Source organism: Triticum aestivum, chromosome 2B (genome assembly GCF_018294505.1).
Source record: "Triticum aestivum cultivar Chinese Spring chromosome 2B, IWGSC CS RefSeq v2.1, whole genome shotgun sequence".
In the NCBI taxonomy this organism is placed as follows: Eukaryota; Viridiplantae; Streptophyta; class Magnoliopsida; order Poales; family Poaceae; genus Triticum; species Triticum aestivum.
In genome coordinates, this window is record NC_057798.1 from 700,541,140 (window position 1) to 700,611,817 (window position 70,678).

General features: G+C 46.3%; 6 protein-coding genes and 1 pseudogene across 6 annotated transcripts; 5 read left to right on the forward strand and 2 right to left on the reverse strand.

Moving 5' to 3' along the window:
• Nucleotides 1-4,232: 4,232 nt before the first annotated feature.
• Nucleotides 4,233-5,555, forward strand: LOC123042162 (BTB/POZ and MATH domain-containing protein 4-like). The gene is made up of 2 exons (XM_044464677.1): nucleotides 4,233-4,942; nucleotides 5,056-5,555. The coding sequence occupies exons 1-2, from the start codon at nucleotides 4,280-4,282 to the stop codon at nucleotides 5,389-5,391; spliced, it is 999 nt and encodes a 332-aa protein (XP_044320612.1). The 5' UTR covers nucleotides 4,233-4,279; the 3' UTR covers nucleotides 5,392-5,555.
• Nucleotides 5,556-7,328: 1,773 nt separating this feature from the next.
• LOC123042163 (BTB/POZ and MATH domain-containing protein 2-like) lies at nucleotides 7,329-8,617 on the forward strand (annotated as a pseudogene).
• Nucleotides 8,618-20,682: 12,065 nt separating this feature from the next.
• Nucleotides 20,683-32,986, forward strand: LOC123039431 (BTB/POZ and MATH domain-containing protein 1-like). The gene is made up of 2 exons (XM_044462609.1): nucleotides 20,683-21,705; nucleotides 32,511-32,986. The coding sequence occupies exons 1-2, from the start codon at nucleotides 20,730-20,732 to the stop codon at nucleotides 32,984-32,986; spliced, it is 1,452 nt and encodes a 483-aa protein (XP_044318544.1). The 5' UTR covers nucleotides 20,683-20,729.
• A 6,557-nt stretch (nucleotides 32,987-39,543) lies between these two features.
• Nucleotides 39,544-41,616, forward strand: LOC123039432 (BTB/POZ and MATH domain-containing protein 2-like). Its single transcript, XM_044462610.1, has 2 exons — nucleotides 39,544-39,669; nucleotides 40,939-41,616. Exons 1-2 carry the CDS (start codon nucleotides 39,544-39,546, stop codon nucleotides 41,614-41,616), a joined length of 804 nt encoding a protein of 267 aa, XP_044318545.1.
• A 12,060-nt stretch (nucleotides 41,617-53,676) lies between these two features.
• Nucleotides 53,677-55,494, forward strand: LOC123046800 (BTB/POZ and MATH domain-containing protein 2). Its single transcript, XM_044470233.1, has one exon. The coding sequence runs from the start codon at nucleotides 54,191-54,193 to the stop codon at nucleotides 55,283-55,285; it is 1,095 nt and encodes a 364-aa protein (XP_044326168.1). The 5' UTR covers nucleotides 53,677-54,190; the 3' UTR covers nucleotides 55,286-55,494.
• A 210-nt stretch (nucleotides 55,495-55,704) lies between these two features.
• LOC123046799 (probable histidine kinase 1) lies at nucleotides 55,705-60,537 on the reverse strand. The gene is made up of 11 exons (XM_044470232.1): nucleotides 60,398-60,537; nucleotides 59,313-59,883; nucleotides 59,169-59,225; nucleotides 58,839-59,066; nucleotides 57,905-57,998; nucleotides 57,605-57,811; nucleotides 57,057-57,187; nucleotides 56,812-56,861; nucleotides 56,414-56,706; nucleotides 56,012-56,115; nucleotides 55,705-55,892 (listed from the first exon to the last, which is right to left on the reverse strand). The coding sequence occupies exons 2-11, from the start codon at nucleotides 59,865-59,867 to the stop codon at nucleotides 55,788-55,790; spliced, it is 1,824 nt and encodes a 607-aa protein (XP_044326167.1). The 5' UTR covers nucleotides 59,868-59,883; nucleotides 60,398-60,537; the 3' UTR covers nucleotides 55,705-55,787.
• Nucleotides 60,538-66,003: 5,466 nt separating this feature from the next.
• Nucleotides 66,004-68,317, reverse strand: LOC123042164 (uncharacterized). The gene is made up of 5 exons (XM_044464678.1): nucleotides 67,294-68,317; nucleotides 67,057-67,180; nucleotides 66,720-66,907; nucleotides 66,457-66,626; nucleotides 66,004-66,371 (listed from the first exon to the last, which is right to left on the reverse strand). The coding sequence occupies exons 1-5, from the start codon at nucleotides 68,204-68,206 to the stop codon at nucleotides 66,135-66,137; spliced, it is 1,632 nt and encodes a 543-aa protein (XP_044320613.1). The 5' UTR covers nucleotides 68,207-68,317; the 3' UTR covers nucleotides 66,004-66,134.
• Between the last annotated feature and the right edge of the window lie 2,361 nt (nucleotides 68,318-70,678).

Genomic DNA, 70,678 nt, shown 5'->3' on the forward strand with positions numbered 1-70,678 from the left:
CGGCCCACTTTATCGCGCCCCTGTGCGATTGGTCGACTATTTGACGTAGAGAGCGTCAAATAGGGTTTTCCCTCCGCGTGCACAGCTTGCAGCAGGAATCCGACTCGGCACACGCCTAGAGTCATCAAATCAATGTTAGAAATAAATGGGCTAGGCCCATAACAATTTCTTAAATCTCAAATAGTGGCACATGAATAAAATAGCAAGTGATGACTCTATGTTTAGTTCCACCCTAAAAGTTGAGGAGGAGTTGGACCTCTTTATATAGTGTGTTCTCACACCACACTTAATGAGGTGTGAAGCAGAGAAAGAGAAGGCTGCGTGCGCGCGCTCGCCTCGCCTGGCCGGGGCCAGGGCAGCGCGTACGTGCGACACGCACAAGAATGGTCCGTCGAAATCCGGTCCGCTGCCTTGCAGGGGCGCAACTTTCTTTTGCCATTTTATTTTTTGGTGTTTTACGAACAAGTTCATTGTTTTCTTGTTCGGTAAGTTCAACTTGAAAATCAAGTCAGTTTGAGATCATGGTCGCGATATGATACCGCTTCTAGTTCTCCTATATATACTGCTTACCAGCCTCGGCCAAATACACACCGGAAACACCTAGGGTTTTGCCTCATCTCACAACTTATACCGTAACCGTAGTCTACTCTATCCCGAACGCCGGCATGCATCTGCGTACGGGAGAGCAGGTCTCCGGAACCGTCTATCCTTGTGATCCTGCACCGGGAGAAGACGAATTAGGTATGTCGGAAGCACTTTGTGCAACTGCTCAATTTTGTCAGCACGGGTCGTCTTTCATCCAAGTCGGGTGGTGCTACTGCTCATCGTCTCCTTCGCCGTCAACAATAGATCGTCGCCAACATCGTCGCTCCTAAAGGAACTAACAAATAGTACGTCCTTCGTGTTTTGTTGATGTCTTTTTCTGTAGTTGCTACTTCGCATGCGATTAGTGTGCATGTTTTGCCGTTCATTTAGTTTCCTAGATTGTTGCATGCTAGCCTTTGTTATAGTCATAAATTATTTACTGGAATTAATCATGAACTTGCCTAATATTCTAACAATTCAAAAACGTAATTGTAGGCAATTTCCCGAGTTAATTATGGCTGGATTCACTGATGCACTCAGGCCGGATAAGTTTACCGGTGTACACTTTAAAGAGGTGGCAGCTAAAGACCATGCTCTGGCTTACTGCTCAGAAAGTGTTCCACGTTAGTGTTGGTGCTCCAGAAGGAATGTCTGAGGAAGATCAGAGAAAATTCCAGGAGGTCAATACTATGTTTGTGGGATGCATTCTGAGTGTTCTTGCTGACCTCTATGTGATGTGCACATGCACATATAAAATGGAAAGACACTATGGGATGCATTGAATGCTAAATTCGGTGCAAGAGATGCAGATAGTGAACAATACATCATGAAGAATTTCCACGACTAAAGATGGTCAATAAATGTTCTGTGGTTGAATAGGCTCATGAGATATAGTGCATTGTGAAGGTTCTGGAACTCCTTATGTGTGTTCTACCTGATAAATTTGTGGCCTGGTGCATGATTGCAAAGCAGCCTCCTTCATAGAGGAATTTTGGCACAACTTTGAAACATAAGAGGTAGGAGATATTAGTCGAAAATCTATCTGTGTCTCTTGATGTTGAAGAGAAATCTCGGGCTAAAGAAACTACTGAGAAAGGAGGTGAGGTTCAGCCTACCATCAATATGGTGCAGAGGTACCCACAGAATAAGCACAAAGGGAAGAACAAACATGTTTTCAATAAGCCTGCAAAGACTACTACCTTCAAAAAAAAAGAAGTTCAATATGACTGAGCTAGAGTGCTATTTTTTTGGTATTTCGTGTTTCATATCCATAACTAAAACTAAAGATATAAAACAACTTAGAACAGAAAATAAATTCTGCTTAGAGATAAAGCCAACAACCGCACACGAGAATATTTAGCCCATGCTATTGCTCCCTGGCAACGACGTCAGAAAAAAGTCTTGATAACCCACAAGTATAGGAGTCGTTTGTAGTCTTTTTCGATAAGTAAGAGTGTCAAACCTAACTAGGAGCTAAAAGTAGGATTAATATTCTCTTCAAATTCTATCGACCACCGATACAACCCTATGCACATTTAACGTTTGCTTTACCTAGAACAAAAATAAAACTACTTTGTAGGTGTAATAAGGTAAGTTTGCAAGAATAAAACTAGAAGTACTTTGCTAAATAATACTAAAAGTTATTTTGTCTTACTAGAGAGCTTTTTGTAACATATAGAGAAATGTTGTTCATAGGCAATTGAATATAATACAATTGATAATTATCATATGCAATGAGTGAGAGGCATACGCTAACATATTTTCCATAATTGGACCACATGCACTTGTGATTGGAACTCTCGCAAGCATCTGCAACTACTAAAGATCATTAAGGTAAAACCCAACCATAGCATTAATGAATAAGTCATCTTTACTCCCATACGCAACAACCCCTTACTCGAGTTTAAACTTCTGTCACTCTCGCAACCCACTATAAGTGAATTATGAACATATTGCAACACCCTACAACGGTAATCCCACATGCTTGCGCGACATGGAGGGCACCATAAGACAACACCATATGAACATACAACTAATATCAATCACACGATACCACAATTAACCAGTAGGACAAAAAGGATTTACTCAAACATGATAGGATGCCAACACATCATTGGATAATAATATGTATCATAAAACACCATGCATAAGTAGTGATTACAGTGAGTAAAAGAAGTGTTAAACCGCTGCATGAAGGGGGGGGAGAATTGGTGATGACGGCGACAAAGATGTTAGTCTAGACCGCCATCACGACGATTCCCCCAACGGCACTCCGACACCACCGGAAGAAAGGGCGAGGGAGCCCCTCTCCTTCTTCTTGCTTGGCCTCCCCTAGATGGGAGGAGGATTTCCCCTCTGGTCCTTGGCCGCCATGACTCCCGGAGGGCAGGAGCCCGCCCCCGCGCGCGCGCGCGTTCCTATTTTTTGGTCTTTCAATGTTTCTTATATTCCCGGAGATTCATAACTCCGATTGGGCTGAAATCTTAACACGGTTTTTATCCGGATATTATCTTCCTTGCTGCGAAAGAAGGGACCCAACAACTTACATGGTGGCCACAAGCCTGCCTGGCGTGCCCTAGAGTAGAGGGCACGCCGTGTGAGATTGTGGGCCGTTCGAGCATTATATTGCGTTGATTCTTTTTCCCAAAAAATCACATATATTTCAGAAAAAATTTCCTAAAATTTTATCGCATTTGGACTTCGTTTGGTATGAATTTTCTGCGAAACAAGATACATGCCGCAAACAGGAAATGACATTGGGCACTGGATTAATATGTTAGTTCAAGAAAATCATATAAATTATTTTCAAAAGTATGTGAAAATAATAAAATATTGGCACTAAACAATAAAAAAATTAGATATGACGAAGACGTATCCCATACCTGCTTGCCACAAACCACGCACTCAGCACACGACTGGCCATCTTCCAGATGCTGCCGATGCAAACCACAATCTGCGTCCACTCCTAGACAACCTCCCAAGCTCCGCGTGGCGCTGGAGCAAACGCCGTCGCAACGTCGGAGCCCGAGGATACAAGTCCACCACGAGGATGCCACCGTCGACATGCCATCCTTACTTGAACACACTGGTTTCCAAATCAAACTCCAACACGGATCGCCTCATCGGGGAAGGGTCTGGATATTCTTTATTCGGCGTCGGCATCGTTATCGCCGAAGCTAAAACGATGAACAACCTAAAAACATATAAGCTACCAATACCTAAAACAATCCACTTCAACTAAAGCCGTCGGCGGAGGAGAGCTGCCGGAGGACGGCGGAAGGAAGGAAGCTCCATGGCGGAGGCAAGATCGCCTTTCTTCCATCCGCTGGAAGAAAGAAAACGATAAGCACACTCGTATCCGTACGTTGCTCGCTCCCGGTTTTTTCCCGATCAACTTGAGCTACAAGTCTACTCAAACAAGTCAGGTATACTATTAAGGTACTTTTTTTTTGCATGGTATTAAGGTACTTATTCGGTACGAACTATAACTGGTGTACCGTGTACTCATGTAGGAGTATTTTCAAAACGGATTCTGTCGTCGTTGTCTACTTGTACAAGAAGAAAGTAAACCATGCATGCACGTCTACTCCCGTGAATGGATATATAACGGCAGATGCATGGAAATCTCCTTAATAGTTCCAGATTTTATAGCCGAAACACCAACGCCCTCGGCCCTCCTGCCTCGATCTCTGCCATGGAAAACTTCCCATTGCTCTCCCGCCTTCCCTCCATGGAGAACATCGACCTCTCCTCGTTCAAGAAGCGGTTGAACGCCGATCTCTCCTCGGCGAAGCGGTACCTGCGCTGGAAGTGGCTGAGGCTGTCGAGGAGGCGGTTCCTGGCGCGCAATGTCGAGGGCGCGCCGCCGGGTCTGAAGGCGGACTTCGCGAGCATGCTCGAGGACGAGGAGGGCGCGGACGTCACGTTCCTCGTCGGCGACCGGCAGTTCCGCGCGTACAGGCGCGTGCTCACCGCGGGGTCGCCGGTGCTCGAGGCGGAGCTCGTCGGCCAGATGCAGGAGCTGGAGACCTCCGCGGAGCTCGTCAAGATCGACGGCATGGAGCCGGCCATCTTCGAGGCCCTCCTCCACTACGCCTGCACGGGCGCGCTGCCGGATAGCGTCGACGGCAACGAGCCGCTGCAGCGCCTGCTGGTCGCCGCGGACCGGTACGGGATGCACAACCTGATGGCCATGTGCGAGTGGAAGCTGTGCAAGAGCATCGACGCGCAGACCGTCCCGACGACGCTGGCATTGGCCGAGAAACACCACCGCGCGAAGCTCGAGGATGCTTGCATCAGATTCGAGTCCTCCAAGAGTGTGCTCGCCGCCATCAGGGAACACCAGCTGCCGTCACGGGTACCAGCAATTTCTCTCGTACCGTCGTGTTTGATTCCGATCTATCTATTGCTAATTTTCTGCAGTCTCCATCTGATTGATTGTTTCCTTTGCTCGCGATTCGATGGATGCAGGTGATAGGGACCATGGCCCGGTTGGGGACGCGCGTCCAAGGGAGGCTAACGCTGTTGGGGACGAAGGCGACCTCGTTGTTTCGCCATGCGAGGAACAGCCAGGCCTGCCGGGACACCGTGCTGTTTGTCTCCTCGTGGGGCCTTCTCCTATACCTATCCATCAAAATGGAGCACATCATAGAGGAGGCTATCCAACCTGAGCAAGAGTCTTGGCTCGACAACTTCCAACAGATGCAGTCTTCCATCTCTCGGGTCTCCTGGATCTGCCGGCTCGCTTTCCTTGAGCGCAACCTCCAAGAGTTCCAAGAATCCGCATGGCTCAACTCGGATATATGATTTGAATGACCCAGCTCATCTGCTAGTTCCTGTAAATTTTCGTTCCTCCCTTCGTTCCTAGCACAACTCAGCATGCATCCATCAAGGAGGTTGAGTAATATACTACGCAATTACCAATTTTGATTTAGGGCAACTTTTTTCTTACTACTTTGAACTGTTTTTAATTAGTGCTAAACTTCTACTACCTCCGTCTAGGTGGATAAGTCATTCGCATAGTTCTAGGTCGACAATTTAACTATCTAAATATGTATTATATGTGACAAAAAATATATATTTAGAAACTACATCCGTGTAGAAATCTTGTGATATACTTTTCATGACATATAACACATATTTAATTCCTCAAATCGATGACCTAGAACTACGCGAATGACTTATTCGCCGAGATGGAGGTAGTAGTATATTTTTTTTTCATAACTAGCTAGACGCTGTTGTGGTGCCCACAGAACCCTATCCACGGGAAGGTGGGGTACGTCGACCCAAAAACTATATATGCGATGGCCTTGTCTCCTCCCACACACACTCTATAATGGTTGGCTCATTCACTGATATCGACATTGTATTCTTTTCCGCGTGAAATCCATGACTTGGCCTTCTGCCCAGAATCAGGCGGCTCCGTGGATATCTTGGTTCGAAGTTCTGCTATAAGGGTGATACGCTCAAGGTTTGATTTAAGGTCGGACTGATAGTCGAAGCTGCGGCGGTGGCGCGCGGTCGTCTCCCTGGTGGTGGAGCACCGGTCGAGAGCCCATGCCCCCGCTAGGTCGGGGTATTGATGATGATCTTGTTTTTCTTATCATGAGCATTGTTATGGTAATAAAGTTGCTATCAATAATGAGAACACATTGTTATCGGAAGAGAAAAGTCCATAGTTAAACCCCGACTGACCAATCGGTTTGATTTACAATCCTAATCTTCGAAACCGGTCTTATTGCATCCTCCACTTACCACAAAGTTGAAAAGACAACCATGGTATCGTTTTTGGGCTGGTCAACCGGTGTTGATCAAAGTCAAAATTGACTTGGCGCTGACTTAGTAGCCAACTCACAGTCGCATCTAAACATACCCCTCTCTCTGTTCATTTTCTTACCAAGCCCTCACCAGTCCGCACCGCCGCCGCTTGGAACGACCCCCCCCCCCCCCCCCCCCTCCCCCTAACCTGTGACCATCCAGCAAGAGGCAGGTCCGTCCGGCATTGCCGACTCGTTGGTAGTCGAAATCTCCGACAATGAGAGTAGTATATGCTAGTTTTAGGTTATCTATGTAGTGGGTAAATCTTGTGATGCAAGCTATTGTATGGATATGAGGTCTAATATGAGGTACTTGTATCAGCGGAAAAAAAAAAGAGGTGACCGGTTACTGTCCAGATTTGATATATCCGGCCGTAGATGCCCTAGATACATTAGTACCTAGCTAACAAAAATCGTTGGGCTGAATTGAACCAACATTCGTTGGGCTGAAGTGAACCAACTTGTGGTTGAATGGTTAGGAGTATATTGGTGCTCGCATTATTTCGAAATTTATTTCAGACTTTCGGCGATGTTCGTTCGGTGCGAGAAGACGTTTCCGTCAACTGCGAAGCGCATGTAATGACTTCATAAAATTTTAAGATGCTATGACATCGGCTCATTCTCTGGAAGGTACTCATTGGAGTAGGGTATGCGTGTGTTCGTTTATAGGAATGAGTGTATGCTCGTATATGTGAGCGACTTTGAGTGTATTGTTTTTAAAAAAAAATCTTTAGGCTGAACCCAGCAATAACATGGTGGCTCGGATCCTAACCATGAGCCAGGATCAGTTTGTAGAAAAATAAAGTTGTATTTAGGAGGGATCCAATAAGAGTCCAAAACTGTTACGGAAAGCCTCTTCTAATAGTTCATGTCTCCCTACAAGTCAGCATGCTTTTTCTTTTTTCATGGGTGGGGAAGTCGGCATATACTCCGTCTCTAATAGGGACTCACGTTACGGTCACAGATATAAACGTCTCCCTTCCAGGTCGATTTGTGAAACACCAAGGTGCGCCCCCGTTGCTGTTTAGGCATCTTCGTTGCGTCGTCCGATCATGGGAAACCGATTTTGTTGCTCTTCGGTCAGGCAGCAGTACCCACCCAAGAAGGAGGGTAGCCCCCCTCCCCCGGGCGAGACATGGTCGAGATGCTCGACGGAGAGCGTCACGGCGACGCACAACTTCGAGGTGACCGGTTTCTCGTCGCTGGAGGGCGTAGGTGCCGGCAAGTTCCTCAGGTCGGGAAAGTTCACCGTCGGTGGCTGCGAGTGGGATCTCCACTTATACCCCGATGGATGGAAGGAGGAGCACAAATCTGTCTACGTGTCGGTCTTCCTGTCTCTCTGTGAAGGAGAAACCGGGACGTCAGGGGTGACGACCAAGTACACCTTGACATTGCTGGACCAACATGGTAGAGTATCCAACCTTACTACCCAGGGATCCCAAGGTAGCCTACAACATACTTTCCATAGTACCACCGGCTATTGGGGCTTTGAAAAGTTTGTCCAGAAATCAAAGCTGCGACAGCTGCTTGCCCTCACCGGGGACTCCTTCACAGTCAGATGTGTCTTGACTGTCATCAAAAAGGGTCAGGCAGAAGATGTGCACATGGCCATCGCCCCGCTCCTGCAGTCCAACCTGCACAAACACTTCTGAGATATGTTGAAGGGTGGGGAAGGCGCGGACGTGACCTTCACCGTCGCAGGCCAGTCGTTCCTTGCGCATAGATGTGTGCTCGCCGCAAGGTCCCCGGTCTTTAAGGCCGAGCTCTTTGGTATGATGAATGAGACTCTGGCGCAGAGCATCAAGATCAATGGCATGGAACCCTCCATCTTCAAGGCACTTCTTCACTTCATCTACACAGATTCTCTGCCGGATGACCGGCATGCGGAGGATAGACACACGGAGATGCAGCATCTGCTGGTTGCCGCGGATCGATACGGAGTCGATAGGTTAATGGCGATGTGCGAAGAGAAATTGTGTCGAAGCATCAACGTGAAAACCGTTGCAACAACCCTTGCTCTAGCGGAGCAACACCACTGCGTGCACCTAAAAAGGGCATGTCTTGAATTTTTGTCTTCAAGGGATGTGCGCCAAGCTGTCAAAGAAACAGATGGATTCAGGCATCTTGTAGCAAGCTGCCCATCGGTTATCCTCGAGATTTTTGATAAGCCTCCCCCGCTGTCCTGAATATGGGTATTGCATGGTTTAGGGTTTACATATGCCGGATGGATGTTCAAACTTCTTTTGGGATTAATGGGTGCTTTTGACTTAATGACACTGCTAAATTTTACATAATCTAGATTATCCAATTTTTGTTCGTTCTCTTGTCTTTATTTTGGTATATCTGTAATTTTTCTATGGCCATAACGTGACCTAAAATGTGTGTTTTTGGCATATTGGCACAATTAATTCCAAGTACTTGTAGTGGTTAATTCTTTTTTTCTTGACACCTTGGATATTTGTAGAAGCAGACACTTTATCAGACTATCACACTGATTGTACTTCGTATAAGTTTGGTATATACATGAAAATATTCTGGTCATCAAAAAAAACTAAATGTTAAAAGTTAGATGTTGGTTGGTGTTTTTGGAGCGAAAGTGGTGCCCCTTACACTAGTGGAGAACCGGGCAATAGCACCGGTTCGTAAGACCCTTTAGTGCCGGTCCCATAACCGGCACTAAAGTGTGGGCACTAAAGCCTCCCCCCCTTTAGTACCGGTTCAGCACGAACCGGTGCTAAAGGGAAACCACGTGGCACGAGCCAGCTCTAGGGGCCTGGAGCCCTTTAGTACCGGTTGGTAAGACCAACCGGTACTATAAGGTTTGGGGGGTTTTAGTTTTATGATTTCTTTTCCATTTAATTTTGTGTTTCCATTTTAATTCTTTTTCGTTTGCTGGTATTTTACGATACTACATGTACACGTTATGCATATATATATAAATAGAATTTCTAGTAGAACCAATCATGCATATATATATATCATCAATGTCTCACAAACCATCATATTAATTAATTCACACATACACACATGTATAGCTATATACAATTTCTCCTACATATGCATGTTGCCTTCGGAGCCAGTGGCATTAGCCTAATTGGTGCCTTCGGAGCACGATGACAATTGGAAGTGGGGTTTTCATGGGGGCGGTAGCGGGTAATAGTATTCTCCCTTCGGATTTATGACCTGGTCGAGCAAAAATCCCGCTATTTCCTCTTGAAGTGCTTCTACGCGCTCCGTTTCTAGGAGCTTCGCCCGCACCTCTCTGAACTGTTAAGAAGGAGATCAATATGCATGCGTATTAGTTGTGTGACTAGATATCGATAATGGTGTAAAAATTGTGAATAGTGTTTTGACAAGCGTACCTATTCATGTCTTTGAGATCTGCTCCTATCGGACGCCATCATGCGAATGTTCTCGCAAACGCAGAATGCACACAGATCAGTCCCCTGCGCCTGCTTCAGGGCCTTTACGAGAATGGAATTTGATCAGATAATAATTAATCAAGCATGATAATTAAAGAGATGGCAGGTAGCTAGCTAGCTAGTACTACTTAATTACTTACCTTGGGTCTTCCCCATTTAAGCTTTTCTTTCCATTCGCCTTCCGTGACGCTGATGAATCTTGCCCAAGCCCTGCCCGCCGACAAAGAAAATGAATAAAGGGGTTATTAAATAGTTCATATCATGAAATGACAAACTAAATAGGCCGAGATATATAGTTAATAATGATTGAAATTACCTGTTGACTATCCCAAACAAGATGTTATAGTCAGTTTTTTCTTTGAGTAGTGAGTCCAGTATTTCAACTGTTCCGGCGTCAACTTTAATGATATACAAGACCCAGTAAAATCTGCATGCACACACGTTTGCATGTCTTAATTAAGCGGACATATGTAAGCAAAAACATGTAGCTAGCTAGTAGGCAAAAACAGAGAATTTGTAGTACAAGACAGTGTGGCTCACTGGAAGTTGTAAGGAAGTAGTATATCTTCATTGTATTTGAGGCGCTTCAAGAACTCTAGCATGCTGTCCTCTACGGCCTTTTGATGACGTGCATCTATTTTCCATGTATATTCATTAACGGTGTTTGGGTCAATGAACCCAATGCCATAGCGTCCACCTTTTCTCATTTCATACATCTTCATCCTGCATATAATACCACAGAAAAGAATATAGTGAGGATAATTACAGGTAATGATTGATCAAAAGGATCACTACAGCTAGCTTGAGACTTAAATTACAGAAAGAAATCACTTACAGATAATAGCAACTGACGATAGATTTGTCGAGTGCGTCTTGATTGTATAACTGAAACAGTTCAGAATACTCAAGGACACAGCTTTCTCATGGTAGTAATGCCCCTCCTTGACATTCACCATGAGGGACAATCGATCGGAAATCTTGGTAATGTTCATGTACCATTGATGCAATTCATACATTCTCGTTAGGGAGGTTCTTGACCTTGTCTGGCTCGACCAAAGGTTGGCCCCGGACATATTTCCGTTTTATTTCATCCTCTCTAAGCACAGGCATGGGCTCGATCTCGAGGAGTTGTCCAACAGTGATTTTGAGAACTTCAGCCTGCATTATATGGTCCTCTGTTATTACCACATTGCTCACCTCAGGAACGTAAACTGTTTGCCCACAATAATATTGGGCGCGCGTACTGTCACGTGTTGTTGGCACAACAAGCGAGGGGATCGATTGCGCCGCCTGTTCTCCCAGCTGGGGAATGGTTTTCCCGCATTTTTTGACAGCTGCTTCTTGTTTGCTCGATCCCGAGCTCGCCTCCTTACGTAGACGTGCTCGATTTAACTTCCTGATGTGGCACTCATAGTCTGTGTCAACAGGCTTGGGAGCTGGTGGTTGAGCCATACAAATGAAGTGGTCAATCGTTTCCTCATGCACTTTCTCCCTTGGCGGCGTTGGCGGTTTCGGTGCAAAATGGGCTTCCACCTCGAACTTCGATATGGCTGCGATTTCCTCCTCGGACCTGTCATAAGCCCTCTGCGAAAGAGGCGTGCTGCTTGGACCATATTTATATCGCTTGCCTTCGCCTGTACTTCTTGTACTACCTCGACTCGTACCGCTACGCACCATAGATGCGGGGTGTCTCTTCTGCGATTGCTGAGGCGGCGGAGACGGCTGACGGGGCTGAGTTGGATGAGGAGTGGTCGCCTGAAGCTGTGCCGGACTTGGAGGAGGAGTGGCCTGAGGTTGTGCCGGACTTGGAGGAGGAGTGGACGTCTGACGCTGTGGCGGACTTGGAGGAGGAGGAGTGGCCTGACACTTTGCCGGACTTGGAGGAGGAGTGGCCTGACACTTTGCTGGACTTGGTGGACTTGCAGGAGCGGGAGACTGCTGACTCGGTGGTGGACTTCGACGAGGAGTCGGCTGACGCGGTGTCGGTGGCCTTCGAAAGATGATGCAATCCTTTTTTCATAGGATGATACGATGGTTGGCGTCTCCGAGAAAGCGCTCGTCGTCACCTCCAGGAATGTCAAGCTCTAGCTCCGAATATGGGTCCACCACCTCATCAACCAAGACACGAGCATAGCCCGCTGGAATCGGGTTGCAATGGAAGGTTGCCTCGGGGGGATTTGTAAAAGCAACGGCGTCCGCCACCTTCATGGATATGTTCTTCATTTTGACGTGTAGCTCGCAGCTAGTGTTCTCCGTGATGTCATCCACGGGGTATCTACCCAGCATTGCGTCGTCCGGGGCGGAACTCACGCTGCTTCTCGGCATGGATGGGGCGGTGCTATCCAATGCTGGATCATTCGCTAGTTGCTGCAGCTGTTGAGACCCCCTTTGCTGGGTAAGTGAGTCGATCTGCTCCTGCTGCCGCTGGAATTTGACTACCAATTCCGCTTGACTTGCTTCTAGGCCTTGAAGGCGTTCATAGTCCCGCTTCCTTTGCTCCTCCTCCATCTTCCTCTTCTTCTCCTCCGCAATCTTCTTTCTCGCACGGGTTCTGTAGTCGGTGTTCCAGTCTGAAAACCCCTCATACCACGGAATAGCGCCCTTGTCTCGTGTTCTTCCCGGGTGTTCAGGATTTCCCAGGGCACGCGTAAGCTCGTCGTTCTCTCTGTTGGGCTGGAACACCCCCGATCGTGCCTCTTCTATTGCAACAAGTATCGCATCGTTGGCTCCCTTCAGACTTGCCCTCGTCGAAACATTGCCTGTCTTCGGGTCCAACTCCCCCCATGCGCATTAATTCATACATATGTGTGTGTGTGTGTGTGTGTTCCATATAAAAAATTTGATAACTAAAACAACAATAATCTAAATAATCTAAATTATATACTAATTCATGCTTGTGTGTGTGTGTGTTTTGATAACTAAAACAATAATAATCTAAATAATCTAAATTATATACTAATTCATGCGCTTGTGTGTGTGTGTGCTTGGGGCCGGGAGGGGTGGCGCCCATGGTGGTCGCCGGGGGCGAGGGAGAGAGGTTAGAGGGGGAGAGCTCACAGCGGGGCGACGGCGAGGCGACGGCGGCGACGGGGACGGGGGCGGCGACGGGGACGGGGGGCGGCGACGGAGACGAAGGCGGCGACGGCGACGAGGGCGGCGACGGGGACGGGGGCGGGCCCGGGGCGGCGACGGAGACGAGGGCGGCGACGGGGACGGGGGCGGCGACGGAGACGAGGGCGGCGACGGGGACGGGGGCGGCGACGGCGACGGAGACGACGAAAACAGAGGATGAATGAAAATTTCGTAAGTCGAGTATATATAGAAGGCACCTTTAGTACCGGTTGGAGCCACCAACCGGTACTAAAGGCCTGTTTTGGCCAGGCCAAGCGGCGGGAAGCGACCCCCTTTAGTACCGGGTGGTGGCACAAACCGGTACTAAAGGACCGCCCCTTTAGTACCGGTTTGTGCCACGACCCGGTACTAAAGGGGTCGCGCTGCCACTCCAAAGCTTAGTCCCACCTCGCCGGACGAAGGGCAGCCGCACTGGTTTATAAACCCAGCCACGGCTACCACTTCGAACTCCTCTATATAGCTAGCAGGCTTGTGGGCCTAAACTCTGCGCGCTGCCCTGTGAGTCTGCTGGGCCTTTAAGGCCTGTAATTACACACCTGTGGCCTATCAGGCCCACAGGGCAGCGCCCCAATTTTTTTATAGTTTTTTTCTTTTCTGTTTTATTTTCTTCTATTTATTTTTGCGTAGTTTTTTGTATAGTTTTTTCTTTTCTATTATATCTATTTTCTTCTATTTATTTGTGAGTAGTTTTTCATCTAGTTTGCCAAAATTCAACATTTTCAGAGTTCATTTTGTAGTGATTTTCAATTTCACGGTCATTTTGTAAACGATTGAAAAATAGCAAAAAAAAATTATTTTCTGCTTTATTTTTTCTTCTATTTATTTCTAAGTAGTTTTTTCTTTTCTGCTATATTTATTTTCTTCTATTTATTTTTGAGTAGTTTTTTTATATAGTTTTTTTCTTTTCAGCTATAATTTTTCTTTCTTTTCTGCTATTTTTTCTGTTAGTGCCCGTAGTTTTCAAATTTGAATAGTTTAAATTTTGAATTATTTGAAATTAGTGTGAATTTGTTTGCACATAAAATTTCTTCGCGTTTCAAATGCCAAAACACATAACTATCCTAACTATTACAGAGATTCCCCTCTTGGTGCGAAACACAGAAGAAAGTGATGATAGCTAGTGAAGCCGATCACATCCCAGATCTTTGGGTGTGAAACTTTTTCTTCGCGTGTGTCCCTTTGCACCGTAACCATAGAAAATCTTCATCATTTAACGGGATGCTCGGATCAATATTCACTATGAATGGAGCAATTTCATCAAATTTTTCATAATCTTCTGACTTGTCTGTCTTGTCATCCACTCCCACGATGTTTCTCTTCCCAGAAAGAACTATGTGCCGCTTTGGCTCATCGTACGATGCATTCGCTTCCTTATCTTTTCTTTTTCTTGGCTTGGTAGACATGTCCTTCACATAGAAAACCTGTGCCACATCATTGGCTAGGACGAATGGTTCGTCTGCATACGCAAGATTGTTGAGATCCACTGTTGTCATTCCGTACTGCGGGTCTTCCGTTACCCCGCCTCGTGTCATATTGACCCATTTGCACCGAAACAAAGGGACCTTTAAACCACGTCGATAGTCAAGTTCCCATATGTCCTGTATATAACGATAATATGTTTCCTTTCCCGTCTTGGTTTCTGCATCAAAGCGGACACCACTGTTTTGGTTGGTGCTCTTCTTATCTTGGGCGGTCGTGTAAAATGTATTACCATTTATCTCATACCCTTTGAAAGTCATTATATTCGAAGATGGTAACTGGGATAGCAAGTACAGGTCATCTTCAATAGAGGTGTCATGCATGGTACGTGTCTGCAACCAGCTGGCGAAACTCCTGGTTTGTTCACGTGTAATCCAGTCATTAGACCACTCCGGGTGTTTGGAGCGTAGCAAATTCTTGTGTTCATCCATATACGGAGCCACCAAGGCGGAATTCTGTAGAACTGTGTAGTGTGCTTCAGTGAGAGAATGTCCGTCCATACATATTATTTGTTCCCCTCCTAGCATGCCTTTTCCATCCAGTCTGCCCTTATGCCGCGATTCAGGAACACCAATCGGCTTAAGGTCAGGAATAAAGTCAATACAAAACTCAATGACCTCCTCATTTTGATGGCCCTTGGAGATGCTTCCTTCTGGCCTAGCACGGTTATGAACATATTTCTTTAAGACTCACATGAACCTCTCAAAGGGGAACATATTGTGTAGAAATACAGGACCCAAAACGTTAATCTCTTTGCATAGGTGAACTAGGACGTGCGTCATGATGTTGAAGAAGGATGGTAGGAACACCAACTCGAAACTGACAAGACATTGCACCAAATTATTCTGTAACCTTGGTATGATTTCTGGATCGATTACCTTCTGAGAGATTGCATTGAGAAATGCACATAGCTTCACAATGGCTAATCGAACGTTTTCCGGTAGAAGCCCCCTCAATGCAACCGGAAGCAGTTGCGTCATAATCATGTGGCAGTCATGAGACTTTAGGTTCTGGAACTTTTTCTCTGCCATGTTTATTATTCCCTTTATATTCGACGAGAAGCCAGACGGTACCTTAATACTGAGCAGGCATTCAAAGAAGATTTTCTTCTCTTCTTTGGTAAGAGTGTAGCTTGCATGACCCTGATGTATGCCGTCTTCTCCGTGCATACGTTGCTGGTCCTCCCGTGCCTCAGGTGTATCTTTTGTCTTCCCATACACGCCCAAGAAGCCAAGCAGGGTCACGCAAAGATTCTTCGTCATGTGCATCACGTCGATTGCGGAGCGGACCTCTAGGCCTTTCCAATATGGCAGGTCCCAAAATATAGATTTCTTCTTCCACATGGGTGCGCGTCTGTCAGCGTCCTTTGGAACAGGTTGTCCGCCAGGACCCTTTCCAAATATCACCTTCAAATCCTTGACCATATCATGTACATCAGCACCAGTACGGTGGCGAGGTTTCGTCCGGTGATCCGCCTCATCTTTGAAATGCTTGCCTTTCTTTCTTACGGGATGCCTGCTCAGAAGAAATCGACGATGTCCCAGGTACACATTCTTCTTACAACTATTCAAATATATACTGTCGGTATCATCCAAACAGTGCGTGCATCCGTGGTATCCCTTGTTTGTCTGTCCTGAAAGGTTACTGAGAGCAAGCCAATCATTGATGGTCACGAACAGCAATGCCTTTAGGTCAAATTCTTCCTGTTTGTGCTCATCCCATGCACGTACACCTGTTCCATTCCATAGTTGTAAGAGTTCTTCAACTAATGGCCTTAGGTACACATCAATGTCGTTGCCGGGTTGTTTAGGGCCTTGGATGAGCACTGGAATCATAATGAACTTCCGCTTCATGCACAACCAAGGAGGAAGATTATACAAACATAGAGTCACAGGCCAGGTGCTATGGTTGCTGCTCTGCTCCCCAAAAGGATTAATGCCATCTGCGCTTAGACCAAACCATACGCTCCTTGCGTCATCTGTAAACTCCTTCCCGTACTTTCTTTCGATTTTTCTCCACTGCGACCCGTCAGCGGGTACTCTCAACTTTCCGTCTTTCTTATGGTCTTCTCTGTGCCATCGCATCGCCCTAGCATGCTCTTTGTTTTGGAACAAACGTTTCAACCGTGGTATTATAGGAGAATACCACATCACCTTGGCAGGAATCTTCTTCCTGGGGCGCTCGCCCTCGACATCACCATGCTCATCACGGCTGATCTTATACCGCAATGCACCACATACCGGGCAAGCGTTCAAATCCTCGTACTCACCGCGGTAGAGGATGCAATTATTAGGGCATGCATGTATCTTCTGCACCTCTAACCCTAGAGGGTAGACAGCCTTCTTTGCTTCGTACGTACTCTCGGGCAATTCGTTGTCCTTTGGAAGCATATCCTTTATCATTACCAGCAACTTTCCAAATCCCTTCTCAGATACACCATTCTCTGCCTTCCATTGCAGCAATTCCAGTATGGTGCCCAGCTTTTTCTTGTCACCTACGCAATTCGGGTACAACAATCTTTTGTGATCCTCTAACATGCGCTGCAACTTCTTCTTCTCCAAATCACTCGCGCAGTTTCTCTTTGCATCGGCAATGGCCCGACCTAGATCATCAACGGGCTCATCTGATGCCTCTTTTTTAGCTTCTTCCAGCATTGCCGGCTCAGCTTCTTCGCGCATTACCGGCTCATCTTCTTCCCCCATTGTTGTATCATCGTATTCAGGGAACCCATGGCCAGGATAGCTGTCGTCGTCCTCTTTTTCTTCATTGTGTTCCATCATAACCCCTCTTTCTCCGTGCTTGGTCCAAACATTATAGTGGGGCATGAAACCGGACTCAAACAGGTGGACGTGAATGGTTCTTGACGTAGAGTAATTGCGATCATTCTTATAGCCAGCACATGGACAAGACATAAAACCATCCGCCCGCTTGTTTGCCTCAGCCGCAAGCAGAAAAGTATGCACGCCCTCAACAAACTGGGGAGAGCATCGGTCATCGTACATCCATTGCCGGCTCATCTTCATTACACAACACCGAATAGACCAAATTAATACAAGTTCATACATAAAGTTCATACAACACTTAAATGCAGCAAACAAATAACTCTCTAGCTAAAGCATTTAAATGCAACAATAAATGCGATCAAGATCGCAACTAAGGTAACAATTGATCCAACAGCATAATGATACCAAGCCTCACTATCGATGGCATATTTTCTAATCTTTCTAATCTTCAAGCGCATTTTCTCCATCTTGATCTTGTGATCATCGACGACATCGGCAACATGCAACTCCAATTCCATCTTCTCCCCCTCAATTATTTTCAGTTTTTCTTTCAAGTACTCGTTTTCTCTTTCAACTAAATTTAACCTCTCGACAATAGGGTCGGTTGGAATTTCCGGTTCACATACCTCCTAGATAAAAATATCTATGTCAACTTGATGGGCATAATTATTTGTCATAAACACGAAATGCAATAAATAGTTTTAAAAGAGAATATACCACATCCGAATCATAACAAGGACGAGGGCCGACGGGGACGGATATCAAAACCATGGCACTATGTATAACAAACAACGTACGGGTAAGATAATTATTATACGAGTGACTATATATCCAAATCACACAAACATCATTTTTTAATATAAAATTTCATGAACAAGAGGCTCACCACAAGGTGGTGCCGGCGACGGGACGGTGCAGGCGATCGACGGTGGTTACGACGGAGATTTAGAAGGCACTAAGTAAACCACACCTACATATGCAAACTAAGTGTTATTTTGACCTCAAATTGCATATAAATCAAATACTACCACATATAATTCCTCCCAAATTACTAAAACCCACAATTAATCACTATATAAACCAATGCAAGAGCTAATCTAGCAATGAGAGATGAAAGGACAAAGTTGCTAACCTTGGTGATCATTTAAATGAATAAGGGCCTGCAAATCTTGACAAATTTGGGGCAAATTTTGTGATGAACTCGAGAGGAAGAAGGGAAGAACAAAAGAGAGGGAGAGGGGAAAGGGGGAAGAACAGAGTGCGGGTGGATGAAGGATTTATATAGGACGACCTTTAGTACCGGTTCGTGCCACGAACCGGTACTAAAGGTGCTAGAAGGGCCCCACTCTGACAACATCCTGCCACCACTCTCATTAGTACCGGTTCGTGACACGAACCGGTGCTAAAGGTTTGCCACGAACCGGTACTAAAGAGCTCCTCCAGGCTAGCCGTTGGAACCGGCACTAATGGACACATTAGTGTCGGTTCTGTTACAAACCGGGACTAATGTGTCTCACATTTGGCCCTTTTTCTACTAGTGTTAATGGATCTGACAAGTGAATCTTGGCGCTAAGGCGATTAACACGTCCACATGTGAATCTTGCCCTAATCTCTCGGGTCTCCTGGATCTGCCGGCTCGCTTTCCTTGAGAGGAATCTCCAAGAGTTCCAAGAATCTGCATGGCTCAACTCGGATATATATGATTTGAATGACCCACCTCGTCTGCTAGCTCCTGTAAATTTTCGTTCATCCGTTTGATTCCGAGCACAACTCAGCATGCATGCATCCATCAAGGAGGTTGGAGTGATATACTACGTACTCCCTCCGTTCCGAATTACTTGTCTTGAATTTGTCTAGATACGGATGTATCTAGACTCATTTTAGTGCTAGATACTTCCGTATCTAGACAAATTTAAGACAAGTAATTCGGAACGGAGGGAGTAGTTATCAATTTTGATTTAGGGCAAGTTTTCTTCTTACGACTTTGAACTAGTTTTAATTAGTGCTAAACTTCTAGTCTATTTTTTCATAACTAGCTAGACGTTGTTGTGCTGCCCACAGAACCTTATGCGATGGCGTTGTCTCCTCTCACACACTCTGTAATGGCTGGCTCGTTCGCTGACATCGACATTGGCGAGTGATAGGCGCCGGCTGGCCGGCCCAAACTTTCGGCCAATCGGCTGCTAGCCGCCCGATCTGGAAAACGCTAACGTCTGATCTTTAGCGTCATCTTCCTCTCTTTCCATGTCTTCCTTCTTTGCCCCGAACGCTATTGATCCCTGCTATGGATGGGTGACCTCGAAGCACCGCCGGCTCCCCCCCGGCACGTCGCTCACCGTCGTCGCTCGCCGGTTGCGCCACTGGTGCCCGCTGGTGCACCCCCATGCAGCAAATCACAGTGCCCTGGATCTAGCAAAAATTCGGGCAAAACTCGTTGTTGCAGCTCCACCTGCCGCTCGTGGTTGCAACACGGGGCACGTCGTCGCAGCTCCATCCGCTGCTCATGGTTGTAGTACGGGGCACGCCATCATAGCTCGCCACCGTCACCTAACACCGGTCCCCAGCAAATCAACTCTCTGGTCGCCGGTTGAAACTTTTTTCATATACGATTAAAGCTTCTCTGTCAACGGTTGCAACTTTTTCGGTTGCACAATATCTGGTTGAAGCTTTCTCTATCGCTGGTTGGAGCTATTTCCATCTACGGTCAAAGCTTTTCTGTAAACGGTTGCAGCTTTTTCCGTTTTTGGAGCAGCGCCTGGTTAAAAACTTTTTTTGTTGCCTGGTTGAAACCTTTTTTGGTTGTAGCATCCTGTGTCGCTGGTTGTAGCTTTCCTCGATGGGCAGCGGCGGTTGAAGTTTTCTATATAACCGGTTGAACCTTTTCCACCTAGGGTTGAAGCTTTTTTGTCAGCGGTTGCAACACGGCGGCGTGCTGCGGTGGCTTGCCCCTAGCAGCAGGTCGCAGCGGTTGGTCTATAGCATCAACGCTGGGTTCATGGAGATCGGTGGCCGCGTCACCGAAGACGCTCAACACGCCCACGCTTCGCTGGTGGCAGCACTAGTTCAGGTGAGCTGAAAGAAATTGGGTTGCTGCGAGGAAGAAGAAATTGAGTATTACACCTAGATGCATGGGCCTAGCCTGTATTCAGCGTGCCGGGATGCGAGACGCAACGATCAAAACAAACCACGCAGTATTACATATTATCCACAGATTTAACGAGCGACGCGTCTAACTTTTTGGAGCGATCGAATAGGAGTCGTAAAGCGTTACGCACCGCGACATCTCTTAGAGATATACTCCTATACGTGCGGGATTTTTATACGTGTGCATGTAGTTCTTATACCTTATAATCTGTAATGTACCCCGTCTCTGGGAATCGTCTCACGTACGGAACCCGCCATGCATGGGTATATATCAATAAACGTATCCCTTCCAGCTGCCGGACTTTTGAAAGACCAACGCGATCGAGCCCTGTTTTACGCATCTTCTTCCTCCGTTGGTCGACCATCCCATGGGAAACCTGCTTTGTGCCTCGGTTAAGCAGCGGTACAAAAGAGAGGGCAGCCCTCCGGCCGAGACATGGTCGAGAAGCTCGACGGAGAGCGCCACAGCTACGCACAACTTCGAGGTGACCGATTTCTCGTTGCTCGACGGCGTGGGTATCGGCGTGTTCCTCAGGTCGAGCACGTTCACCGTCGGCGGCTACGAGTGGGAACTCAAGATATACCCGGACGGGTGGAAGGAGGAGCACAAGTCTGCCTACATGTCGGTCACGCTGGGTTTGCGTAAAGGGCGACTGCCGGAGACAGGGGTGAAGACAACCTACACCTTGAGCCTGCTGGACGAGCATGGGATGCCATCCAAACACACTGCTAGCCATCGGAGCATACAAAATACCTTTGAATGTCTTGGCAGCTCATGTGGCTTCAGCGCCTTTGTGGAGAAGTCCAACCTGCGGCAGCTCATGGCCCACAACGGAGGCTCCATCACCGTCAGATGTGTTCTCACTGTCATGAAAGGACACCAGACGACGGAAGATGTGCACACAGTCCTAGTCCCGCTCCCGCAGTCGAACCTGCACATACATTTTCTAGACATGTTGAAGGGCGGGCAAGGCGCCGACGTGACCTTCACCGTCGGGGGCCAGTCGTTCCTCGCGCATAGATGCGTGCTCGCGGCGAGGTCCCCGGTCTTTAAGGCCGAGCTCTTTGGTAAGATGAATGAGACTCTGGCGGAGAGCATCAAGATCGATGACATGGAGCCATCCATCTTCGAGGCACTTCTTCACTTCATCTACACCGATTCTCTGCCGGATGACCGGCATGAGGATAATAGACACACGCAGATGCAGCACCTGCTTGTTGCCGCGGATCGATATGGAATAGAGAGGTTAACGGCTATGTGCGAAGGGCAGCTGTGTCGAAACATCAAGGTGCAAACCGTTGCAACCACCCTTGCTTTAGCGGAGCAACACCACTGCGTGCACTGTAACGCCCTCGATGCGGCTATATCTCCCACGTGTCGAAGCACGACTTAGAGGCATAACCGCATTGAAAGCGATGTCGCAAGTGAGGTAATCTTCACACCACCCATGTAATACATAAGGGAAAGAGATACATAGTTGGCTTACAATCGCCACTTCACACAATTATATAAATAAAGCATTACATCATCCAGATACAATCAAGGTCCGACTACGGAACCAAAATAAAAGAAGAACCCCAAATGCGACAAAGGTCCCCGATCGACCCCAACTGGGCTCCACTACTGATCAACTAGAATGAAACAACACAAAGGGCAAGATCTTCATCGAGCTCCTCCTTGAGCTTGGTTGCGTCATCTGCACGATAACATAGGCACCTGCAAACTGGTTTTGGAAGTATCTGTGAGCCACAGGGACTCAGCAATCTCGCACCCGCGAGATCAAGGCTATTTAAGCTTATAGGAAGGATGGAGTAATGAGGTGGAGCTGCAGCAAGCGACTAGCATATATGGTGGCTAACATACGCAAATGAGAGCGAGAAGAGAAGGCAAAGCACGGTCGATAAAGGTATGATCAAGAAGTGATCCTGGACTACCTACGTCAAGCATAACTCCAACAACCGTGTTCACTTCCCGGACTCCGCCGGAAAGAGACCATCACGGTTACACACACGGTTGATGTATTTTAATTAAGGTCAACTTCGGGTTTTCTACAACCGGACGTTAACAAATTCCCATCTGCCCATAACCGCGGGCACGGCTTTCGAAAGTTCAAATCCCTGCAGGGGTGTCCCAACTTAGCCCATGACAAGCTCTCACGGTCAACGAAGGAATAGACCTCCACCCGAGACATTCCGATCAGACTCGGTATCCCGGTACAACAAGACATTTCGACAGGGTAAAACTAAACCAGCAACACCGCCCGAATGTGCCGACAAATCCCGATAGGAGCTGCACATATCTCTTTCTCAGGGCACACTCAGATGAGACTAGCTACGAGTAAAACCAACCCTCAAGTTTCCCCGAGGTGGCCCCGCAGGCAGCTCAGTTCGGACCAACACTCAGAGGAGCACTGGCCCGGGGGGGTTAGAATAAAGATGACCCTTGAGTCTGCAGAACCCAAGGGAAGGTGGTAGGTTGTTAGTGCAAATGGTAAAACCAATGTTGGGCATTGCTGGAGGAGCTTTACTTAAGGCGAACTGTCAAGGGGTTCCCATTATAGCCCAACCGTGTAAGGAACGCAAAATCCGGGAACATAACACCGATATGACGGAAACTAGGGCGGCAAGAGTGGAACAAAACACCAGGCATAAGGCCGAGCCTTCCACCCTTTACCAAGTATATAGATGCATTAATTAAGTAAGATATATTGTGATATCCCAACAAGTAAACATGTTCCAACAAGGAACAACATCTCCATGTTCCAACAAGGAACAAACTTCAATCTTCACCTGCAACTAACAACGCTATAAGAGGGGCTGAGCAAAGCGGTAACATAGCCAATCAACGGTTTGCTAGGACATGGTGGGTTAGAGGTTGACATGGCAATTTGGGAGGCTGACAAGCAAATGGTAGGCATCGTAGCATTGGCATAGCAAAGAGCGAGCAAACTAGCATAGCAAAGATAGTAGTGATTTCGAGGGTATGATCATCTTGCCTGAGATCCCGCAAGGAAGAAGAAAGAGTCCATGAAGAAGACAAACGGACGAAGACGAACGAATCCTCACAACTCCGGAACGAAACCGAAGCTAACGAGAGAAGCAACCCGGAAAGAAACAAACAACATAGTAAACAAACATCACATAAACATGGCATGATGCGCAAACAAGTATGATGCATGTCCGGTTTAATGAGGCATGGCATGGCAATGTGCACAAACAATCCTACAAATTAAATGGAGCTCAATATGCAACGAGTTGCATATTGACGAAACACCACGATAAGTTATTTAGTTTGATCCCGTTTATGTACCCAACAATATTAAATGTTGTTTAAGCATGGCAAGTGGTGAAGCATAACAAGACTATATCATCTAAACAATTTAAATGGGGCCGGATATAAAAACAACAAATCCGGTAAATCCCCATATGCATTTAGCAATTTAATGCAACAACAAGTTTAAACATTTTAAATGTTGTTATCATGATGCGGATGACATATGCAAGTTTTATGCAATTTTATGAAAATGTTGACATAAGCATGTTACGAGGCATTTGGTCACCATGGCGGAACAAAAAGGGTGCCACGGCGATGAAACGGAAAATGATGCCACGGCAACATATCTGTTCCGGTAGCTTCCAGAGATACCGGTGCAAAAAGAAGGCGTGACGTGAGCGAGTCATGCAAGATGGTGGGGTGATCCCGACTTCCGGGTTCCCACGGGACGGTGGCACGGCAAAAGAGGGGCATCGCAAGGACGATTTGATCACGGAGCAAACGATGCATCTCATTCAACACATGCATTCGGTCCACGGACGGCGTCTCGGGGTTATACCTTCGAAGCGTGCGTTTTCGAAGCGAATCGGTTCGGAGGGGAAGTAGTCGTTCACGGGCGTCGTGGAAGTAGTGGTACACGTTCGTTTTCGGAGAGGTACTTGACGAATCCAACATCTTCGGGGCGACGGTAGTGGTTCACGGACGTCGTGGAAGTAGTTGTTCTTGCAGCAGTCGTGGAAGTAGACGTTCACGTTTGGAGAGGAACTTGTCGCAACCAAGTCCTTCGGGGCTCGTCGGTAGTGGTACTTGGCGAAATGCACGTCGACGGTAGTCGTTCTAGGCAGGAAACAGTAGTTGTACACGGGTCTTCGGCGTCGAGGTACTTGGCGTTCCAAAACAGAGCAACACCAAAAGGCCTAGGGTCTTGGCGATGTAGATGAACACGAGGTCCTGCCCGGGGCTGGTCTTGGCCTTGGCGTTCCTGGTCGATGAGGGCGAGCGGAGGCGCATCCTCCTCCCTGCTCGAACAAGGCAGAGGCGGGGCATGGGGCTGCTCCTGCAAAGGGGCGACGGGAGCCGGACGGCAGCCTGGGGGTGGATCCGGGCGGCGGCTGCGCGACGAGCTTGAAGATGACGACGGGAGGCAGCAGCAGCGGATGAGCTACCGAGGGACGAGGCGGCCGGGATGGACGGGACCGGGCACGGGGCTTCAAGGCGAGGATGGACGGCCTCGCGCGCAGCGGAGGGAGGAGGCGACGAGGGGAAGGGGCGCGGCGGAGAGGATGGGGCAGGGCCCGATCGAGGAGGAGGGAGGCGAGGCCGCGGCGCTCGGCACGAGGGTGCAGCAGCTGCTGCTGTCGGCGGCGAGGTCGAGGAGGGGCACGTGGCCGCCGGAGTTGAGGACGCGGGGCGGCGTCGGGCGTGCAGGGCGAGGAGGAAGACAGGGCGCGGGGGCGGCGTCTCCCTGGTTCGGCGCGATGAGGAAGAAAAGAGGAGGGGGATCGAGGGAGAGAGGGGGTTCGAGCGAGGGGCGGTGACGGCGCTGAGGGGAAACGGGAGGGAGAGATTGGATCGGGGGATCCGGCTAGGGTTCGGTTAGAGGCGGCTGGGCCTTAGAGGCCGGCCCGGGTAGGGAAGAAAATGGCCAGAGGCCTGGCTGGGCTTATCTCTCTCTTCTCTCTCTTATATTTTCTTTAACAGAAAAGCAAAAAGAGAGAGGAAAAGAAAAGGAGGGTTAGGGAAAGAAAATGCGCAAGGGGATAATTTTCCCTGACTCGCAAAAATGAGTCTGATCCAAGAAAAATAGAAAGGCCATGATTGCAAGATTTAAATTCAAACTCATTTGAATTTAATTCAAATGGTTTTGAACTAGGACTTGATAAAAGGAAGGTCCAAAAATGTTCGGATTTTTGGTGGAGCTCCGGAAAATGATGAAAGAATAAATGGCAAAGTTGGAGACCAAACTTGAAGCAGAAAAGGAACGAAATTATTTTGTAAGTGTGTTATGGTGATTTCCGAAACAATGGAATATTTAATATAGCTCCCTAATATTGGAGGATATGTTATAAAGAGAAGTCACCATGTGAGTCCCTCGATTTAAATGGATCGAAAAATCCATACAATTTATTTAGTTGAGGTTTTAAAAATTAATGATATGATGACATGATGCAATGCAAAAGATGGCATGATGAATGCACAAACAAAACAAATCACACGACGAAACTCGGAATATCTGGAAGCCTTCTGGAGCGTCGGTCTCGGGGCGTTACAACACTCCACCACTACAAGAGGATCTCGTCCCGAGATCTAGAATGGCACCGGAGAGAAACGGAAGAGGAAGAGAAGAGGTAAAACTAAGTTGCTTCTTTGACCAATGAGTGAAACCAAAGAACCTTGAGAGGTTGAGCAAGATGAATGAAAGAAAACAACGAAGATGAACAAAGTTGAAAACACTCCGTTAGAAAAGAGGAACAAGGGATACGACGAGAACCAAGAGGTTTAGTGATAAGATAGATATTGAAACCACTCCGGTTAAAACTAGATAGAGAAGGAATAAGATTGATATAATTTGGGCAGCACTCCGACTGAAAGAAGGAAAACTTGATAAAAATGAAAAGAACTTGAAGAGATGACACAACACTCCGGTTAACTGGATAAGCAAGAAAAGAAGACGATCCTCACCAAACGAGGTGATGTGTGAAGAGCATAACATCACAATGCCTCCGTAACGAAAGAATAGAAGTTAGACCGTTGGGATAAAGGGACGGAGAAGAAAATGACAACTTCTACCACAATTGAATTTGGAAGAGCCTCCTTAAAAAGAAGGATTGAACGGAGTTGTTGGAAAATCAACAACGAAAAGCACAAGCTTGTAGTGGGCTTATGGAAAACATCTCAAAATTATGAGGTGACAACCGGCCACTAACGGAAACAATTGCTTGCTTGAGATCAACGAAGAGATGAAAACTTCTTCCACCAAGATGATAAAGAGATAACTTGGATCATTGGCAAGCACCACAAATAGCCACATTCCCAATGGAAGGCTTTTAGGTGAAATATGACACAAGATAACTCCAACAACGAGGTTGATGGATTTAAAAATAACTCATTCTTAACAACATGTGAATCATGGAACATGAACTCAAATTATCAAGAATGACATAATACCACCTCCAAAATATGGTAGAAAGAATTGCACTCCGGATTACCATATGAAGAAAGCTTGAGCTCCTTAGGAAAGAATCTCGATGAAAACTTTGAGAAGGGAATTAAATCCTTGATGAACCATCATGTAGAGCCTCCATGAAGAACTCCGGTAAACAAAAGGAATGAAAAGAAAGAGAAATTGAAAACACAAGGTGAATCCTTGCAATGATTTAGATGGATCTCCGTGATAATTAGAGCTTGGAACTCCGGGAAAAAGAGAAGATGAAACAAATGAAACCGAGAATTTTAAGTGCCTCCGGAATAAAGAATTAATCACTTGGATGAACAAGAATAAGAATTATGTTATGCTTATCCTTCACCAATTAAATTGACGACAATCAACGGATTTGGCATACTACTTATTCTCGTAGAAAGGATTAAAGAGATATATCGAAACTTGAGAAGGTCTTCAACGAACCACCGGTAGGATTGGAACAACAAATGAATTGATATGATGAACAAGGAAGAGAGATCTTGAAAGAACCACCGTAAGAATTGAAAATGATCGAAGTAGGGGTGCATTACCGGTAAGTATTAGCAAATGAACGAAGGTGCTTGAGAGGATTTAGATACATGAGAACGACGAGATCACGAGCCGATTAAAGATCACTTGAACGGAGCACCAGTATGATTTAGAGTATGCGAGTTGAAAGCTGGACTGAATCAATCTTAGACAATGGGCTCCGGATAATCTGACAGAAAAATACTCTGAATTACTCCGGATGAGTGAAAAGAATTCTGACAATCGAAAACAACTATGAGAGGATGGCAACAAGCTAGCACCATGAATCTTGAAGAGAATAGAGCAAGATTAAAGAGAAACTCTTCTTCGGTCTTCAAATGATGAGAATGACAATGAGAAACACCACCAAGAATTATTGAGGCACACCGGAAGAATCAAAAGCGAAGAGGTTGAGCCAACTATGAAAAGAATTTGAAAGATCTTGGAGAAAAAGCACTTGACTGATGATAACTCATTCTTACGTCAAACTTGGAGAAGAATTTAGGATAGCTCTGGGAAAATAGAAGAGTCAGGTAAGATCCTGGGAAAAGACCTGTGGGTTAGGGCCCACTCAAAAGAACACCGTTGAACAATTTGAAGAGAGATAATGCACCGGTTGAATTAAATGACTTGAATGAGATACCAATCTCGAAAGAGCTTGAACGAATGCAGAGTGGAAACACGAATCTTCGAGATATCTTGAGCACTCCGGAACAATTTAATAGCGAGAGATGGATGATTAAGAGGTGCACCGGCATAAGAAAAGCATTGGAAAAAAGAAAAGGAGTATTCTTAATACCAAAGCTTGAATTAAATCCACCGGAGAAGAAAAGAACGAGGAATGATGAACTTGAAGCTCCATTAGAATCTTCATGAGAATCACCGGATAAGAACATTGACGGAAAAGAATGGAGAAACTTCCCATCAATAAAATGGATACTTGAAGAAGAAATCTTAGTCCTTGAAGAAAAACAAAAGGGAGGGAGGGTGGGAAAAACAAAGGCAACTTGGAGACGGATGAAACAAACACCGTTGAAAAGAAATGATAATTGGTCTTGCTGATGTTGAAGTGATCGAATCCACTCGAAGAGAGACACACCGGTTAAAAAAAGGATTGACAAGACAGACTTGATGATCAAGAAGGATTAGTATTCACATAGGAATATGAGAACACCATTTAGGAAAGGTATGGATTCAACATTTGACTTCGAAGCAACTCGAATACCACAACTCAAAACAAAACAAAGGATTGGCTTGCAAAATAAGCCGGAACAAACATATGATAGAGATTTCGTCCGAAGTTTTCGTGGTGGGGCCTACACGGGCTCGATCGTACAGCACCATCATGTACAAGGCAGTGCACATGACATACGAAGCGTCCCCGAGTCGGCATAGCCAAGGACTCTTTAAGACACAACGAGACCACTGTAAAATCGACCGTGAATAGGCGGACCACTAGACGTCGAACCCCAATTTCATATCATACATCTGTCGGAAAGATATCCTAAGAGCTACTTGAATTCCCACCTATGAAACTCCCGAAATTTTCCGGTTATGCAATCAGGTGTTGGGGATACAGGGGAAGCATAATATCTCACCCAAACTAGCAAATCCTACATCCAGCTGTATCCATCCTTCAACACATAACCAAGAAACCTTCGGAAATCATCTACCTCAACCTTCGAAAAGCATCCGTTATACAAGTCATGGCAATACTCCCGTACTCACCTCAGTACTGGGTTATCGGGGTTATCTCACCAACGAACTGCATAAAAGAGATTTTCGATGTCGGCGTACTAAACTCAGGTATTCCAGAACTGCAACGATAAAATTATGATGACAACACCTCAGAGCTCAACTCCCCGGGACACTTCCACTAAACCCCTGACAGGAGGCACCAAGACAATGTTCTCATCATAAAACCATCGGAACGATTCCAAGATACCCGCGTGATCCTAAAAAAATTTTAGTGAAATTTGAGAAGAGAAGAGTCAAAACTCTACGTCAGGATGCCTTACCAGAGCGATGAAGAGACTGGGAGTAAAAAGAATTCCTAACTCTCCGATATATAATTCCTAAATGACTCAAAACATTTTTCTAGACACAACTCGGCTGCTAAAAACGATCAAGCAATGGGGCTCCTAAGGTCGGGGAAGGCTCTGATTACCAACTTGTAACGCCCTCGATGCGGCTATATCTCCCACGTGTCGAAGCACGACTTAGAGGCATAACCGCATTGAAAGCAATGTCGCAAGTGAGGTAATCTTCACACAACCCATGTAATACATAAGGGAAAGAGATACATAGTTGGCTTACAATCGCCACTTCACACAATTACATGAATAAAGCATTACATCATCCAGATACAATCAAGGTCCGACTACGGAACCAAAATAAAAGAAGAACCCCAAATGCGACAAAGGTCCCCGATCGACCCCAACTGGGCTCCACTACTGATCAACTAGAACGAAACAACACAAAGGGCAAGATCTTCATCGAGCTCCTCCTTGAGCTTGGTTGCGTCATCTGCACGATAACATAGGCACCTGCAAACTGGTTTTGGAAGTATCTGTGAGCCACAGGGACTCAGCAATCTCGCACCCGCGAGATCAAGACTATTTAAGCTTATAGGAAGGATGGAGTAATGAGGTGGAGCTGCAGCAAGCGACTAGCATATATGGTGGCTAACATACGCAAATGAGAGCGAGAAGAGAAGGCAAAGCACGGTCGATAAAGGTATGATCAAGAAGTGATCCTGGACTACCTACGTCAAGCATAACTCCAACAACCGTGTTCACTTCCCGGACTCCGCCGGAAAGAGACCATCACGGTTACACACACGGTTGATGTATTTTAATTAAGGTCAACTTCGGGTTTTCTACAACCGGACGTTAACAAATTCCCATCTGCCCATAACCGCGGGCACGGCTTTCGAAAGTTCAAATCCCTGCAGGGGTGTCCCAACTTAGCCCATGACAAGCTCTCACGGTCAACGAAGGAATAGACCTCCACCCGAGACATTCCGATCAGACTCGGTATCCCGGTACAACAAGACATTTCGACAGGGTAAAACTAAACCAGCAACACCGCCCGAATGTGCCGACAAATCCCGATAGGAGCTGCACATATCTCTTTCTCAGGGCACACTCAGATGAGACTAGCTACGAGTAAAACCAACCCTCAAGTTTCCCCGAGGTGGCCCCGCAGGCAGCTCAGTTCGGACCAACACTCAGAGGAGCACTGGCCCGGGGGGGTTAGAATAAAGATGACCCTTGAGTCTGCAGAACCCAAGGGAAGGTGGTAGGTTGTTAGTGCAAATGGTAAAACCAATGTTGGGCATTGCTGGAGGAGCTTTACTTAAGGCGAACTGTCAAGGGGTTCCCATTATAGCCCAACCGTGTAAGGAACGCAAAATCCGGGAACATAACACCGATATGACGGAAACTAGGGCGGCAAGAGTGGAACAAAACACCAGGCATAAGGCCGAGCCTTCCACCCTTTACCAAGTATATAGATGCATTAATTAAGTAAGATATATTGTGATATCCCAACAAGTAAACATGTTCCAACAAGGAACAACATCTCCATGTTCCAACAAGGAACAAACTTCAATCTTCACCTGCAACTAACAACGCTATAAGAGGGGCTGAGCAAGGCGGTAACATAGCCAATCAACGGTTTGCTAGGACATGGTGGGTTAGAGGTTTGACATGGCAATTTGGGAGGCTGACAAGCAAATGGTAGGCATCGTAGCATTGGCATAGCAAGAGCGAGCAAACTAGCATAGCAAAGATAGTAGTGATTTCGAGGGTATGATCATCTTGCCTGAGATCCCGCAAGGAAGAAGAAAGAGTCCATGAAGAAGACAAACGGACGAAGACGAACGAATCCTCACAACTCCGGAACGAAACCGAAGCTAACGAGAGAAGCAACCCGGAAAGAAACAAACAACATAGTAAACAAACATCACATAAACATGGCATGATGCGCAAACAAGTATGATGCATGTCCGGTTTAATGAGGCATGGCATGGCAATGTGCACAAACAATCCTACAAATTAAATGGAGCTCAATATGCAACGAGTTGCATATTGACGAAACACCACGATAAGTTATTTAGTTTGATCCCGTTTATGTACCCAACAATATTAAATGTTGTTAAGCATGGCAAGTGGTGAAGCATAATAAGACTATACCATCTAAACAATTTAAATGGGGCCGGATATAAAAACAACAAATCCGGTAAATCCCCATATGCATTTAGCAATTTAATGCAACAACAAGTTTAAACATTTTAAATGTTGTTATCATGATGCGGATGACATATGCAAGTTTTATGCAATTTTATGAAAATTTGACATAAGCATGTTACGAGGCATTTGGTCACCATGGCGGAACAAAAAGGGTGCCACGGCGATGAAACGGAAAATGATGCCACGGCAACATATCTGTTCCGGTAGCTTCCAGAGATACCGGTGCAAAAGGAAGGCGTGACGTGAGCGAGTCATGCAAGATGGTGGGGTGATCCCGACTTCCGGGTTCCCACGGGACGGTGGCACGGCAAAAGAGGGGCATCGCAAGGACGATTTGATCACGGAGCAAACGATGCATCTCATTCAACACATGCATTCGGTCCACGGACGGCGTCTCGGGGTTATACCTTCGAAGCGTGCGTTTTCGAAGCGAATCGGTTCGGAGGGGAAGTAGTCGTTCACGGGCGTCGTGGAAGTAGTGGTACACGTTCGTTTTCGGAGAGGTACTTGACGAATCCAACATCTTCGGGGCGACGGTAGTGGTTCACGGACGTCGTGGAAGTAGTTGTTCTTGCAGCAGTCGTGGAAGTAGACGTTCACGTTTGGAGAGGAACTTGTCGCAACCAAGTCCTTCGGGGCTCGTCGGTAGTGGTACTTGGCGAAATGCACGTCGACGGTAGTCGTTCTAGGCAGGAAACAGTAGTTGTACACGGGTCTTCGGCGTCGAGGTACTTGGCGTTCCAAAACAGAGCAACACCAAAAGGCCTAGGGTCTTGGCGATGTAGATGAACACGAGGTCCTGCCCGGGGCTGGTCTTGGCCTTGGCGTTCCTGGTCGATGAGGGCGAGCGGAGGCGCATCCTCCTCCCTGCTCGAACAAGGCAGAGGCGGGGCATGGGGCTGCTCCTGCAAAGGGGCGACGGGAGCCGGACGGCAGCCTGGGGGTGGATCCGGGCGGCGGCTGCGCGACGAGCTTGAAGATGACGACGGGAGGCAGCAGCAGCGGATGAGCTACCGAGGGACGAGGCGGCCGGGATGGACGGGACCGGGCACGGGGCTTCAAGGCGAGGATGGACGGCCTCGCGCGCAGCGGAGGGAGGAGGCGACGAGGGGAAGGGGCGCGGCGGAGAGGATGGGGCAGGGCCCGATCGAGGAGGAGGGAGGCGAGGCCGCGGCGCTCGGCACGAGGGTGCAGCAGCTGCTGCTGTCGGCGGCGAGGTCGAGGAGGGGCACGTGGCCGCCGGAGTTGAGGACGCGGGGTGGCGTCGGGCGCGCAGGGCGAGGAGGAAGACAGGGCGCGGGGGCGGCGTCTCCCTGGTTCGGCGCGACGAGGAAGAAAAGAGGAGGGGGATCGAGGGAGAGAGGGGGTTCGAGCGAGGGGGGCGGGTGACGGCGCTGAGGGGAAACGGGAGGGAGAGATTGGATCGGGGGATCCGGGCTAGGGTATCGGTTAGGAGGGGGGGCTGGGCCTGGGCGCGAGGGAGCATGGCGGCCTGGCTGGGCCATCCTCTCTCTCTCTTCTCTATTCTCTTAACAAAAGAAAATAAGAGAAAAAAAAGAAAAGAAAGGTTAGGGAAAGATTTGGCACGGGGATAATTTTCCCGGACTCGCAAAAATGATCTGTCCAAGAAAAATAGGAAAGGCATGATTGCAAGATTTAAATTCAAACTCATTTGAATTTAATTCAAATGGTTTGAACTAGGACTAGGATAGGAAGGTCCAAAAATGTTCGGATTTTTGGTGGAGCTCCGGAAAATGATGAAAAATAAATGGCAAAGTTGGAGACCAAACTGAAGCAGAAAAGGAACATGTATATTTTGCAAGTGTGTTTTGGTGATTCCAAAACAATGGAATATTATAATATAGCTCCCTAATATTGGAGGATATGTTATAAAGAGAAGTCACCATGTGAGTCCCTCGATTTAAATGGATCGAAAAATCCATACAATTTATTTAGTTGAGGTTTTAAAAATTAATGATATGATGACATGATGCAATGCAAAAGATGGCATGATGAATGCACAAACAAAACAAATCACACGACGAAACTCGGAATATCTGGAAGCCTTCTGGAGCGTCGGTCTCGAGGCGTTACATGCACCTGAAAAAGGCTTGCCTTGCCTTTTTGTCTTCAAGGGATGTGCGCCAAGCTATCAAAGAAACAGATGGATTCAGGAACCTTGTAACAAGCTGCCCATCGGTTATCCTCGAGATTTTCGATAAGCCTCCCCCACGGTCCTGAGTATATTGTTCTCTTTGGAGTTTAGTGACACACACACATGATGGATGTTTGGACTCTTTCTAAAATGAATGTATGAGCTTTTGACTAATTGACACCGTAATTGCTACATAATCTAGATGATTCATTTTTTGTTCCTTCTCTTGTCTTTATTCTCGTAGATCTAGTATGGTTTTTCTTATGACAATTAGCACTTAAAGCATGTGTTCTCGATGTACATGTACCACTAATTATATCCAGTCGCGGTGGTTAATTCTCCTTTCTTTTTGTTGGTCATTTTGGATCTTTGTAGAAGCCGGCACTGGTCATCTTCGGCATCATCAAAAGGGACGCTAGACTTTGGGTTATTGCGGATGCAAAAAAAAAGGGAAATATAATGCCGGGAGAGTAACGACCCTTTTGTCTTTGGGGTGGTGTGAACAAATTATATACTCCTTAATTAATAGATGAGGCAAAACTTATGCATCCATTTCAAAAAAGAAAATTATTTCAGTCATCGAAAGAAAAGAAAAAACACTCGGCCACATTCTTCGGCTTAGTATTGAGCCAAACATGTATATATATATACCAAAAAGTTACATATGTGCACAATGTTCACTCTCCCACTCTCTCCTTTTTTAGGGCTCCCTACTTTCTGCTATAAATTGGACTCGTTGTGAACGATGTTCTGAACCTTTCTCTATCCCCTCTCATTTTGGCCCATCAGCCATCGTTCTATCACGGACCCTAAACAAGCAGCCGACACCGCCACGCTGAACATCCAAGAATATAGATGGACCAATGTACCGACAGAAGAGCTCCGCCTTTTCTGTCCTATAATTGCATTGGTTCTTGAATATGAGATTTAGAGGAAAAACTCAATTGCATGTGTGAAAACATAAACATCAAATATGATCCTAGTATGCTTCTAAGACTAGCTCATGTATTGATGATGATCTTGTTTTTCTGATCGTGAGCATTATTATGGTAACAAGGATACTATCAATAATGGGAAAACATTGTTTAGACCCTTTTTGAAATGAATGTATGCCTTTGACTTATTGACGCCATATTTTTTTTAGGGTTAAAGCAAAGCTTTATTACAAAGACATGTTGCGCATTTTGCCCATTACAATGATGGCAGCCTCGGCTGGTACATCATCCTCCCATAGGAGGGCTTCATCAACATTACATGCATAGGGAAGTGTAGCAATAGTACGTGCAGCAGAGTTTGCTTCTCTTCTACAGAATTGGACAGTGCAGCTAGAAAACCAAAGCTTCATCTGCATCTTCAAATCCTCCAGCGGCATAGCATTCCTGGAGAAGTCCGGTTCACATCTATTCACAGCATGGGCTAGGAGCATGGAGTCAGTCTCAATGACGATTCTGATGGCCCCTAACTGAGCAGCTAAGTCAACCGCTTGACTCATAGCCTGAAGCTCAATCGTGAATGCATCAGGGACATGAGCCATCCGGCCAGCTTTGCAGGCCACCACATCCCCAACATTTTCCCGAACTACCACACCCCAAGCCGCATGATCTTGGCCTGGAACAAATGTGTCGTCAGTGTTAAATTTTAGCGTACTGGGTTGCGTCGCGCGCCATACTGCTGCTTCTTTCTGCACACTCTCCTTGTTCTGACACGTAATCTCCATATATTCAGCATTGTCAACAGTAGCTCGGTATCCTATATTCTGCGCGCTTGCCGGCTGGCCGGCAATCTGGGCATGGCACGACCATCTGGCGGTGGATTTTCCTTGTCCCTGCTCACGGTCGTTGCGGTCAGATCTCAGGCCAAAAGTGGTCGGTGGCGGTGCCTCAGGACTCAGATCCACTAGCAGTGCTGCCATGAAAATCTGGATGCAACACAGAGGTTCTGCGCTCGTGGTGGTTGACCTCGTTGCGGCGTCCCATTGTTGCGCGGCGGCTAGGCACGGGAAGGCAGACCTTGCGCCGCCGACGGCTTGGCCAGATGCGTGGCCTTCGAAAGTTCGGCCCGCGGCAGCTGTCCCCATGTGGTGGCCATCGAAAGATCTTGGGCGGTTTCTCCCTCTAGATCCGGTGGTTGATTTCGGAGATGAGATGCAAAGATGGATGATGGCTTGATGCAGAGGAATGGTTGTGCAGTGATAGCGGATGCACGTCGCATATACCTACTGGGATCACGGAAAAGTGGTGGCGACAACACATGAATGATGTCGGTTGTGGTGCTACTCAAGCACCCAGTCTAAAGCTCCGGGGTCAAAGCCTAGGTCTGCCTCAAGTTGGTCACACTTGGCAATGTCAATGTTTATACATCGTTACCTTGGTGGAGGCATTGCTCGGATATGCTCAGATTGCTTCTTCAGGGTGAAAACCTAGATTCTTGCCTTAGCTGGTTGGATCCGGTGACGACGGCGCTTGAGTGTCGCCCCCTTCTTGAAGGCGTTACTGTTGAAGAACCTCGTCGTCCGATGGTGTCATGAGGTAGTTGGTGCAGATATGGTCATTATTGTAGTTTGCCGAACATGGATCTGATCTTTTTTTTCTCGCCTACGCATAGCTTTGGTCTTATATGGCTTTGCTATTTGCTAGCGTGATTTTTGTGTGCGTGTGTTAGTGTTGACTGTGTGCATCTTAGCTATGCAGAGGCCGGGGTGCGCTCAATGTGTTTATATCCTCTTGATGCTTCATTTTGAGTCAATAAAATCCACCCTTTGTCAAAAAAAGAATTATGCGCGCTTGCCGACTTGTGTCCCTGACGGACCTCGTTTCTGTTATTCACCAATGCCACCATGCATAAAACAGCTCCAGCCTCTTTTTCTGTGGGATTAGCCATAGGATATCCATTGTTTGCTGTACTGTTGTACAACACTGAACTGAACGTCTGACATCCTCGAGTCCCAGGAACTGCCATGGCTCCTTAACCTTGCTGCAATGCATAAACAGATGTGCACCATCTTCTCTCGCACTCGAGCATAGCAAGCATTGATCATCATCAATGGGGACCCCTCTCCTCACTAGATTCGCCCGAACAGCAAGAGAATCATGTGCAAACCTACGAACATGCAGATCCTGCGTTGGCATGGCATCTTCCAAATCCTCTTCCAAAAAGTGTTTTCACATATATTCAGATTACCTTGGGAATCAATACTTTGTCCTGCGTCGATTGCCACCTCCATTGCATTAGTCACCACCTGCAATTCATAGGCTTGTTTGACAGAATACAGCCCTTTATCATCGGGTCAATAGCTCCTATGCGACATCTTTAAGGTGAATTGGAAGGAGTACGACGTAGTTAACGAAAATAGCTCTCGTGCGACGTCTTTGAAGCCAACTATAGCTCACATGAGACATGGCCCTGTTTAACCATGAAATGCAAGACACAAGGGGTTAGCGATTTAAGTTATGACACGCGCGCGGGACCCACCAGTTATCCACATCAATGTGGGACCCACCACTTCTCACATGTGTGCGGGACCCACAACTTATCCACATAAGCAAGCCCGTGCTTATCAGCGTGCCCCGACCCGAGCCAGCCACGAGCCCAAGCCAGCCCCCATTGCTTGCCCTTCCCCTTTCCTTTCCCCCACCTTGTTCTTTGTCTTCTCCAATAACGAAGCGCGCCGCCGACGAGTGATGTCTAGCTCGACTTCGGCCTGCCACCAATCATGGCCACAGTACGGTCCAGGGCCGTTGACAAGATGCCCCGATTGCCCGCGCATGGAGCCTCTAAAGCGTTTGACTTGTGTGAAGGAATAAAATGCCAATCGTGAGAGCGAGTTTGTGAAATGCTTGAGCAGGCCACAGTCGGGGCAGGTTAGCTCTGTGTACTTCACCAATCGTATGGTCTAATTTCTCCCGATTTCTTTCTTTTTTCGTCGAATTTGGGCGGTGGATCTAGGTTTCATGCGTTGTCGACCCCCGTTTTTTAGGTTCTGAAGAAATGTGCGCATTTCGAGTGGCTCGATGAGTACTTTGAGAGGTTGAAATTGGAGGCATCAACCCAAGAGCTCAATTTTGCAGGGCTGCTTGCTGTGGAACACGCCCCCCATTTGGCGGACAGAGCCGATCCAATGATGGACAGTGCTGAACTGAAGTGTGAATCAAAGAAAATGGGCAAGCAACTAAAGCAGCTGACCGATTTGAAGCAGCAAGCAAATATGATGGCGGGAGCATTTTATTGTTGTGTCATTGCTATGGGTTTCTTTTACTTGATGAACTCAATTGCTAGAAATTGCTAGAGTTTCAGTTACTGTGTCAAGCTAGTTTCAGGGGTCCCTAGTTTCAGTTAGTGTGTCTAGCTAGTAGTTTCAGTTAGTCCATGGATCATTTGCTAGTTGAATTTGTGTGAAGCAAAACTTGCCTGAATTCTTGTAATGATATTTTCAGTTACAGTTCTAGTTAGTCCATGGATTATTTGCTCCCCCTGATGAATAAAATGCAACAATTCATGAAGTCCGCCCCCTCTGTTGCATACACTTGCAGCTAGTTCGTTCTTCAGTTAACAAAGTGCAGTGCGGAGTTTAGGGTCAAACAAAAAAACATTATTGGGCCATGGGCTGATGACGATTGTGAGAAAAAGCAGGCCCAAATAGAAAACAAGCCCGCCCGCTTGGTGCACCCATGTTGCTTCGACAAAAAAAGGTTGTGCACTAAATTTTGTGATGGATCATTTTTTGATACCCAATGTAAACCGATAAAACATTTTGAGATCCATTAAATTAATTGAATCATTTTTTAAGGAGGATAGATAGATCCATTCATGCATGGTTGCATGAACACATGTATGTATTGTAACTTTTTTTTTGCTTTACATATTTGTTGCTTGTCCACTATTGTTTTTATGCATGTCTACAGTTCCATGAACTAAATTAGTGGCATGCTTGCATGAAATAAATTAGCACTACTAGGGAAAACCTTATACACAGAAGCTTACCAGTAGCGTTGGTCAAAACAAAGCGCTACTGGTACCTACCAGTAGCGCGGTGTATAAAAGCACGCTACTACTATATAAGTAGCAGTAGCGTGGCTCAGGTAAAAAGCGCTACTACTATAACTGTCACACCGTTGTCGGCAGGCTAGTTATAGTAGTAGCGTTGTTCTACAATCAGCGCTACTGCTATTGGTCTTAGTAGTAGCGCTCTTCCTTCTCTGTCTCGAACACCATCGATCCCTGCTATGGATGCATGACCTCAAAGCACCGCCGGCTCCTCGCTGCTCGTCGGTTGTGCCACTGGTACCCGCTGGTGCGCCCCCATGCAACAAATCGCGCTACCCCGGATCCAGCAAAAAATCAGGGCAGAACTCGCCATTGCAGCCCCACCCGCTGCTCGTGGTTGCAGCACGGGGCACGCCGTCGCAGCTCCGACACCATCGCCAAACGTCGGTCCCAGCAAATGAACTCTCTGGTTGTCGGTTGAAGCTTTTCCCATATACTATTGAAGCTTGTGTGTCAAGGTTACAACTTTTCTTGTTGCGCAGTATCTGGTTGAAGCTTTCTCTGTCATCGGTTGGAGCTTCTTCCATCTATGGTCGAAGCTTTTTTGTAAACGAATGCATCTATTTTTGTTTTGGAGCAGCGCCTAGTTAAAAGTTTTCTCTGTCGATTGGTTGAAACCTTTTCATCTAAGGTTGTACCATTATGTGTCACTGGTTGTAGCTTTCCCCGATGGGCAGTAAAGGTTGAACTTTCTGTTTAGGCGGCTGAAGCTTTTCTGTCAACGGTTGCAACATGGCGGTGTGCGGCAATGGCTTGTCACAGCAGGCGGCGGCAGGTTGTCTATAGCAACAACGCTAGGTTCATGGAGATTGGTGGCCGCGTCACCGATGACGCTCACCACGGCTGCGCTTCATTGTTGGCAGCACTACTTCAGGTGATCTAAAAAATTGGTTGTTTCAAGGAAGAAGAATGAACAGACGGGGATATATGATTGGCGAAGAGATAAGGTTGTGTTGGAAAAAAAAATCAACTAGATGCATGGGCTAGCGTGCGAGGGTGCGAGACACATGGTCAAAACAGATTACGCGGCCCACGCACGACCGGACGAACTTTCAGCCAGTCGGACGGGTATAAACATTACCCATTGTTGGCGCCGCCTCACCTCGCAGCGCCGCTTCTTCCTCTACCTTGAGCTGCCTCTCACAATTCAAGGTTTCTCCCTTTGTCTCTCTCAAGAACACATGAGAACACACACGCACGCACACATGCACCAAGGGAGAAACCAGCCGCTAGCTTTGCCAAGAGGCTCTCTCCTTGGTGAAAACAAACACTACATTGTTTCTGCCCCAGCCCTCACGGCCTCGTGTTCATCCTCATTAACCAAAGCAATATATACAAGGACCTGGCACTTATGCCACACACCCACGCGGAGCCGTCACATTCGGCCACTAGCACCACCTCTCCACGTACTAGTACATGCCACTAACCTCTGCCATATCCTTCTCCTGGAATCTCTCTAGGAGCAACAAGACGCGGCCGTGCTGCTAACAGACCCATGCATGCGCTAACAAACTCCCAGATTTTCCTCAGCTATTTTGTCCAGCCGGTTGCTGCATCATACAGCCGTGCCTCCTTGGGCATCACTGCAGCCTCACGCCGCCATCGGCATCACGTCATGCTAGCCGTCTCGCACGGCAGCCCGGCATCTCGCCTCCTCCGCATGTCGTCGCTGAAGCTTCGCCGGACAAACAACACACTAGACTAGAGTACATGCAGAACAAAATAGACATGCACCTACATATGACAAGATTAGTTCTAACAATTCTCTTTCGCGTGAAAATCCACGATCTGGCCTTCTATCTAGAATTAGGCAGCACCGTGGATATCTTGGTTCGAACTTCGTGCTTTAAGAAAAGTTAGATGAGAAAACGGCCGTGAGCGCTTGTAAGCTCTTTCTTCGTTTCTTATGTCCCAAGAATAGTTAGGGTTCCTCTGCCGCTGCCGCCGGCCAGCCTCGCCTCCAGTGGCCTTTAGGGCCATTGGGGCGTGGTGTATCCCGGCCTTTGCTGGGGAAGGGCTTCGTTTCTAGACGTTTCTTTGAGTTTTGTTACGGTTTGTGTCCTGCTCAAGAAGGTGAGACGGTGACGGCTTTCTGAAGTTGGAATAAGGTTTTCCCTGCCTAGCCCATGTCCTGGTGGTGAAGTCCAAGCTGCGACGCCTGCTAGACCTTAGCAAGGACTCCTTCACAATCAAATGTGTTTTGACTGTCATCAAAGAGCATCGGACGAAAGATTTGCGCACAGCCATTGTCGTCCCGCTCCCGCAGTCGAGCCTGCACAAACACTTCCTGGATATGTTGAAGGGCGGGGAAGGTGCGGACGTGACCTTCACCGTCGGCGGCCAGTCGTTCCTCGCGCATAGATGTGTGCTCGCTGCAAGGTCCCCGGTCTTTAAAGCTGAGCTCTTTGGTAAGATGAATGAGACTCTGGCGCAGAGCATCAACATCGATGGCATGGAACCCTCCATCTTCGAGGCACTTCTTCACTTCATCTACACCGATTCTCTACCCGATGACTGGCATGCGGATAGACACGCGGGGATGCAGCACCTGCTGGTTGCCGTGGATCGATACAGAGTGGACAGGTTAATGGTGTTGTGCAAAGAGAAATTGTGTGGAAGCATCAACGTGAAAACCGTTGCAACAACCCTTGCTCTAGCGGAGCAACACCATTGCGTGCACCTGAAAAGGGCATGTCTTGAACTTTTGTCTTCAAGGGATGTGCGCCAAGCTGTCAAAGAAACAGATGGATTCAGGCATCTTGTAGCAAGCTGCCCATCGGTTATCCTCGAGATTTTTGATAAGCCTCCCCCGCTGTCCTGAATATGAGTATTGCATGGTTTAGGGTTTACTTATGTCGGATGGATGTTCAAACTCCTTTTGGAATTAATGTGTGGTTTTGACTTAATGACACCGCTAAATCCTACATAATCTAGATTATCCAATTTTTGTTCCTTCTCTTGTCTTTATTTTGGTATCTGTAATACGTGACTTAAAATGTTTGTTTTTGGCATATTGGCACAATTAATTCCATGTATTCGTAGTGGTTAATTCTTTTTTTTCTTGACACCTTGCATATTTGTAGAAGCAGACACTTTATCAGACTATCACATTGATTGTACTTCGTATAAGTTTGGTACTCCCTCCGTTTCTTTTTACTCCGCATATAAGATTTGGTCAAACTCAAACTACACAAAGTTTGACCAAATTTACATAAAAAATTATGAACATCTACAATACTAAAACTATATAGTATGAAAATATGTTTCATGGTGCATCTGAATATATTGATTTCATATTGTGAATGTTTATATTTTCTAATATAAAGTTAGTCAAACTCTATAATGCTTGACTTTGACCAAACCTTATATGCAGACTAAAAAAAATGGAGGGAGTATATATACATGAAAATATTCTGGTCATCGAAAGAAAAAAAAACTAAATGTTAAAAGTTAGATGTTGGTTGGCGTTTTTGAGCGAAAGTGGTGCCCATTAATGGATCTGACACATGCGAATCTTGACGCAAGGCGATTAACACGTCCACAACAGATATTGTTCACTCCAAACAGGGAGCCAAGGGAATGGCAACGTCGTTATTCCCATTTTCCTTCTCTCCCCTCACTCAAAATCACTCTTCTTCAGACACTATATATAATAGGAACACTTGTGTCCGACTTAGATGGTATTCTTTGATGTCGTGTATATGTGTTTCTTTAGTCTCTATCCCCAAGCACCGGTGTCATTTTTTTTGGTGTTTTGTTCTTTGGTTTCCTCCCAGTTTTTTACCGGGCTTTGTGGTTTTTGGCCTATTTTCCCTTATAAACATGGCCACTTTGTATTTTCTTCTTTTTCGCCATCTTAATGAAACCGGCATAGCTCCTGGTTTGCATTGTAAAAGAAAAAACAAACAGCTACCGCGGACAAAAAGGTACACATTGCACAATATTTACTCCCTCGTTATTTCCTGCTATGTATGGAGGAGAGGCAATTCCTATTTGGCTCTGGTTTCTACTATTTTTACAAACCGGCAAGCTGAGGTAACCAACTCATCAACCTAGGTGTTGTGGTAACGTTACTTTTTTGTCCTTTAAATATACAACGCCACAAAAAGCAGCGTCCCCCCCCCCCCTCCCCCTCACTCTCTCTTTTTCTTTCTTTTTTTTCCTTTTTCCTTTTTCTTTTATGTTGTGTGGAAATGTGTGAACTTTTTTCATCAAATACGATGAAGTTGTTTCAAATTCGATGATTGTTTTTTCACATTTGATGAACTTTTTCAAATTCGATGAACTTTTTTCAAAGTCAATGATTTTTTTTAAACCGATGAACTTTTTCAAGATATGCAATACTTTATTTCAAAATTATGATTTTTTGTTTAAAACCAATGAAGTTTTTCAAATCGACGAATTGTTCTTTAAAAATCTATGATCCTTTTTCATTTTTGTGATTTTTCTTCAAAATTGATAAACTTGTTTGAGGGATTTTCGCAAAAAAAAAAGAGGGATTGCGATCGAGAGCGAACCTGTGGGATCGAGAGCGGTCTTTTTTTAGACAAAAGCGGTCTTCTTTTTCCAGGAAACGTGATCGGGAAGGTACCGAATAATGGGCCGGTCCATGAGGTTGGGCGCGTTGGCGCCAGCTACCCAAGAGACCTCCTCTTCGGCGCCCTCAGCGCCCGTAAATGAGAGCAGCGCCCATGCACGCCGCTTCGTGGGCGGGCCCATATACACGAGCGGTTCTGTCGATTCCCTCAATCGCTCAATCCCTATGATCGCTGTTTTTTTTTGTGAGAGTACATGCTGTTAACTTGTATAAAAACGTTGCAGGTTGACCTTTCAATGCGATGATGGACCATTGCTCAGGTTGTTGAGTATTGATTTTATTTTATTTTATTTTATTGCGAATAAGACTTGCATTACTCAAAACAAAGTGTTACATTCTCGTTCTAATAGTTTCATGACCTCATCTGGTCCAGATCCTAGCCAAACCATGGTTCGGCGATGCTTCCTACCAAAATTTGCCAAGGCGTGACTAATATTATTACAGGTTCGACGAGTATGAATAATGCAAGAGTTCCTCTCTCCCAAAGCAGTAATTATCTCTAACAATGAATACATATTTAGACTTGTTTTCTCCTCCTCCTTTAATCATCTTGACAGCCTCCAAACAATCCGATTCCACATCTATGGGCAAGTTACTCCATTGCAACGCAAGCAAAATTCCTTCCTTGAGAGCTAGAAGTTCAGCTTCCAATATGTCATCGCAAGAGTGAATGCATCGACATTAACTAAATATGACAGTCCCCTCATGGTCTCTAAGCACCATTCCTGCGCCTGCCACATCACTTAGGACAGAAGCATCAGTGTTAAGCTTTACTCTATCAACAGTAGGTTTAGTCCATTTACTCCCATGCATATATCTCTGCTCATGTGGATTTTGTCTTAGAGCAAGGACAGATTCAACAGGAGCTTTCCCTTTGATTGGGTCACCGATTGGTTCAGATTGCAGCACCAAAAGCGAGGACAAATAGCTGCTCAAAAAACGTACTGAGATTTCAACAGGGGGTGGCTTCTTTGAATGCATCATCTCATTGCGTAAGAACCAAATTCTCCAAAAAAGCATCATCACCCGAACCAACTTATCTTCCTGCATCTCAGAAACCAAGTGTAAAAACCAATCGCGGCCAACATTTTCAATTTGCGAGTGCACCGGTAAGTCCCATACTTCCGCCATTGCTATCCATAGTTGTACTGCATGGTTGCATGAACAGAACACATGGAATGAGTCCTCCTCTTCCCTTCCACAGACTGGACACATTGTTGTGACTTCCAGGTGTCTTTTAACTTTATTTGTATAATTTGCTAGGGAGTTTGTAGCCAAACGCCATGCAAAGGAACGGACCTTTGGTGGTGCTGCACTCCGCCAGATAAGCTTCCATCCATCTCTTGTCCCATCTGGTTTGGAGCTGCTTGAGGCCTCCATTCCATTTGAAAGTTCATCGCTAGCGAGTCTGTACGTGCTGCGCACTGTAAACACTCCACTTTTCTCCGGAGCCCAAGCAACAAAGTCCTCTCCAGCCCGAGTAAACAGTCTAATTTTTTGTATCTCATTTCTGTCAATAGGAAGAAAGTGTTGATTAATCTTGTCCCAATCCCAAGTCCCATGATGATTCAGCAGTTCAGAGACCCATCTCAAGCGACACCTTCCTCTAGTAGTAATTAGTCCTCCACATGGCTCTCGAACAATCCACCGGTCGCGCCAAATACGTATATTTTGGCCATTTCCAATTCTCCGAACCACCCCTTTCTTGAGGAGTTCTAAGCCATGCACAATTGCCTGCCAAGTAAGAGAGGGATTTCCAGAAAAAACTGTGTCTAGCAGACGCCCGTTTGGGAAGTACTTTGCTTTGAATAACCTCGCGCACAAACTGTTGGGGTACTCCAGAATTCGCCATGCCTGCCGTGCCAATAGGGCTTGATTAAACAACCGAAAATCCTTAAATCCCAGCCCACCCTATTTTTTAGGCCTTGTCATTTTATGCCAGGCATACCAAATGAGTTTTCCTCTTCCCTTTTTTGCCCCCCAATAATAGTTTCTGACCATGCGATTTAGATCACCCCACACTTCTAGTGGGAGCTTGAAAATACTCATTATATATGTTGGGATTGATTGGGCAATTGCTGTAATGAGCACTTCTTTTCCTGCCTGTGTTGGATGTCCATCAAAGGCAAACAAGCGCTTGGTTAACTTGACCTGCAGGTTCTGAAACTTGCCTTTTGACATCCTTCCATCTGGGGTCGGCAATCCCAAATATTTCTCCTCAAACCCCGAAGAGAGTACCTGCAGCACCACTTTCACATTCTCCGTAACCCCATCTGGACAAGATGTCCCAGTCAACAATGAGCATTTGGAGGGGTTTATCAACTGCCCAGTGGCATTCGCATAATCAACCAAGATACTCTTGATGTAATTTGCTTCTTGGTCACGAGCTTTGAAGAATAAAAGCGTGTCATCTGCAAATAATAGATGTGTAACATCAGGAGCTCTTCTTGTAATTTTCAGCGTAGATAAATTTCCAGATTCAATACCCTTGGTGATAAGAGCGGGGAGGCCGTCAGCAACAAATAGGAACAAATAAGGGGATAGTGGATCACCTTGCCGAAGACCACGCGACGGTGCAAACAAATCCAAGATAGCTCCAATAAATTTTATGGAGTATCTCACCGAGGTCACACATGACATTATCCAATCGACCCAGCGGTGAGCGAAGCCAAGCTTTTGCATCATTTGCTTAAGGTAGTTCCAATCCACCCTGTCGTAAGCCTTTGAGAGATCAAGCTTATACGCACAATAGCTCTTCGTGGGATCTTTCTCTTGCTTGATGTGATGTATGCATTCAAAAGCTACAAAGGCATTGTCAGTGATCAAACATCCAGGTATAAATGCACTTTGAGCAGGTGAAATAATGTCATCAAGAACTGGCCTCAAGCGATTTACGAGGCACTTTGAGACCACTTTGTACACAACATTGCATAAATTAATGGGACGGAAATCGGTAATTTTCACCAGATTATCAATTTTAGGGATCATAACAATTATAGTATCATTAACACCAGGGGCATTATACCTGTGCGAAAGAAGTCTTTTACTGCCACAACAATACTTTCTTTCACCATTGCCCAATTGCGCTGGAAAAAACGAGCAGGGAAACTGTCAGGCCCCGGAGCCTTTAAGGGACCAATCTGGAAGAGCGCATCCACTATTTCCTTGTCTGTGAACTCCGCGCACAACCCCTCATTTACTTCTGGAGTTATAACTTGTTCGAACAATTCTGTAACAGGAGTATGATCAATACTTGGGTCAGCCGTAAATAGATTTTCAAAATAGCTTGTGGCTGCAGCACCCATCTCCTTAATTCCTGTGTGGTTCACGCCATGTGCATCCTGCAACTTATTCACTCTATTTTTCCGAGCTCTCCACACTGCCTTTGCATGAAAAAAATTGTGTTGTGATCCCCTGCCTTCAGCCAATCAATTCTAGACCTTTGTAACCACATCAACTCCTCCCGATACAAAAATTCATTCATCTTGTCTGTAACATGTTGTATATCCCATCTATCTGCATTCATTAGCATTAGTTCCTCTAACTGAGTTCTGGACTTCTCTATCTCGCGTGCAACATTACCAAACTCCTTGCTCCAGCAAAAATGTTTACTCATGGTAGATCTTAGTGTTGCATGAACATCCCCAAGACATGACTTCTGGCCTGCCTCCGCCCATGCCTTCAAAATTACTTCTTGCAGGACCAGATCGCGTTCCCACATAACTTCATATTGGCGAAATTTCTTTTTCACATGCTGGTCCACCAATATATCACACCTCACATGCGCGACCATGAGACTGGCGAGACTAACTGTCGAATGGTAGGGTGCTCGAAAGAATTGCGCCAAGAAGGGGACGCAACTGCCCTATCCAGCCGCACCTTTACATTGCCTGCACCACTCCTTCTATTATCATACATATGAGCCACCCCTGTGAAACCCAAATCTGCCAAGCCACAAATCTCAAGACAATCCATGAGCCACCCCTGTGAAACCCAAATCTGCCAAGCCACAAATCTCAAGACAATCCCAGAAGGCTTGCATCTGTCCGACAGGTCTCGGGGTTAGACAAAAATGTTCGAAGTCCCACATACACTCATTGAAGTCGCCCACCACTAACCAAGGGAGGTCAGATTGGGAACTCATATTATTCAGCATAGTCCACATGTTGTGTCTGTCCTCTACCCTCGGTTCACCATAAACACAAGTTAATCTCCACATAGCATCATCAGGGCCTAGTTTGACATAAGCATCCATACACCTTTGATTTGAAAAAACAACAAACATTAAATGCCTCATTCCAATATAAAGCTAGCCCTCCACTGTTGCCAATGCTATCAACCCTATGAAAACCTTTCAAACCAAATCTTTTCCTGTACCTCTTCATTTTCTCCTTTGGTTGCCTAGTTTCACATAAAAACACCAACCTGGGGGAATGCGACTGGATAAATGTCGCTACTTCTCGAACTCATAAATTTACAAAAAAAGTTTAAAAATGTACAAGAATTTGAAAAGGTTCATCACTTTTGAAGAAAAAATTTCATCAATTTTGAAAAAGGGTTCGCAATAATGAAAAAAAGTTCATTGATTTTGAAAAAGTTCATCAATATTGAAAAAAGTTCGCAAATTTGAAAAGTAGTTCATCAAAATTGAGAAAAAACTTCATCAAATTTGAGAAAACAGTTCATCGATTTGAAGAAAAAACATCGGATTTGAAAAAAAGTCCATCCAATTTGAAAAAAGTTCATCGATTTTGAAGAAAAAGTTCACATGTTTTAAAAAGTTCATCGAATTGACAAAAGTTCATCAAATTTGAGAAAAGTGTTCATCAATTTTGAAGAAAAGGTTAATTTAAAAAAATAGTTCATCGAATTGAAAAAAGAAGTTCATCGAATTTGAGAAAATAGTTCATCGATTTTGAAAAAAAAAGTTCACTATTCTTAAAATAGTTCAACGAATTAGGAAGAAGAAAAATGAACACAAAAAAAGGAAAAGCAGAAAAATGAAGATAGAAAAAAACAAGAAAAGAAGAAGATAGGTAAGAAGATGAAGTTTATGACGTCAAGTCGAGAGTGGCGGGGTAGTACATCAGTTTACAATTAGATAGGAAGTCCCAGGTTCGAATCTCAGCACTACCTAATGGTCTATTTTCTCTTTTTAGGAAAAAGAGAAAAAAAGTAAGTTGGGCCGGCCCAGCAGGAACAGGGGGGTGTGCGCCCGTTTGCAGATAGTACTGTAACGGGTGCAGAGGGCGCCGAATAGGATTTAGCCTGTTTGGGCTCTTAAAGCGCGGAACGGGAGCTCCAAATGGAGAGAGCCTGACTCTCATCGTGAATGATGTTTTAAACCTTTGATATGTGCTTTCCCTCACTAGTATTGGCCCGTGTTTTTTTTAAGTATTGGCCCATCTACCGTAGTTCTATCATAGCGGACCCTAAAGTGGGTTAGTTTAGTTGGATGGACTAACCCAGCACACCTTCTCAAAAAAAAAAGACTAGCCCAACACGCTTAAGTCGCACCGGAAACTGACAGCCAGAGGTCGAGAGCAGACAGGACACTGCCACCGAACACAAGAGAATAGATTGATCGATATGTTCTTTCCCGTAGGTCAGAAGCACATAACACATATTCCCTCAAACACACATAACATGGCGTCCTAAACCCAAACCAAAAGCATGTTTGGCAAGGCTGTGTGCCTCTTGATTAGACTCACGACCCTCAAAGATGAAGGTACAATGCTGAAATTGCGCAGAAGTAGCCGTAATCTCCTTTACGATGCTAGCATACATTCCTCCGGGGCCTTGGACAATATCAGGAACCACACCCTGGCAATCAGAAGCAATGAAGACATGTGATAGTGTGAGGTCTTGTGCCAGCGCAAGTGCCTCTCAGCAAGCAAGACTTTAAGAATTGTCGGGTCTGTGACTCCATAGCATCTAATGGCCGAAGATCCCATGAATACCTCTTCCGAATTCCTGCAGACGGCACTAAAAGTTCCTTCATTGACTAACCTAGCCACGGCCCCATCCACTTTGATCCCGGCCATCCCACTCGGCGGTGCAATCTACTTACGTTTTGATCGGGTCGGAGTAGCAGTATACATCACTGGAGGGTTTTTCGGCTTGCACTCTTCAAGCTCATGCAAATACTTCATGATGAAACCGTGTGTTGTTTGTGGTCTCTGGAAAATATTTTCATGAAGTGCTTTACGCCTAGAGTGCCAGATTGCCCATAAACTGATCAAAACCCGATTGAACTCTTTGGACGGAAGAACCTCCATTAGTTCAAAAACCCATTGTTTAGCATCGGGCTCTCTGATACAGTTAATAGCTTCCACAAGGTCTAGGTCTTGAAGAGCCCATACACATCTCGCAACCGTGCAATGGAACAAAGAATTTTGCCATGAATCCTCTGCTCCACATAGTCCGCAAGATGATACATTAGACATGTTTCTATGATGAAGAAGGTCAGTTGTCGGAATTGATTACTGAGCTAGACGCCATAAGAAGATTTTTATCTTGGAAGGGACCTCAATCTCCCGGCGCGAGGCCTCTAGAAGTGATGGAAGATCTGATCTGGACTCGATCTTCGGCCGGTGCAGCCCCTGCCTGGGCGCCAACTAACGGTACATAGAACCATTAGTACCCTTGGAACGGTTGCGAACATGGTCGGAAGTGCCAAAAGGAGTTCACACGAAGGGGTTACCCAGGTTCAGGCTCTCTGGGAATGGTAATACCCTACGTCTTGCTTTTAATCTATATTCATGATGGAGTTCCTCGTATGAGGATTTACAATGGAGATGGTGTTTACGACCGAGAGTATAGACTACGGGTGTAGATGGGAAAGACTATCCCTAGCCCTGCCTTGTATAAACGACATGGGCTAGGGTTTACATGGGGGTTCCCCCGATTTTGCGCCGCCGTCATCTTGGCTTTCTCATCAAGATGATTCCCGAGCCCTATCCGGGCTCCCTCCTGTCATTGGGCTCCATTTGGGTCATATGTGCCCCGTAGCAGGCCTGTTGTCAGGCTCCCCACCGAAAAGCCACCCCCGGTGTATTGCATCATCACCGTGGGTGTGCGATAGATGTGTCTTCATAGCAGGATTCTGCACTAGTGGATACACATCAAAATGACTTTTTTGCAGAAGACATCCTATCTAGAGCACTACTAGAAAAATGCCTACTAATTGCGCACCGGTTTTGCCTACTAATGGCGCATTACTTGTGCGCTATTACTATCACGCCATTAGTATTTTTTACTAATGGCGCACCACTGGTGCGTCATTAGTATCTGGTATATTAATGGCGCACCACACAGTGCGTCATCAGTATAGTCCACGGTGCGCCATTAGTATCTGGTATACTAATGGCGCACCACATAGAAGTGCGCCATTAGTAACATTTTTTTTCAATTTTTTTTCAGAATTTTTTTATTTTTTTTCATTTTTTTCTTAATCTCAGGTCACTATGGCTTAATCTCAAGTCAATATGCTTAAATTCAGGTCAAATCGCACTCCGTGGTCAAACTTCCTGAAAGGTCACCCATCCTCACACTACCCCAGCCCAAGCACGCTTAACTTTAGAGTTCTATCCAACCCCAGCAATAGCTCACTTCACAGGCACTTGTTGATATATCTAGCATATCAATCCTATTATACCTTGTTGATGTCTAGGACTTTGTTCATGTTTATGACTATGATGAAATTTTGAAAAATATTTCAAACTTCCCGGTCATATTACGTATCATTTTTTGAAAAACAATTCAAAAAAAAATTCAAAACCAATTTTTTTCTATTACTAGTGGCGCACCACATCCATGGTGCGCCACTAGTAAGTTTGAATTTTTTTTGAATTTTTTTGCCTCTAGATCTTGAAAGTCCCGTAACTTTTTTTCTGTTAGGTTTTTAGGGATTTTGAAAATGTTTGGGGACTTTCGAGTAGATGATTTTTCATATAATTTTTTTTAATCCGAGTTCGTATGCAAAAGTTATGGCCATTTTACAAATTTCCAGAGAGATTTTGCAAATAAAGTCGAAATTCATATTTGTAAATTTTCCCAACAACTAGACCACATATCACATGGGAAACTTATTTTCTTTTATTTTTTTGACATTTTTATCATTTTCTTTTATTTTTTTTTAAAACTGAAAAGGCGATCCAGGGGGTGCATTCGGGAACTTTTGGGACATGTTAGTAATGGCGCACCACACCCACGATGCGCCATTACTAGTTTTGAAAAGAAAAAAAGAAAAAAAAATGAATTTTTTTTGAAAAAAACTTAGTAATGGCGCACTGTCCACCGGTGCGCCATTACTAACATTTTTTATTTTATTTTTTTCATTTGTTTTAATTTTTTTCAAAACTACTAATGGCGCATGGTGGGTGTGGTGCGCCATTACTATGTCAACTAGTAATGGCGCACCACACCCACGGTGCGCCATTAGTAGTTTTGTAAAGATTAAAAAAAATACTAATGGCGCACCGTGGGATGTGGTGCGCCATTAGTATTTGCACACTAATGGTGCACCAACACATGGTGCGCCATTAGTATTTAGTAATGGCGCACCACATGTACAGTGCGTCATTAGTGTCCATCCCATCTATAGCCCTTTTCCTAGTAGTGGAGAATAAACTTAATGTGTTTGCATGACAGTTATCTGACTAAGATACACGTCATTGAAGTCGTGTTGTATGCATTAATTGTGTTTCTAGATAGAACTTGAGATATGATGCATTAACCTACATGATAGGCATCACGGCCCGCGGATGCAGCTTCCTAGAAGATTCGGTGCCGCCATCCAAACAGTCACCTTGAGAACAAGTCGCCGCTCTTGCAATGTAATTTTGGCGCGTCGAGAGAGAAAACAAACCACGAACCTCCATGTGTGTGCCCAATTGAAGAAACAAATGATGTCCTCTAAGTAAAAAATCTGATGCGGCATCCTATTTAATGAGAAAACAGAGAATTACTGTACTAGTTTTAGAGATTGCTCTATTGACATCAAATGCAAGTTATTTCATAATTTACCTTAAAACCACATTAAATAGGATGTCTCTTGGATACAACAGTATGATACAATGCATGAGATGGGCACCTAGGCCCCATGGCTGCAACTTTCGAAGACTACTCATAACGGGGAGTAACTTAGACTACTAACACTATGTTACTACCTTTATAGTGGGGAGTTCATATGTGCAGTGTCATGCAACACTTCATTTATTAGGTTCTAGACTCATCTTGTCTTGGTATGTGTGATGTTACTCATAGTGTTACTCATAGTATGAGTAACATACCCCCTCCGTTTTTATTTAGTCCGCATATTAGCTTTGCTCAAAGTCAAACTTTGTAAACTTTGACAAACTTTATAGACAAAAATATTAACATATACAATAACAGATCAATACCATTAGATTCATTATTGAATATATTTTCACATTATATTTATTGTAAATGTTCATATTTTCTTCTATAAACTTGGTCCAAATTGACTTTGACCAAAGCTAATACGCAAAGTAAATAAAAATGAAGGGAGTACTATGTTACCACATGCCTCCTTTTCCTCATTAATTACTTGTGACATCATCTATGTTGCCCGGATACGTGTGATGTTACAACTTATGTTACTACCACTATGGGTAATCTAAAAGGTGTTGAGAGAGCAGTAGCGGATCCAGTCCAATGGGTCAGGGTGGGCCAACAATAGAACTGTTCATATAAAATATATTTTTCTTAATAGTTTTTTTTTACCTTTTTTCCTATGCTATAAAGCTATTCAAAAAATCCCACCCCCGCCACTGCGAGAGAGTTACAATATTACCCTTCAAAAAGATATGGCCCTTATTAACATCAAATCCAAACTTCCCCAAAAATTATTAGTGTCAAATCCAGAACTTCCAATTTTTTATGGATACTATATTTTATATTTGGTTCTGGAAGACAATTAATGTGAGTTCTCAGACTAATACTATAGACGTCAGTGAAGATATCCTATCTCATCTTATCTTTTCCTGCAAGGAAAGACATATCCTATGTAGAAAAAACAATTAATCGTGTATGCATTAATCAAGAGCTATCTCCCTAAAGACGCACGCCATTACTAGAATTGTATAGCATGAATTAATTGTGTTTCTATCTAGGAACACAATTAATGGGCACCCTCCTATAGAAAGATACTCTACGATGCATTATCCCACGAGATAGGCACGTGAGGCCCCTTGCCGCAGCCTCCTCCACGCTATAAAACCCCCCAGCAATCCCCTCGAGAAGAAACAAGTCCCCGCTCTTCCAACCGCAACCACGAGCCTCCACGACGCCTGCGCTGCGCGAGCAGCGCACTCGTTCCCTCGTCGCTAAGGCTGCGCGGGCCCTCGGCCCATTAGGGCTCCCGGGCCTTAAAAGGGTACGGGCGGAATAAAACCGAAGTGGCAGGGGTTTGGACTGGGGCAGGCAATTTCCCTTCAGTTTCCGGGGTTTTCCTCTGCTCCGCCGTCTCCACCACCGCCGGCCGCCGCGACCTCGATTCCCCCCGCCCCCGGCGCGCGCAGGGGGCGATCCGAGGCCCGGCTTCCCGTCAGGCCTGGGAGGAATTCACTTCCGCCCCGACCTCCACGGATCCTCCCCTTGCTGGTTCCCCGATGGTCGTCTCCCCCGACGCCCGCCGATCCGCGGCCGGGGCGCGCCGCTGAGGCAATCGGGACCGATCCGCGCGGCCCTGCAATGCCCTCGGGGACGCCCGGCTCCAGAAACCCCTCCGCTGATAATCATCGGCCCGCCCCCTGCTCCTCCTCCTCCTCCTTCCATGGGTGATCACCGCGAATTCCCCGCCTTCGCGCCGGGCCACTGCCTGCCCAAGACGTCGTCGATGAGCGTGACGGACTCGGTCACCGCCGTCCACGACTTCCGGGTCACGGGCTACTCGCTGCTCGACGGCATGGGCGTCGGCAGGTTCGTCAGCTCCAGCGTCTTCACCGTCGGCGGCCTCGACTGGGCCGTCAGGTTCTACCCGGACGGCTCCACCGCCAACTGCCTCGGCAACGCCTCCGCCTTCCTCTACTACTGCAGCCGCGACAAGGACGTCAGGGCCAGGTTCACCCTCAACCTCATGGAGAACGACGGCCGCCTCTCCCAGGTAACCAACTCCTACATGAAGCACACATTCTCTCCGGCGAGCGACAATTGGGGCTTCATCAAGTTCATCGAGAAGTCCAAGATCCAGGGCTCGCCCTTCCTCGAGAACGACTGCCTCACCATCAGGTGCCTGCTCACCGTCACCAAAGAGTCCCGCACCCAAGACGTCAAGACCAATTCGATCGTGGTTCCGCCGTCGAATCTGCACCAGGATTTCGGGAACATGCTGCGTGACGGGGAAGGTGCGGACGTGACGTTCACTGTGTGCGGCCAATTGTTCCATGCTCACAGGTGTGTTTTGGCCTTCCGCTCCCCTGTCTTCAGAGCAGAGCTCTTTGGCCCGCTGAGAGAAAATGCCACAGAGAGCATCAAGATAGATGACATGGAGCCTATGATATTCGAGGCGCTTCTTCACTTCATCTACACAGACACCCTGCCTGATAACTGCAATGATGGAAAGGCTGCGGCTATGCAGCACATGCTCGTCGCCGCGGATCGGTACGGCGTCGACAGGCTAAGGTTGCTGTGTGAAAGAAAGCTGAGCGAAGCAATTGATGTGGAAACAGTGTCAACCACCCTGGCTTTAGCAGAGCAACACCACTGCTCGCAGCTGCGAGGAGCCTGCATCAGATTCATGGCCTCGCCGGACATGCTTGGCCCGGTCATGTTAACCGACGGATTCAAGCATCTCGTAGCTAGCTGCCCGCTGATTTTGAAGGAGGTATTGGACGAGGTGTCCCGCATTTGGCGCGACAAGTCTTCTTAGAAATAGAATAAGGTGACACCTTATCATGGACTGATAGGCGATACTGTTTTACTCTGGTTCAGATATCTTACATCTGTATGTCACAGTTATATCTCTTCCGTGTAAGCCTTTAAAATTTGCACTTTTGTATATACACATTACATGACAGAATGACCCAATGGCAACCTGTAGTGCTAAGTGTTAATGACAAATCTGTAGGTTTGGGCATCCTTCTCCTTATTATTTCTCTATGAATCTTGGAATTGCAATTTATTTGTATGTTTTCCTGATTCTTGATTGCATACATATACTAATTGCTGATATGAAGCAATAAATCAAACACCCTGGCTGGTCTAACAAAACAAGGAAACTGTAAACCACATTCTTTAGCTTATACTACCATCCATGCTTTCAGCCCTGAAACATCTTTGCTCTTTTTCAAAAGCTGGTATTTCAGCAGTCAGACCAAATGTAGTACTGTCTGAAAGTTCTGGCACAGGAGTTTTGCCCATTGTCAGGAGCATCACTGTGCTTTTCCTGCAGGAATTGTGCAAGGCAGCATGACTGAAAATGTTGACCCTTCATTCTCCTTACTAAGCACAGTGAGAGTACCGCCCATCAAGTCCACCTGAATCATTGTGAAAATCAAATAACTGTTACACAACTTTTACACATACGAAGGCAAAAACACCTTAATATCTTAATGTTATCTTGAGGTCCAAGGATTCGAACTGAACAAATACATACCAACTGCTTGCAGACAGCAAGGCCAAGCCCTGTCCCGCCATATTTCGTTGTATGGTAATCATTGGTATGCATATACCTCTTGAACAGAAACGGTAATGACTTCTCTGCAGATGATCATAAGCCGAAAGAACCAGCAAAAATGAATGAGAAACATATTCAAGAAACTTATAAATGTTTCCCTGTCAAGTGAAACATGCAAACTATGATCATGCAGATGTACTCCCTCCGTTCCTAAATGTAAGTCTTTGTAGAGATTCCACTATGAACCACATACGGATGTACATGGATGCATATTAAGTATAGATTCATTCATTTTCCTCCGTATGTAGTCCACCTAGTGGAATCTCTAGAAAGACTTATATTTAGGAACGGAGGGAGTATATCAAAAGTATCAGCAAAAACCTGGTGTCCCCATTCCAGTGTCATAAACATCGAAGCGAAGCCAAACAGTTTCCTCCGTACAATTTTCATTTGATGGAATGCCATTCTGATGAGCATCTGCACGGTTTGAGCAACGCGAGGCATCTTTATCACTATGGCTTGGCCAGGCAGCATAATATTCTGTTGCAGTGTTAACTGGGCTTGCATAATGAGGCCTTGTATGTTCTCTTTTGCATTTCAGTTGCTGCTTATCTACAATATTAAGGTTTATCCCAACCTTCCCTTCATGTGTAAACTTCACCGCATTGCTGAAACTGTTTCAAATGTTCGTACAATATCCAAGCATATCTGTTCATTATCTTTATTAAACCTCTTAAGAAGGCCAGTATGCCTTAGGAATAAATGAAACAGAAGCTCACCTGATTAAGTTTGTCAGAATTTCCTGAATCTTTTGTGCATCAGTTATGACCTATACAGACATTGAAAAAACTTAGGTAACTATATCATTTGTAAGTCAGCTGAATCCCTGGACTGCCAACAATCTCTCCTAACAGTTACTTATATAATCTCTTAAGGCAATTGGATTCAAGTTGCAAATACATTAATATAGACCTGATCAATACAAACAAAAAGCATGCAACAAAATATGGATAATTGTCAGTACCTCTGATGGAACATCATCACCTATGCACCCTTCAAGGGTCAATTCCTTCTTCATAAATGATGATGCAGTTTGGAGTACATGTTTAACTATTTCCCTTGGTCTAAATATTGCCGGATGTAGTTTCATAACTCCTGAAATAATGAAGGTAGGGAAAAAATCTACTTCAGATATCAAGCATGTTTGGCACATATACTAATTAGCACTAACAATTAGAGGAACAAATACTAATGCACAACCGACTTTTGAGATATTTTTTAAACGAATCTTAAAACTCATCTCCACTTGGAAAACCTCATTCTTGACTTATTTGCTACACATAACTATTAGATATATGGGCCTATACCGTACTAAAATTAGTCAACATTATTACTAATCATCAACCAGTGTTGTTGTGCCTTCGCATTAAAAGAACTGAATCAGTACTAATTATCAACCAATTTTCAAGTTAGTTACGTGCTAGGCTAGTTGCAGTTATCTAGTAGGAAATCCAACAATGTAACTAATCAACGGAGCAATGATTTCACTTAAATATCGTATGGTTTAAATACCCGACTCTTCTTTGGAGAGACCAAGGATGCCATTGATCGACTGTAACACAGCATTTCCAGCGGATAACATAACCTCTAGCAACTGATGTTGTTCTTGATCCAGTTTGGTAGTTGCGAGAATGTCAGCAATGCTAAGGACTTCTGAAAGGGGAGATCTGATCTCATGTGACATTGTGGCTAGCATTTGTTGTGCTTGTGTTGTTTCTTCTGCATTTTTTAGATAAGTGGAAGTACTCAGTATACCATTCTGAACCAAAATGCAATAAATCAATACTAGAGTAGAATGTACAGCATGCAAACCTGTAATATTAAGTGATCTGCTATGCTCTGTTTCCTTGGCTTTTTGAACAGCTTCCCTCACCCTTATGTCTGTCATTTTCTCTCTTGTTTTCACCTAAAGCGCATTGAAGTAGATACAATTCAGAAGCCCTTTTGTGATCCTTGTTCCCCATAGAGTTAGATTTTTAGATTTTTAGTTTTCCTTTGGGGCTAATCTCAAGCCCCCCTGTTGTTTTCTTATTTCTTTCCTTTTTCTTCTTCTTGTTGTTTAGTTCTAGATTAGTCTTCCTTTTTTATTTTCTTTTGTTCTTGTTTTCCCCTGTACAGTGACTCTCTTTTTATTTATATAAAAATTGCAGTGGGGTTTTTACCCTACTGTACATAGTCAAAAAATTCAGAAGCGTAGAATTAAGATGTAATTTCAATGTGGAACAACATGCGTATGCAGTGTATGAAATGCGATCAGTTTGGGGAATTATTTTTAAATGAAAATAGTATCTCGGCTCTTGTGGAAAATACTCTCAAACTCAAATAGTAGTTTATAAGATCACTGAACAATGCTTTTCATGCGCACTATCAAAGCTGAAACCTTGAAGACCAACAAGGATGGCAACACTGTTTTATTCATGGAGACCAACAAGGACGACGATGCTAGTTTATTAATGGAGACCAACAAGGATGAATTTTCACTAGAGAAAAAAGTGTACAATTGTGTAAAGGAAACAAGGGCAACAAAGAAGCAGATAATCAGTTTCAGAATAAAGCTGGGACCATAATAAATCTTACTCCCTCCGTCCGGAAATACTTGTCATTGAAATGGATGTATCTAGATGTATTTTAGTTCTAGATACATCCATTTTCATCCATTTTGATGACAAGTATTTTCGGACGGAGGGAGTAGTATTCTCTAGATTTTGAAGCAATGGAAATTAAAGAATTCAATTTAACAAATTACCTGGTCTGTGATGTCCATTGCAACATAATTCACACCAATTGTTTCCCCAGACTTGGTGAAGACCGGTTCAATGTACACCACAAAGGTCTTTTGTCCAAACAATGGAGTATCAAATACAAACTCTCTCTTAGTCGGTATACCCTTGGCCATAACCTCTCTCTTGACCTTATTCATCTCGTCTATACCCTCTCCTGACAACATCTCATGGTCTGTTTTACCAATAACATCCTGAAAACAAATTGTGATCCAGACAAGAATTACAACTTGAAGTTCAAGATTAAAGAGCAGCACACAATGTGGAGCGGAAAAATCAGCGGCAAAGGAATTCACCTCATCTGCCAGTGTCGGAAAGTGATTAAATATGTAGCGGTACCTCAACTCAGCATCCTGAAAAGAAGAAGAAATTGTTATCGTTACCATATCATCAAATTTCATGGCAAGTTGTAAAAGGTGTGGAAAAGCATAAAGGCAGACCTGATGAGCAATCACAATGGGGGCACTTTGGAGAATGAGGTGCAAGAAATAATCGGCCCGTTTTAACATCCCAGAGAATTCCTCCGCCGGTGTTTCTGGCTGAAATTTCTTCATATGCTCCTCCAGCTTCTCCTCCAAGGAACGCTCCCTTTGCAGGTCTGCCTCGTGCGCTTTCTCCGACCGCAGCGCTCGCCGTTTCCAGTAGGAGATAGTGTCATGCTCTGCATCATCTTCAAGCTCCTGGTCATGAGAAGTGTCACTGCTCTCTTGGCTCGAACACTTCAGGGCATTGTGACGTTCCTCCTCCTCTAGCATTTGCTGCTTCTTTTGCCCGATCTCTTTTCGCTGCTCAGAAAGACGAGCGAGCTCTTCATTCAGGAGCTGGGCAGTGTTGACCCTCTTGTATTCCCACTGCTTCACAAAGGACTGCATTTGAAAAGCGCCTTTCTCGGTGTTTGCTATTTCCATTAGCCAGTTGAGATCCACACGACGGGGTTGCTCCCTGAATTCGACATCCTTGAGCGCATCTTCGCGGTCCTTCCCAGGATTCTCCATTTTGTACTGTCGTTACCTGGCAAGATTGTGCATTACTCAAACGATGCCAGCGATTGTTTCACGCGGCAGTAATTAACTACCTAGGAATGCAGCTCATGAACACAATTTACTGTCAATGTTCCTGGGCTACTGAAGAAGGTGCCGTCACTTTCTTCCCAAGACACTGGAAAACGTACTAGTAGTAGTAGTTGTATAAAAACGAATCTGAGATTCTACTGGTACCTTGTGCGCGCTTACTCGAGAAACCAAAAGAATCAAACAAACATACACAAAAGTAATGGGAAAATGAGATGTGCAAATCTCTGAGACTAACATTCAGGCCATCTGATTCTGAACTGAACTTTCCAAAAGAACAGACAGCCCCGGAATCGCTACGATCCAGATCCTCTGCTCCATTTCATTCGAATGGAAAGCACTGCCGTCACCAAGCATCTGACAAAACGACTAATCTAGCTCACGGCACAGTCAAATTAAGATCGCGCGCACTCACCACTCACTCACATGAAAGCCACGGAGCACGGGAAAATTACCTCGGGGCCGGACGGCACGCGCGCGGCAACAGTGGAAGGAGCTGCAGGCGCAGGGGCAACGAGCGAGGGACTGACGGAGAGCGGGGAGGAGGGGGTGAGTCAACCGGTCAATGCGTTGCACAGCGCTGGGACTGGGAGAGTTTGCGGGGGTGTGTGTCTAATGGTGGTGCGGCCATGTGACGGGAAACAGTATAAAACGCGGAGGCGCCAACGGGCTTGCAACTTGAAAAGAAACATGTGCGCGCCGGCGAGGGACGGGGAAATGGAACGATTTTTTAAAACATCTTCTTATAAGAAGCGAGTCAATGGTCGTGATGGTTGATTTGATGTTAGTACATTCATCTGTGGTGGTCCCTCCTCCCAAAAACACGTCCTGCATTAACTTAATCAAATCAAATTTTATCAAAATCTTAAAAAAATAAGACCAATCCAAGGGCTAATCATCATTGGCTTTTATTTATATACGAGAAACTCCGTGAGCACCGTGTGTTAGAGGCGAGGCTCGAACCCTGGCGGGCTGACAGCTACCCCAGTTGCTCAGCCAATGAGTTGACGCCCCATCCTCGATCTTTTTATAATCTTAATTAAATCAAAACTTCCCTTGTCTTCTCTAGTCATAGCCAAATCAAAATCAACTCTTACCAGAAACCTCAACTAAATCAAAATTTTCCTAACTTTCCTATACCTATACTCAAATTAAATCAAATCTTACCAAAAATCAAAATCAAAACTTTCTTTGTCTTTCCCTACCTATACCCAAATCATCAAATCTTATTAGAAACCTCAACTAAATTAAAACTTTCCTTGCATTCCCCTATCCGTACTCAAATCAAATCAAATATTACCAAAATTTGTGTGTACCCCCGGTTGCCGAAGCTTGGCTCCACCGGAAGCTCAAAGGATCATACGCCAACGTTACCGGTTTTCTTGCCTGCAACACAGGGACACAAACACAACTTTCTTCAAAATTCATACCTCCCATCGGCAACAAAAGACGCACATTAATGAACTGCACCACGACGGTGCGGTCGCCCGGGATGAACTCGACATGGTCCGTTTGGCGTACGAGCACTACATGACCATCCTCGGATCCTTCGAAGATCGCGCCTTCTCCATTGATCAGGACCTCATTGATACTCTCCACTTCAACCTCGACGAGCTCGAGAAGCCTTTCACCGAAGACTTTCACCGAAGACGAGATGCGGTGAAGCGGTTGCCCACTAGGAAGGCACCCGGACCCGATGGGTTCTCCTGGGAGTTCCTACATGTATGACGCCCTATATAAAAGGCGATTTATGTGTTGCATTTTACAAGATGCTCGCAATGAACAGTCGTGGATTCCAAAAACTAAACGAAGCATTGCTCACTCTCTTGCCAAAGAAGCCGACCGCCCCACCATCTTCGACTACCAACCAATCAGTCTCATTCACCTCTTTGCCAAACTTTCTGCGAAGGTTTTTAGCCTAAGGCTCGCACCGCGCCTCTGCGAGCTTGTGTCCATGGAACCAGAGCACTTTTGTGGCCGGCCGGAGCATCCACGACAACTTCTTGTTGGTTCAGCAAACGGCGAGGCACCTACACCAGATTCGAGCACCCCGGGCAATGCTCAAACTGGACATTGCGCGTGCCTTAGACTTCATATCTTGGGCCTTTCTTCTCCAAGTTCTCCAACACCTTGGTTTTGGTGCCAGATGGCGTGAGTGGATCTCGATTCTCGTCTCCTCCGCCAAAACGCGTCTCTTAATCAACGGACGCCCCGAGACAATGATCAACCACGCCCAAGGTCTATGGCATGGCAACCCGCTCTCCCATATGTTGTTCATCCTGGTCATCGATGTGCTAAACTTTCTTCTACAATGCGCATCAATGGTAGCATCCTTCGGCCTATATCACCAACAGGCATAGCAGCAACATATCGCGATTTGCCGACTATGTGGTCATCTTCTGCCACCCAGACCAATCCGACCTCACTGCCATTCAGGGCATCCTCCACACCTTCGGAGTGGCCTCAGTCCTGCGTGCCAACTTTGGCAAATGCTCATTCACTCCCATCCAGTGCACGCCAGAGGTCGTGACTGCCATGGGAACGGTCCTGCTCTCCTGCCCTATTACCCACTTCCCGATCAAATATCTAGGCTTGCCTCTTTCCATCCGCAAGCTTCACTCATCCGCTCTCCTACACCTCATCGAGAGGCTTGTCAAGAAGCTCTCCTCCTGGCACGCCTCCCTCCTATCCCGTGGCGAGAGGCTAGCCCTTGTGCATCAAGTGCTCAACGCCATGCTGGTACATCTTCCGCTTTCCATGGCGATCTTCCCACCGATCCTAAATCAAGCTACCCGCATTATGCATGATTTCCTTTGCCATGGGAGGAAGGAGGCCAAAGCCAGGAACTGCCTGGTCAATTGGAAGTGTGTGTGCCGCCCTTTGGAGCACGACAGGCTTGGCATCTACAACCTTCAACATGCCGGCATCATTTTGCGTATTCGTTGGTTATGATTGCAGCCAACTGACCCGGATCGACCTTGTAGTCATCTCAACTTGTCGTGCGAACCAGAGGTTAGGCAAATCTTCCGCGCTTTGACTTCATGGACTCTTGGGGACGGTCGTCTTTGCATGTTCTGGACCGATCATTGGCTCGACGGAGCTTCCATCGCCGAGCTTGCCCCACCTTGGCTTCCTCATGCCTCATCGCCGGAGAAATCGGCGCCTAGGCTGCGATGCCATCCCGGAGCGCTCTTGGATTCAAGACATATAGGGTGCTCTTGGGCGAGTATGGTGAATCCTAACGCTTTGTGCGCACAACGCGAATCCCCGGCGTTGCTTATTCATGTGGATGCGTGCCCCTTGCATGTGCATGTTTCTTTCCTCTCTCTCTCACTGCACACACGATGCACATACTGACACATGCATGCCTACTTTATCTTCCCTCTCCCTTCTAGTTAAATCACCTTTTATTTTGCTTTGACAATTTAGATGGTTCATATCTTTCAAATCAAAATTGTGTTTTTAAAACTTTTTACACATTTGAACTCGTGGTGCCAAGCCCTTTCGAACAAGATCAGGTTTGGTTACATTTGAAACACATTCTTTTTTGAAACAGTGAAGAACTTTCTAGATTGTAGGTCTGCACTTTGTTAGAAATATTAAAGAACTTTGCTAGAAATTTTATCTAGAGCCGAAGAACTTTGTTAACACGGTGTCTGAACTTTGCCATAAAAAATAGAAGAACTTTATATACACAGTGTGATTGTTAGTTCGTGGTGTGTGAAAAAGAGGAATCCCCAGAATATTAATTCTGAATTAATTCTGAATGTGAGATTTTAATTAGCATCCAGGTAGGTTAGGCGCCAAACTAAAAAGTATTGCAGTCTAGTATTGCCACCTAAAAACATGATGAATGCAGCGACTTGTGACAAAGAATATAAAAGAATTGCATGGCTGACACGCTGATGTCCCATGTCGATTGGACATCACGCTTAATGAGTGGCAGCGATTTCATTGTGCGTGCATAGAGTTAGAAAAAAATCCATGTCCGCTCTTGGGCCTGCAGCCATGGTCGAGTATGTGGACCTTTGGAGGCTCCTATGCACCGTCTCGCTCGGATTGGAACCCGACAACATCCGGTGGCATTGGACAGACAGCGGAGTTTATTCGCCAAGACCTGCTATTGAGCACTATTCCAGGGATCCACGGGCGCCTCGTACTGTTAGTTGACATCGAAGAACTGGGCACCGACTGGTTTCAAGCTTTTTCTGTGGTTGGCTGGCCTGGACCGATGCTGGACTACTACCCGCCTTGCCGCCACGCACTGCCGCACAAACCTCGAGTGCATCCCGTGCGACCATGAAGATGAAACCAGGCACCATCTCCTTTTCGGCTGCATCATCTCCCGCTCCGTATGTCACAACACCTTTCACTGGTGCTGCCTCACCGTCCAGCCTTCTGATGGTATGATTGATCTTTTTGAGTGGTGGTCCTCCGCTCTTCATCCATCCCCCGTAAGTCATCGCAAGGGACTTGGATCTCTAATTGCTCTCACCACTTGGATGATCTAGAAGCACCCAAACGCTTCTAGATCAAACCAAAGGGAGATTGGATGCTACACCGTTCCCCCCTGTACAATGCGATCGAACCATGGTATTGTGCAACATTTTCGTTGGGCTAGGCCAGAATAGCACTTTCTAGCAAAACTATCTACAAACACACTCGTAGCCTGAGAGAAATCTCCCTATGCTCTATTGGGAATGGTGTGGCCATTTTCTTCTGTCATGACAGATGACTTGAACTAGAGCCATTTGCAGTAGTATTCCCAGTTCTATACTCCCACCATAGTACACCAAATGCACTCGTCGCCAATGTACTGCAAGCAAGTGTGGAATGAGGCTTTGTAATAGGCTACCCGGCCACTTCTCGTGAGTTGGCTAGTTTGAATTCGTTGTTGCGGGTTGTGTCACTAGCGGAGGTGCTGAATTCCTTAAAACCACTCAATGGGGAAGTTGTCACAACAAGAGGGGCATATGTGGCTCTCTCTTCTGACATAGCTGACGCGGGGTTGCTTTCGATCTAAGCGTCAGGTACCTCGATCTACTCAATGGCGAATCAGACTGAGGCAACACCACAGACACGCCATCTAACTCCAGATCTAACACCCCACCACGACTAAGCACCGAAGGAGGAAACCATACCTGCCATCCACGAACCACGAACTCAGCACACGTTCCGTCTTTCAGATGTCGTCGATGCATACCACAATCTGCATCCGCTCCTGGACTACCTCCCAAGCTCCGTGCCAATGCTGGAGCAAACGATGTCGTAACGGCGGAGCCCGAGGACACAGATCCACCACGAGGATGCCGCCGCAGCCACGCCATCCTTGCTTGAACAGACCGGTTTCCAAATCCATCTCCAACCATAGGGCTGATGGCCCCGTCAGGAAAGGATCTGAAGAATCTTTATTCAACACCGTCATTATAGTCGCTGAAGCCAAGACGATGAGCAGTCTAAAAACCTAGACTACAAGCGAGTAAAAACGATCCACATGCATGGATCCGGCGACCCCCCTCATCACCGACGACCGAGGTCGCTGGCGGAGGGGAGCCGCCGGAGGACGGCGCTGGAAGATTGGCGTCTCCTGGCGGCAGCTAGGGTTGGAGCCACGAGGGACGAGAGGAACGGAAGCATATGCATGACCTATATGACAACAGCAGTTCGACTCTACACAGATACTTCTACTTGTGTCTTAAGACTACAATAACAACATATGTTTATCACATTATTAATTAATTGAGCATGTTTATTACTGCCTCAGTTTGTTTTTAATATGCATACAAATTTTTTCTAAAGTCTAACGTCATAATTGACCAAATTTATATTTAAAAACATCAATATATACAATACTAAAATTATACAATATGAAAACTAATTTCATAATGCATCTGATGATATTGATTTGGTATTGTGAACATTGATATTTATTTAGATAAACATGGTCAAACTTTACTATGTTTGACTTTAACAAATCTTATATGCGAAGTAAAAAAACGAATACGTACATAAGTAAAAAGTGCTACTACAACTATTACATAAATAAATAGAACACGCCATGAATACTTATACGTTTATTATTACGTCCACAACAACGGCACATACAAGTTCATTACATAAATATAAATAGAACACACCATGAATACATAAAAGTAAAAACGTGTTCCTGCGATTATTACAGATACTACGATCTTACGACACGGCAGCACCGGCGGCGCCGCTGCCACCGGCCTGATCGTCATTTCCACGGGGAGGGACGCGGTGGCAGTTCTTGGTTACCCTCTGCATCAGCTCCTTAAGAATATCGTACAGTTGTCTTTTCTCCATCACAAAGCCATCCACCTCCCTCCTGATCTTGGACAGTTCACTCCCCACACGCTTGGCCGAGTCCTTCTCGAATCTCTTGATCTTATGGTTGAGTTCTCTTAGCTGCACCAAATCCCAATTGACACATGAATGTAGTCCCAAATGACACATGAAAATGCAGTCCCAAATGACAAATTAACTTAATTACCCTGCTAAATAGAACTTTGCGATTATTACTGTCTGGAGCTCTTTGGTTGCGGACGCTCCTGACCTCGGAGGCCAGCGATCCCAGCTCCCTCACGGCCATGTCCGCGGCGTCACGAAGGTACCGCCGCGTCTCCTTTTCCTCTTGCTCGGTGGGCGGCGTCGGCGGCGCAGCTGGATGGAACGTAGAGTAGTGTCACCAACGCAATTGTACGTACAAAGATGAGTGAAATTACTGAAGATTCAGGTAGGTGGCAGAGAATGTACGCCGCCGCGTGCCCCTCTCTGGCGCCCAGGGCAAGCCGGGGTTCTCCGGAGGAGCGCGGACCATGGTAGAGCTGCTGGCGGCGGCGGCGCTGCCGATGACGTCCTCCAGCGGACCGGCTTTGTTCCTCATCTTGCGGATGCAGGACTCAACATACTCAGGAACCGACTCGGGCGTGAGGTCGCGCAGGCTGAATCAAAGAGAATAAACAGAAGGAAAATGTAGTGAAAATTAGCAGGCAGTGGAGATATTCAAACATTTCAATACATGGAAATTATATGGGACGCACGCTACACTATCTCATCTCACGCATAAAGAAGTGCCCCAGTCATCACTTACCACCTGTAAATTCGTTGGGTGCCGGAATTTGGGCCTTGGGCGGCGGTGCCTTTGAGTTCGAGGATAATGTGCGTGTATGTTCCGTCCGTCGCGCGGTGCACCGACAAGGTCACCGGCCCTAACGCTGCACAAAAATCACAGGAACAAACTCCTCAGGATGATCATGCATGCATGGCGATCGATTGCATATAGTTTTAAAGGGTTGCCTAGGGTTTCGATGTATGCTTAGTTGCTTACCGCTGTGGTTCCTGACCTCTCTGACGACGTAACAGTGTTCGCACGATTCTTGCTCTGGCTGCGCTGGTGCCACTGCCGGAGCCGTCACCGGCGGGTCCGGGTCCGGGATGCTGGCGGCGCCACTGGGACCCGAATCGTCGCCGGGCTGCGGCGCAGGGGCGAAGAACTGGCCCTCTCCACCTTCCTGTGACGGCTTCGGTATTTTGTCGCCCTGAAGGCCATGCGCCACCACCGGTGGCTCCATGTCCGGGATGCTGGGGGTGCCACTGCCGCCAGGGAGGTGTACTTCTTCGTCTTCTACGTAGAGGTCAGTAAGACCCAGATTGGCCATTATCTGCTGGTATTCGAGTGCGGACATCACCTCCGGCGACGGCTCGCTTAGGCCTTGCATCTGCTGGTGTTGGAGTTGCATCGTGGCCGGCGAGTCGACTAGCATCTGCTGGTGATGGAGTGGCATCGCCGACAACGACTCGCCCATCATGTGCTGGTTCTGGCCAACATGGAATGGCACCGTTGCCGGCGAATCGCCAGGTTGACGCTGGAGTGGCATCGCCGGCGCTGGTTGAGGGTAATGAGAATGTACCATGGAAGGCGCCTGCTGGGGTTGGAATGCCATCGGCGGCGCCGGTTGAAGCTGCTGCACGTGGACCATGGGAGGCGCCTGATGGTGATCGAGTTGCATTGCCGACGCCGATGGCAAGCCGGCCATCATTTGCTGATCAGAGACGACGGGCTGTGCGTCCGCGGCGGCTCTTGCAACCGCGAAGGCCGGCTGGGCGTCGTCGTGAGCCGCCAGAACCTGTTGCTGCTGGTGGCGCTCAGCGGGCACGGCCTTGTCCCCTCGGGCAAAGCGGAGGAGCTCGTCATCGCTGTCGGAGTCGTAGAGGAAGCGCCAGGAGCCCTCGCCGTCCATGGCAACTCGGATCGCCGGAGTGGCGGAGGAAGACGTGCGTGCGTGCGTCCGTCGACGGAAGTTGCCGACGGGGGATGGTGGGTAAGTGCAGTGTGCGTCGCAGTGCGCGGAGGCGTGTATATGCGGCGCGAAGGGGCGGCGGTTCTAGGAGTTGGGACGTGACGGTTGGAGCGGACACGGCGGTTCGCGACCGCACGTACGCCCGCGTTTTGCCTGACGTGCCGGCGGTTGGAAGAGAGGGCGAGAAGACGTCTTTTTTTTTCCCGAGAGAAACGGCAGTTTTAGAGGCCCGTACGCATGTGCAGTTGCAGAGTAGCAGAAGCATGCGCGCACGTGGTGACTATGCGGACAACTCCCTTGTTTTATTTTCGGTCGCATCTATTCTAAAAAGGTCCCCCGCTTTATATATAAATCAATCATCATCGAACCAACCGATACAACACACCCAACAACTCGATAGACCACACATGCACCCAAGGCAAGATACAAGGGCGATTGCGAAAGCTTCACGACCCCAAAAGACTCCAAGCAAACTAATGGAAGGAAACCGCTTGACGTCTCCAGAGCCCTCCAACGTGAGCGAGTCAGAACGAAGTTAAGAAGCCATGCACGACGAATTGCAAGTTCCAAGGTTGTGCCTTCAGAAAGGACACGACACCGGAGTGCCGCCACCGCCTGATCTAGGGATCAAGGTTTCCCCCGGAGCAAGAAGGAGGACGAAGAGGAACCACAACAACACTTTCAAGAAGGAGACGACGCCCATAGGCGCCGCCGCCGTTGGCCTAGCAGAGCCAGAGAGGGTTTTCACCCCAGCAAGCCCTCTTCGCCTCCGGGATGGAACACAATAGGCCATGAGGACGACTGCCGCACCACCCCCAGCCGTCGCACACTAGCCGCCACGCCGCCCACACGACCATGGCAACTAGCCACCGCCCGAGCGGCGAGCCCCGCTCACGGGAACCACCACTCCCACCACCAAGGCCGCCGCCTTGATATCCATGCCCCAACTCCATCCCTGTCCCATGCTTGAACAACGACGACCAAAGGAATGGGCGGGAAGGAACCTCCTTCCCCACCCTGGATGGCTCCCAGGTCCATGCCCACCCCCGGGCCGGCCAGATTTGGCCGCCACCGCCCCACATTGCCACACATGGGGAGAAGGCGAGCTCCCCAGCAGCGCACCACCACCAGACGGGAGGCAAGGTTGACTCTGAGGCTCTCCCGGTGATGAATCAAGCTCTCAACGGTGGGCGGAAGCTGGGAAAGGCCTCGATCTACACTGGGGTTTGGAGGAGAAGGCCTCGATCTACACTTCCACCAAGAGAAATTTGACCCCCCCTACTAATCCCCTGCGGATCTTGTTAATATTGGGTGTTTGGGCACCCTATACGAAAGAGGTCACCTCGGAGCCACATTCCATTGTGGTGAAGCTTTGTGGTGGTGTTGAGAGTCTCTAATTAATTTGTGGAGAGAGCCCCAACCTTGTTTGTAAAGGTTCGATCGCCACCTTCAAGGGCATCACTAGTGGAATCACGACATCTTGCATTGTGCGAGGGCATGAGGAGAATACGGTGGCCCTAGCGGCTTTCTTTGGGAGTCTTGTGCCTTCACACCGCTATAACGGAGACGTACCTCCCCCTAAAGGGAGGGAACTTCGGTAACACATCCTCGTCTCCATCGACTCTACTTGTTGTTACTTCTAACCATTACCATGTGCAAGCTTATATTGTGTTTGTATCTTGTGCTTGCTTGTGTTGTTGTTGTTCAGCTCATCATATAGGTTGTCCACCTAGTTGCATTTCTAAACAACCTATTTTATTGTTAAGCCTAGTTTGTTAAAAGAAGCTAAACAATATTAGTCGCCTATTCATCTCCCCCATCTAGTTGACCATATCGATCCTTTCAGTTTGGATGGATGGAGGACACGCTATATCGCCTCGCCCAACCTCCAAATACGAAACCTCGGAGGCTCGATTTGGAGCGCCCTCTAAAAATTATGTCGATCGAGATGACGAATTTGCTAGAGCGGCCTATTTGTCCAGAATCATCATAATGTTGGTTATTATGGCAATTAGATTGATATGGCGATTCTGCTAGAATTGCTCTGAGATTACACGTCAACACACCATGGAATAAAGAGAGTGTGTACAAGATTTCTCTTATCCCTAAGAGTCTCAACACAACAACCTTCATCAAACTTGAGGGACCTAGTGATAACCCACAAGTGTAGGGGATCGCAACCGTTTTCAATAAGTAGGAGTGTCGAACCCAACGAGGAGCTAAAGGTAGAATAAATATTCCCTCAAGTTCTATCGACCACCGATACAACTCTACGCACGCTTGATGTTCGCTTTACCTAGAACAAGTATGAAACTAGAAGTACTTTGTAGGAGTGATAGGAAAGGTTTGCAAGCTAATAAAGAACATGTAAACATAAACTAGGGGCTGTTTAAATAAAGATGCAAGAAAGTA

Bases quoted from the DNA above. Each gene is read 5' to 3' on its own strand.
- LOC123042162 (XM_044464677.1), top strand. From the start codon at position 4,280: ATGGAAAACTTCCCATTGCTCTCCCGCCTTCCCTCCATGGAGAACATC. The intron at 4,943-5,055 runs GTACCAGCAATT...CGATGGATGCAG, and splicing joins AACACCAGCTGCCGTCACGG to GTGATAGGGACCATGGCCCG.
- LOC123039431 (XM_044462609.1), top strand. From the start codon at position 20,730: ATGGGAAACCTGCTTTGTGCCTCGGTTAAGCAGCGGTACAAAAGAGAG. The intron at 21,706-32,510 runs GTAACGCCCTCG...GCTCCTGCAAAG, and splicing joins GCAACACCACTGCGTGCACT to GGGCGACGGGAGCCGGACGG.
- LOC123039432 (XM_044462610.1), top strand. From the start codon at position 39,544: ATGGCTTGTCACAGCAGGCGGCGGCAGGTTGTCTATAGCAACAACGCT. The intron at 39,670-40,938 runs GTGATCTAAAAA...CTGGTGGTGAAG, and splicing joins TGTTGGCAGCACTACTTCAG to TCCAAGCTGCGACGCCTGCT.
- LOC123046800 (XM_044470233.1), top strand. From the start codon at position 54,191: ATGGGTGATCACCGCGAATTCCCCGCCTTCGCGCCGGGCCACTGCCTG.
- LOC123046799 (XM_044470232.1), bottom strand. From the start codon at position 59,867: ATGGAGAATCCTGGGAAGGACCGCGAAGATGCGCTCAAGGATGTCGAA. The intron at 57,812-57,904 runs GTTTGCATGCTG...TAAAAAATGCAG, and splicing joins CAGATCACTTAATATTACAG to AAGAAACAACACAAGCACAA. The intron at 55,893-56,011 runs GTATGTATTTGT...ACAATGATTCAG, and splicing joins TTGCTGTCTGCAAGCAGTTG to GTGGACTTGATGGGCGGTAC.
- LOC123042164 (XM_044464678.1), bottom strand. From the start codon at position 68,206: ATGGACGGCGAGGGCTCCTGGCGCTTCCTCTACGACTCCGACAGCGAT. The intron at 67,181-67,293 runs GTAAGCAACTAA...ATTTTTGTGCAG, and splicing joins AGAGGTCAGGAACCACAGCG to CGTTAGGGCCGGTGACCTTG. The intron at 66,372-66,456 runs GTAATTAAGTTA...GATTTGGTGCAG, and splicing joins GCAAAGTTCTATTTAGCAGG to CTAAGAGAACTCAACCATAA.